Source organism: Miscanthus floridulus, unplaced genomic scaffold (genome assembly GCF_019320115.1).
Source record: "Miscanthus floridulus cultivar M001 unplaced genomic scaffold, ASM1932011v1 os_2732_2_3, whole genome shotgun sequence".
Taxonomy (NCBI): domain Eukaryota; kingdom Viridiplantae; phylum Streptophyta; class Magnoliopsida; order Poales; family Poaceae; genus Miscanthus; species Miscanthus floridulus.
Window position 1 is genome coordinate 1 of NW_027098479.1, and position 72089 is coordinate 72089.

General features: G+C 45.8%; 1 protein-coding gene and 1 long non-coding RNA gene across 2 annotated transcripts; both read right to left on the reverse strand.

Annotated features, from left to right (window-relative positions):
• Positions 1 to 7215: 7215 nt before the first annotated feature.
• LOC136535376 (uncharacterized) lies at positions 7216 to 27578 on the reverse strand. The gene is given in 18 exon segments (XM_066527660.1): positions 7216 to 7347; positions 9306 to 9379; positions 9980 to 10064; positions 10595 to 10639; positions 10885 to 10941; positions 11949 to 12053; positions 12254 to 12332; positions 23285 to 23448; positions 23801 to 23911; positions 24882 to 24974; positions 25100 to 25162; positions 25370 to 25495; positions 25590 to 25688; positions 25796 to 25933; positions 26157 to 26678; positions 26680 to 26826; positions 26972 to 27146; positions 27319 to 27578. Coding segments are annotated over 18 exon segments (2394 nt in total). The 5' UTR covers positions 27498 to 27578.
• Positions 27579 to 40309: 12731 nt separating this feature from the next.
• LOC136535375 (uncharacterized) lies at positions 40310 to 42131 on the reverse strand. Its single transcript, XR_010778983.1, has 4 exons — positions 41848 to 42131; positions 41237 to 41742; positions 40755 to 41160; positions 40310 to 40680 (listed from the first exon to the last, which is right to left on the reverse strand). It is a non-coding gene; the product is annotated as an uncharacterized lncRNA (long non-coding RNA).
• Positions 42132 to 72089: the final 29958 nt, after the last annotated feature.

Sequence of the window (72089 nt, forward strand, 5' to 3'; positions counted from 1 at the left end):
ACCTTGCGATGCACGTACTGTTTCTTCTACATGGTGCTTTGATTACGTCCAGTTTATTACTTAATGCCTCTGCTCTGCTCTGATGACCGCGTCATCGGTGCCACTGCAAACGGCACTTAAGTGTGTACACTTCACCGACCAAGAATTCTCAAAATTTTCTGTTGAGCTCCTTACATCCTATTTGTGAGCTTCACTTGGCTAAGTCTGAGGCTTGCTGGTCAGCTAAACTGCTCGGTAGCTGGCCTCGTAGGTCGGCACGTCAGTTAAATTGATCGGCAAGTGACTTCATCGCCCTGTCCACCAGTCAAGCAGGTCGGTTTTCATCTTCACCGCTCGGATCATCAGTCAAGCTGATTGGCTTCATGACAAACTGCTCGGACTTGATCAAGACAACGTCACCAAGCGGATACAAGGAGCTTGGGGACTAGCTATGGAGGGTCTAACCCTAGGTACCCACGGTAGGACACATGGTCCGTACCAACAGGGACGGTCTAGCCCACAAGACGAAGGCTTGCGGCGCACGACACAGCTTGGCGCACGCCGCATGGCATCTCGGCGGCATCCTAAAGATTGCGTAGAATCTGTTAGGATATGCCGAATGTATAATTTCATGTAAAGAATATCTCTTACCCAATCGGACTTAGACGTGACCGGCATGTAAAGAATATTTTACTATGAAAAAAGGAATAACTCATAGTGAGAAAACAGACGGAAAACATATTTATTTATATTTTATTATGAAAAAAAGGAATAACTCATAGTGAGAAAACAGACGGAAAACAAGAAGGTGCAACCAAATAAACCAAAACAAAAAACCACGGAGGTAAAGAACGTAAAAGAAAATCGAACATAAATGGAAATAGACGAAGGAAGGAAAAAAAAAAACCAAAACCAGAAAAGTCGAAGCAAAGCCAAGTATCGATAGTTTAATAAGGACCTGCATTTATTATTTTTCTATATTTATTTAATAGGAGATATTTGGGAAAGTAAAAAACAAAAAAAGGTCATGCCTGAGGAACACACGGACTCAAATCCGTAGTTGGGCACGGACCCTAGACGGAGTCAGAATAAACGGACAGAAAAAAAATAGCGGAACGGACTCGACACAACGAAACCAAACGGAGCGCTACTTAGGCTGAAAGGCCACTGCCTAATTAGGTTGGACGAAAATTTTAGGTGCCAAAAATTAACCGGATAAGAAACCAGAATCCGAATAGAGATCAGAGTAGGACGAAAAAAATTGTGGTAAGAAATTTTGCCTCTTTATTATTAGACTAGCAAAAGTGCTCAAACATTGCAACGAGAGAAAAAAACTACCAAATGTTTATGAGGAACGAAGACATAAACAGTACATATTTATTTATTTATTTATGTTTTGCTCTGTCTATAAAATTTAATAAATTATTTTATGATGACGACGAGACCTCCATAATATAAGTTAATATTGGCAATAATATTACAATGTCTTGTTAACCATATATTGAATTATAATATTGATACGTTGTTTGCTGGTTGCAAAGCATACAAATATTTAGATGTCAATATATCATAAATTTAATTTTCACATCATGCATGTGTTGCTACAGTTAAATGCCGAGTTGCATGACTTTCTTTGACAATCATAAACATATTTAATTATAATTTCTACGCTGCAATGGTATATACAGATTATTTCATAGTGAACTGGATAACTTATAGCTCGAAGATTTATTCAACGACAGTGTACACTATTTTTTTTTAATCAGACTTCACGGACAGTTAGACTTGGAATTAGACCGCTTTGTAATTATGTCGTCTGTTCTTATCTATTCTGGAATCGAATACCATAACATGATGTATGTTGCTCTAACTCGTATAGACACGAATCAGAGTCATCTTAGGATGTCTATACACTTTAACTCATACAGGCATGGAAGAGTGTAGGATCAGTTAATACTTTAATATTAGGTAGATTGACATTAAGAATTGGAATATAGTAGTTGTAAAATTGTTGATTTGTTAAGTGCATTGAAATGTGCCCTAGTAATATAGCAGCACATAATACAAACGATTTTATTTGAATGATACTTAGGCAACCACAGTATATTTAGACTACTTGGTCCATATGAGACCTCTGTCAGTAGGCTATAGCTATTATTAGTGCTATAATGTTGAAGTCTAAGGGTCTTTACAACGCATGCATGTGGCAGGGCGCGGTAGTTGATTTTTTGAACGCCAGGCGCTCTAGCCCAGCATCACTGCTCGCCCAAGCGTCCGACGTTCGAAGCGGCGCCCTACAATTGAATCAGAAGTTGTGACTTATTCTAATGCAAAAAATAGATTTTGAAAGAGTCCATGCGTTGTGGGCTTAAAAGATGCTTAAGAGGATTTCTAATCGTATGAATTATTTAAGCACCATCAGATTAGTCTTTTTTTAAGCGTCTACCAAGCAGCTTTGCATTACAGGGGGGGGGGGGGGGGGGGGGGGGGGGGCACTTGTTAACACATAAAAAAAATCACCTGGAACCCCAACAGTCCACGGTCCACCATTATCACGCATGCCACATCTTCACTCGTGCGTCGACACCCATCGGAAAGTCACCACCTGCCTCTTCCTTCCTCCCCCATGCCATATCTGTTCTCAAATCCAGTTAGATCCGAAGCAAAGGCCGGCAGCCAGCTGCGGCATCGCGACGGGCTGGTGGGCTGCAGCTTCGCCACTTCGCCAGGCGCACGCAGACGTCCGGGTCGGTGGCCTCGCGGGGGGCGCGGACGGCAAGCACGGCCGGCGGCGTCGCGGGGTGCGCGGACGTCCGATACTCTGATGGGAGACTTGCCAGGCGCGGCGACATCCCAAAGAGTCCGGACGGCGGCCGATCAACGGTGCAGTGGCCCTCTTCCCATCTTCCCCGGCGGCCCTCATCCTCATGTCGACCACATGGCCGTCAAGGTAGTAGCCGATGGCTGCATTGGGGTCTAATTACGGTGGACGTCTAGACGAGCAGTTCTTGTCGATGTGGCTCGATTTATTGATTGCTTTTATTCGATTCGGGATACAATTTGTATACGATTCGGGATACAATTTGTATACGATTCGGGATGTGTGTGCGCTATGATTTGTTGAGTCCCTGTGATATCGTTTTGGCCAAACCGGCGATGCAAGAGAGATCGGACAGGTTTAGACTTGTATGCTAACCTGTCTTCATTGACGTACGTCTTGTGGGCTGGGCCATCGGTGGACGTGCACGTCCTGCCTTTGCCTTGCTGCTGGTGGTTACGGATCTGATTTGGACTGCGAGCTGGAAACGGAGATTAGTGTTGTGTAAAGTTGGACGAATTTTTTTTTTTGTTGGCAGAAATTTTGCCTCTAGTATTAGGGATAGATATAGATATAGATATGGATATTGATATATATATAGATGTATACTGAACAAGTTAATTAATTAAAAGATCTTCACTAACGGCAAAGACATGAATTACACATTTTCACAAGTTAGATATCATGGGAACCGCATGCAAGGCCGCCGATCGATCAATATCGACTACGCATCCACGCTCACGCTCGCGCGGAGGGACGACGGAGTGGTTGCATCACGCTCATCACGCGGCTGGTGGCACGGGCGCGGGCGGAGACGACTGATCAGGCCCAGGCTGCGGCGGCCTGCAGCCGGCGACGCAGTCGATGTCGCTTTGGACGCAGGCCGCGGCGCACACGGGCGCCTCGTCGGGACTCGCGCCCGCGCATCTCGTGGCGCAGCCCATCGCCTCGGTCACGCACCTCATCGTGCAGTCTAGGACGATCCTCTGGTTGTCGCGCGCGGTGTCCGGGTCGGCCTCGCCTGTCTCAGAGGCGGAGGCCGTGACGAAGGCCGTGGCGATGAGGAGGAGGAGGAGGAGGAGCGGCGCGACGGCGATGGCGACGCCCGGGGCATACCGCGTGGTGGCACGGGCAGAGGCCATGGCTTTCTCAGGGCTCTGGCTGTTTGGCGCGTTTCGTTTTTGTGTTGGACCCTGCGACGAAAGCACAATATATACACCGCAGGAGGAAGTGAAATTACAGTGAAGTCCGAAGGGTGCGTGAGAGGCGTTTTCTACTAGCTAGGATAAGCACGATCGAGATGGATGGAGCTTGGAGTAGGGTCGGCATGAGGAACGTGTGAAAAGATGGCAGGCGCTCACCGTCACCCGCCGGTCATCAGCTGCAATGCATTGCTGCCACGCCTGCCAGCGATTGCTGCCGGCCATCATCAGCTATCACCAGTAGAGAAACGATATTTGTCAACTTCGAAATTTAGCTGTAGTTTCGATATTTTTCGCGCCCAGAACTAGAGAAACTTTTAGTCCCGGTTGGTAGCTTCAACCAGGATTAAAGGTTCCTGCCCAACGGCTACTGCGTCAGGCTTTTGCTGGAGGGGACCTTTAGTCCCGGTTGGAGCTACCAACCGGGACTAAAGGGAGTGGAGGTGCCATACGCAAAAAGGAAGTGACTCATAGAATGACAGAGGCAAATAGAGCTCTTGCACATTTTCGTTAATCCATGAACAGAATTTACGTATGTAATTTATTAACATTAGGTTATTTCCAGAATAAAGCACCCCCATAATGCATTAAGCAAGCAATCATATGACTTGTCAAGACATGTTTGGATAGACATAATTCACCCAATTCCCTACCATGGACACAAGCGCAAACATTATGTCATCCCATATAAAATGATAAAATGCAAAGATGTTACCATAATTCCAGATAAAAGGTAAAGATGAAAAGTTACCATAATTCCAGAAGGTTTAAAAAACGCATGCCAAGCAATTCATGGCCTCCTGCATCAAACCTGGAGCAGAAAATTACAATGAACAAGTAGAAAAATACATAAAGGAGAATATATAAATCACAGATATGTTGAAACTAATTGTAGCAAAATTTGAAAATTGTAATATGGAAATGCCTTGCAGCATCTAATAAAAAACTACCAGCCATGTCTAGTTGCAATGCAACAGTAAAAACTACATTACAGCATGCCAGTTCTATGGCAATAGATACATCGATATTATAAGTTGAAGTTTGCATATGCTTTAAAAAATGAACTGCAACTAAGCCAATAAATTATGTATTACCTAGAAGAAAATTGGTTTCTCCTTCAAAATTTACAAAAAGAAGGAAAATTGGGTCCATATAAATCGACAAGCATCCAGGCATATGTTAGGACTTGAAACTTAAACAAGTTTCCAATTGTGAATGTACTAGACAGTACTTCTGTTGTAAAGCCATTGTGTATAAATAGTACACCATGTAACAAAATAACACTTACCAACCAATCGTGGCCTCTATAAACATGGAGTGTGATGGATTTGTCAACTGAACTATATATTGCAGCAAGTTGCCTGCATTTTGATGACGTTTAACAGCATGAACACAGAGATCCTTGCATAATTTGTGCTATTCTAAACTGTGCAAAAGGGGGCATTTTATTTAAATTTCAAAACATTCGGCAGCATCTTTGTTTTGTATATCTCAAGAACATTGTTACATGGGATTAAAAAAAATGTGACATGAGAGCTTATTGCCTTGTTTAGCAGCAATCTTTCAATAACTTTAAACCTTTAAATTTTAAAAGTAGAGATTTACAAGAAAAGGTGGATGAATTCATTATAACTTAACACATCAAATTATGAACTGAAGCCAGCAAATTTTTTAAAAAAAAAAATTGTATGCCTCGTATTTCTGCGATGGAGGCAATATGATGAAATCGTTTGTTATCATGCAGGTAGCACTAATTGATACAAACACAGTACCATACACAGCAACAACTTTGTTATCCAAAGAGTGCAAAAACTTGGGACTCTAGCAAATATTGTAATGATAAATGCGTCAAACTGGTGAAGGTGATCAACATCCAGTGAGCATTAAGGTTTAGAAAACATCCATCTTGCATAATAGACCACAGCCAATGGCTTATTTGATGGTCTGCTAGATGACAAGCAGAACAGATTAGGGGCCTGTTTGGCAGAGCTCCCGGCGAGAAGCCGTGGAGCACTGCCAAATGCCGCCACTCTGCACTGCTCCCCGGGAGAATCACTCCCTCCGCTCCTGGCCCTTTGCACTGCTGGTGGGGAGCAGAAAAAAACCTGCTCTCCACGCTCCGGTCCTGCTCTGACTACCTCACCCTCCTCTTGTTGCCTCCCGAGTTGCCTCCCCTGCCTCTAGCAATGCCTCCCCACCCCTGCTGCTGGCCCGCCATCGCAGCTTCCCCATCCTTGCCGAGACCAAGCCCGCCATTGCCGAGCTCGCCGAGATCCAGCCCGCCCTCACCGAGACCAAGGCCGCCGCAGCTTGCCCTTCTCTTTCTCTGCTGGGTTGGGGAGGGAGCTGTCGTGGGAGCACCATCAAACAACACCGCTCTGAACCTGGAGCACAGGGCAACAGGAGCAGTGGGGAGCTGGAGCGGGAGGGGGTAGAAGTGGGAGTGGGTTGGGAGCTCTGCCAAACCTAGGCCTTGGACTCACTCTAAGGTGAAGACACAAGCTGCCATCCCTCAGTAACATTGATGATGAATGATATGACTTCACTACATGGAAATTGCTAAGGTGCAATAATATATGCAACTACATTTTGGCAAAATTGAAAATGTGATACTTGTATCACAAAAGTTCAAATGTTCCTACTTGCAGAAAGAAATGACTTATGCTATTGGCAGCCAAAGGGGAAGAGAACCATGCTTTACTATCTACAAATGTCACTGTAGAAGTGGGAATGGCTTGTGTTTTTGAAGGAGCCTCACCTAATGTTAATGCTCTCGTGCAAGAAATTAGGGATGAGGCAAATTTGTGGTGTATGGCTGGGGCTAAAGGTCTTAGGCAATATTTGGCCATAATGTGGTGTGGCGCTTAGGTCGCTAGTTGAAGTTTGTTGTCTTCCTGGCTAATCACTTATGTAAACTCATGGCCCTAATGGGCTTGTTTTGTGTTTTGAGTCTTTCTTAGACTCCTTTTTCTTCTTCTTAATATAATGATACGCAGCTCTCCTGCGTGTTCGAAGAAAAAAAAAGTAAAACCTACAAGGAAACATGCTTCTTTGAGAGGTACAGATCTAAAAGATTACCAAAAAATGTGCTTGGGCTAGACATATTATTCAACTGTTTTCAACCACATTAGCTGACTTTTGCATGCATGCCATAAGCTCCAGAGCCTCCTATCAGAGACTCAAAAGAAGAAAAAAAGAAAACAAGAAGTGTAATGATTAATCTAATAATCTGATAAGAGAAACAATACAGCTAATAGGGGTGATCCTGGCATACTTTTTAGCACACCGTTCCAACACAGTAGTAAATGTTTCTTGCCAGATTGAGCTCCCATCAATGTGCAGTATATCCTGCAACATTAAACAAAAGGAGGAGCATCAGCTCATGAATAATGAAGAGACAGACTTAACTAATTATGTCATCATTCCCTGGTACGCTGTTAAATGTCTCTGCGCTCAATAACAAATTGACAGTTGTTACAAAATACAGATACACAAATCCAATCTGAATGGGGTTTGTGTTAGTCAAACACAGTCGTGCTGAACTAGGCATATGACCAACTATCTCAACATAATTGAAAGAGAAGCAAACCTCCATTTATCTTTGGAGAATTTTTTTTTCTGAAATACTAAGGTTCATACCTAGCATCTAGCAACCAGAGAGAGAACGACAGAGTATAAATGGTATGTATGGTCAATTTTCAAACAAAACCAACTGCAATAAAGACATGAAGTATTAAACAAAACCCTAAACGCTAGGTAAGAAGCAGGTTTAGAGTCACTTTCAACCATGGGATAGGAGTATAGGACAATAGGTGCCCATGGACCATGGCAGCTTGGACCTTTCTGTCACTTCACCATTTCGACTCAGCTAGGGGCTCATCCTCAAATGACTCTAGGGGCAAGGCAAAGCACATACGGCAAAGCAAGTCCGTAGCCTCACAAATGGAACTCACCATCCTGGAATCAAGTGATGCACTTGCCGTCTATACAAAAGGCGATTTCACCTTCTGTACCTACACTTTTCCACGGGGCTGATTGTAACAACACTAATACAAAACATACAATGTGGCATGCCGCCGGGGGGGGCGGGGTCCTTACCGACAATAGGCCATGGCGTTGGGTCCTTACCGACAATATACTCTCATGTGCATGCAACTGCCAATCTGGCAACATGATGCCTCCATTGCATGACCACTTTGCATTCACCTAAAACCATTTGTGGGATCACACTCATGAATCCTATTATTAAAAAAACTTGACGGGAAGGAGCAGATCGCACCCCTGTTTTTTTTTAATTAAGAGGATGCAGGGCTCGAACCTGTGTCTCCGGACATGAATCCTATTATTAAAACTTATGTCAATGCTCTACCTTATGAAAAGCATTTCTCCATCAAATTAGAACTTATTTAGTAAGAACTCAGGTTGTAGATGCAACCAAACCAAACACCAAACTTTTAAAATAAAAATAACTAATTCATATTGATTTGAAAATCAGCTAATACAAAGTTCTTGGGAAGATAGAGATCTATACTTGGCCTCTACATCAAGGTTCTCTAGCTGGTGGTGCAATGCTATTATGAGTGTTGCTAAAGAGATTCGCAAAGGATCAATTCTCTAATTATCCTAGTCTCTTGGGAGGTGTGGAAGCACAGGAATGCTTGTGTGTTTGAGGGAGGCCAAATATTCAGAACCTGCTGAATTTTGTGGCAGAGGAAATGCAGTCTATGGTGCTTGATGGGTGCTACTTCACTGCAAGATCTTCTTCTTAGCTTCTTGGTAGTGGCCTGGCAGTTTTTGGTCGTCACCTTTGTTTCGTCTGTGGAGTTTGTTAAGCCTGTTTTTTTGTACTTTTGTTTTGTTTAGCCTGCTTTTTGTACTTTTGCTTTTTCAGAGGGGCTGTTCTAGCATCTCCCTTTGTACTTTATCTCCTTTCTTAATGAAATGACACACAGGACACAGCTCTCCAGCGTTGTTCAAGAAAAAAATCTAATACTGTTATTAGTTTAATCTCTGTGATTGATCACCCCAATAAATAAACCTAACTGGTCACTAGAATATAGCCACTTTAGCTGATAAATACAAAATAGCTCTACTTCTATTCAGGTTTCATAAGAGAAACCGTAATTTTAATTTCACATACATCCATTGGCAAAAATGTCAACATGTTCCTGTGCATCTTAAATAGGAAAAACAATAGTGTGGAACATAACATGTAATTTCCAGGGAATTGTCTTCTTAACTTAACTGAAAATAAATGTGATTGATAAATTTCAAAAAGAAACTAAAATAATAATTCAAACAATCACCTCAATGAATTCCATCCTCTGCATCTGGAAAAGCATAAAGTTTAACAAAGAGTTGAGGTTGGCCTCCATGTCACCTGCCAGCAGTGTAGCTTAGAAAACACAGCCAATCCAGTTTCTCAAAAGTAAAATTACAAATAAAAAAACTGTGCATATAGTTCCTAAAAGAATGGCATATATGTATGTATTATCTTCTAATACATAGCCACTATCTCATTGAAATAAGAGTAAATATCCAGTAACTGGTTGCCTCATTCACACCTTCAGTAGCAGGCTTGCAGAACATATAAGATTAAAGAGTCATATTTAGGGTTGATTCGAAGCTTAGATGTGCAGTACTCTCTCCGATCCCAATATAATTGCATATAACTCTCTCAGATGCACAAAATATATGTCCCTTGTAACTCCAGTATTGTTTTTTGCCTCATTATTCATTGCCTCCCGATTTAAATGCGCACTAATTAATGCAGCAAACCTGCCACCTATCTTTAGTAATGATTAATGGGAAATAGGGTCACTGTACCACTCACCTTGATTATTGTCCCAAGTCCAAATGGACATATATTAGGGATCAGAGGGAGTATCAAGTGTTAAGTGGAAACAAGTAGACTTAAACAATAACAATAATATATGTTCACAATAGTTAAAGTGTAAGTCAATGTAGGTCGGTTTCATACCATAAGATGATAAGCACTTCAATTTTCCTTCAAGCTGAATCGCTAGTTCCTTTCTTATCATCTGCTTGAGCCATCCACCTAAATTCTTCATATGAAGTGGACGTATGTTGTTCGAGAAAAAGTAAGACGTATGAAATCATCAGGATGAAAGAGGGGAAAAAAGACAAAATGAAAAAGAGAACATGCCACAAAGTTGAACTACATCTAATCTTGCAAGACAACTAACATCTTCAGATCAGTTTTTCTCACTCTTATAGAACACATAAATTATCAGGTTTGCCATGATTCAGCAGAATATCATGTTTGTCAACATAATCTAATTTTCACCCAAAAAAAAACAGCAGACATGCTGTGCCAGCAAAGTGAAAGCCCCATATCATATATCATATGATAATAAGCATAACGAACATTCCAGTGCACTCGCAATTTAAAACAATATGCCGTAGTTTTAAAATAACAATACCACTCATGACTTTCAGCTTCCTAACATTGATGTGAGTGCAGTTTAACATCACAATTAATGGCCATAAAGCTAACACGAGCAAAGAGAAGGGCACATTCAGCTCAAGAAAAGTAGGATCATGTAAGTTAAAATGATCAAAGAGAAAGGCGCACCAGGTTCACAAGGTCATCAAATTTATTTGACATGTTCCTGAGGCCCTGCATTACACAAAGAAGATCCCAGTAGCAGGTCAGTGAAACCAATAATCACAACATATTATGGTTCACATAGGCAATACTTCTAGTGTCAATTGGAAACAACACAAGGCATTACTGGAAATAGCTTTTTCAGAAAATAGGAAGTTGGATTCCTTACTAAATAATCATGCTTCTCAAATAATGGTTCTTTATTCAAGCAGATGAAAGATGATGTGGTGGCAAATAATGTAGGTAGTATTAAATACCTTCGAAATAGTGCATAATTGTGCAGCTTGCCGTGCTTGACATAGTTGATGATCCATCTGTTAGAAAGAAAAGCATCACATCTATCACAATATTGCCAAACAACCAAATTAATGCAAGTGAGCCATATTGTCACTTCCAGTCCAAAAGAAATGTTTTTTAGCATCTTTTTTAGCATCAACTAGCCTATAGCTAATCTAGGAAACTAAAGGTCACACAAGCAAAGCCCGCGCAGAAGAAATGAACTTGGTAAGTAAAGAGCTACGTGTTAGAATGAGGATTAGAGGGTTAATGGGCTGGCCACATGGGCCTAGGCGCCCAGGGGGTTTAATGGTAGATGATTGATTATTAGGCAAGGATCTCCGTTGATTGGGTATCTGATTCTATAAACCCTAGGATATCCTTGCCTATATATTGTACACCCTGTACCTCTCATCAATCAATCCATTCTATTCCCGAGCATATCTTCCTTCACTACGGATAGAGGGCGCAAACTCCCAGACACAATGTATCCCATGGTATTGGTTGCCAAAATGCAATCCCTAGTCCATGTTGGAGCTCCACCAAGGTACGCTCCTAGTCACGGTATTTCATTTTCCACACAAGGCTTCCACCAACCAAAGGCTAGTGTCGTGAGTCACAAAGTCTCACCACTGCCACCCGACTCTTCCGATCACCTTGACATGTACACTACAGATCTCCACACGAGGGAGGGGATCTCCTCATCACCCGCACACCAATATGACACCGCTCCACATGAAAAATGGAGGGTCACCATCAGGGACCTTTAAGTCGAAGGTCACAACAACCTCAAGCGCTCGTGGATGGTTTATATTGGAGTACATTTCTTAGGGGGGAAGCCTCTCTTAGAGATAAGGCAAGCCAGGATTATACGATCCTAATATACCATATCTGGAGATATCGCAAGATAATCTAACAAGAACTGGACTTGAGCATATGGTTTTAGAAGAATAAATAGATGGTGCATAAACTTTCTATGCTTTAACTAACTTAGAAACTTGATAATACCAAAAGGATTAGCTAGGTACAACTATACAACCAATACCTGCATGAGCTCTTGCAATGCTTCCTGGTTGATGCGATTTACTAGATGAGTAGGCTGTTCTGCATTTGCATAATCCACAGCATTGGAAATTTTAAGCAATTTTTCCTGGCAATGTTGGAGAAAAATCAGCACAAGTACCTATATTTCTAATGCTTCCTTATAATTCATATGATTCAGAAGGATAATGGACCACAAACTGATAAAAAGGTTCAACGTATCTCACGCAAATAAAGTGAAGAACTTGCTTAACCAACGATAAACAAAGGTTGTGTTTCACTGTCTAGCACCACAAAGAAGGAACTTACCGGGATAATATCCAAAACTGCAAATATCTTAGCTGCATATTTCGAAGAATAGTAGGTTGAGACACAGTGAAGATCAGGGCTGTCAAATTTTCAAAACTCAAGGAGTAAGATATGTTTCAACAAAATGAGTTTGATAGAACAGCAAATATCAAGATATGCAATATGTAGAGGAAAATACATGTACACTGAAGGGGGAAATAATTTTTGTAGATCATTTATAATATCAAAGTTCATTATGTAGGAAATAACCACTTCTGGGTGGGTGGAGGTATTTTTAATTTTAATTTAATTTTCGAGGGAGTGGTGCATCATGCGTGGACGTACAGACGATATAATGTGCATGCTTCAAAAAACCAATCCCGTATCTTTCTCATTTCATTTGTACTGTACAATGTTTTCAGGTCATCTGGTCGAACCTGGTCGCCATGGGACCGACCAGGAGACTAATCGCGATTAGTCGTCGACCAGGCCGATTAGTCGACCCTGGTTGTCCATCTAGTCGTCCATGTATATCAGGACATATACCTATATATATATATATATATATATATATATCACAATAAAGCAAGCATCAAGACTGCATTAGTGTTTAGCTGGTGACACTAATGCAGTCTTGATCTTGACGCACCTGAACAGCAGCACTGCTGCAGTAGCAAAATAACTAACATTTAGCAGACCATAGCAGCCACACAGCCAACATATTACATAACCAAATTAGTTCAGTACAGATAAGCTAAAGTGTTTAACACAAAGTCACAAACATTGACATTCAATAGTCCCACATGTCCGCCCAGTTAAACAGGCCCAAAAACAGAGTAACCAAACTGGTCGTCCCTGTCCTAGTTGCGATTAGTCGTCGACTAATCGGACGACCAGCTTTCTGGTCGAGCTAATCGAGTCGGTCCTCCTAATCGAATACCAGGGACCGACCAGGACGACTAATCGCGATTAATCGAACGATCTGAAAACATTGGTACTGTATCTCTAATTAAGATTTAGAAAACTGCACATGTTTAAGAAGTGGAGGGGTCGAATCCAAATCTTAGCCACAACTTTTGTATTTTCTTGGAAAAAAAAACCTTCAGGACAAATCTAGATAATCTTTTCTAAATTAAAATAAAAATTCAACTAACCTCAAGATTAACAGGGTAAACAGTAGTAAATCACACCTCTAGGACCCAAAACTTCTTTAACCTATACAGTGTTCAACAATCAACATACAAATAGAGCTAGGGCATGATGTGAGCAGATGTGACAAAAATCAAGGTTTCTCTGATTCCCTTTCCAGCTTGTATCATTTATAAAGGAGCTAACTTCATTTTCAAAAGCGGAAAATTAGCTAATCCTAACTGTCCGCTGACAACTTTGGTACTACCTCCATTCCAAAATCTAGCAACTTCTGGGTTTTTCCTAAGTCAAACTATTTTAGCTTTGACCAAGTTTATAAAAATAATTAACATCTATAACACCAAATAAGTAACTCCACCTTTGGTGGGACGCCTTTGGTGTCCCAGCATAGCAGGTCCCAAGCCCTGGTAAAGGAGGAGGGTTGTGTTAGGCGCGGCGAGCCAATGTAAAAACTTAGCCACTTTAATGGAGATCAAACCCAAAAGAATCCCGTTGGGGCGTAACCCTCTTAGCGACGCGCCATGTCGGAACCCGGGTATAGTGTTAAATGAGCAAGGGTCGGGTTGTCACACCCATGACGCGTCGTGTCGCGATCTGGACACGGTGTCAAGTGAGCAAGGATTGGATTGTCGCATCCTTAGTTGCGCGCCACATCGGCGCCCGGGTGTGGTGCAAAATGAGCAAGGGTCCTCACACCTACCTCGGCGGGTGCGAAGGGTAAGGAAGCTAGTCGAGCCAACTAGGATCCGTTTAGGTAGCTGGAATGTAGGGTCCCTTACAGGTAAGTTAAGAGAGTTAGTGGACACAACGGTTAGGAGACGTGTAAATATCTTATGCGTCCAAGAGACTAAATGGAAGGGGCAGAAGGCGACGGAGGTGGACAATACCGGCTTCAAGCTCTGGTACACATGGACAACTTCAAATAAAAATAGAGTATGAGTTTTGATTGATAAGAGTCTCAAGGATGGTGTGGTGGAGGTGAGAAGGCAAGGGGATAGGATCATCTTAGTTAAACTTGTCATTAGTGATATGGTCTTAAGCGTAATTAGTGCGTATGCCCCCCAAGTAGGCCATGATGAGAGTGCTAAGCGGCTTTTCTGGGAAGACTTAGATCGCTTGATTAGAGCTGTCCCTAGTAGCGAGAAGCTCTTTATAGGAGGTGATCTTAATGGCCATGTAGGTACATCAAGTGCAGGTTTCGAGGCGGTTCATGGGGGTTTCGGATATGGTAGTAGGAACCAGGAGGGAGAGAAAGTCTTAGACTTCGCCATAGCTTTTGATCTGATGATAGCTAACACTTTCTTCCATAAGAGATAGTCCCATTTAGTGGCCTTTAGTAGCGGCCAGTACTCTAGTCAAATCGACTTTGTCCTTACAAGGAGGGATAAACGAACATGCGTGGACTGTAAGGTGATACCTGGAGAATGTATGGTCGCTCAACACGAGCTGGTGGTGGCTGACTTCCACTTTCTGGTGCAAGCTCGTGGGAACAAACAAGTTAGGGTTGCTAGAACGAAGTGATGGAAATTAGAAGGGGAGGCATCAAAAGTCTTTAAGGAAAAGGTCATTGAAGAGGGCCCTTGGAATGATGAAGGCGATGCAAACAGCATATGGAAGAAGATGGCAACATGCGTTCAGAAGGTTGCTTTAGAAGTGCTTAGAGTGACCAAAGGGAGCGGATGCGACTCGAAAGACACTTGGTGGTGGAATGAAGATGTGCAAAAGGCTATTAAGGAAAAGAAGTGCTATAAGCGCTTATATCATGATAGGTGTGCAAACAACATAGAGAAGTATAAGGTGGCAAAGAAGACTGCAAAACGAGCGGTGAGTGAGGCAAAGAGGCGGGCCTATGAGGACCTTTACCGACGTTTGAGTACGAAGGAAGGAGAGAAGGACATTTATAGGATGGCAAGGGCTCGCGATAGGAAGACAAAGGACTTCAACTAAGTCAAGTGCATAAAAGATGAGAGGGAGCAACTCTTGGCGAAGGAGGATGAGATCAAACATAGATGGCAAGAGTATTTTGGTAATGTTAGTCGCTGAATTCTTACTCTTGGTAGTAGCAGAATTCTTACTCTCATCGAGAGAGGATGACACTAGGAGTTGGGGCAATTTTCTGGTTTATTTCCAAATGCCATGCCAACCTGAGGGGTTGGGGGTACATATTTATAGGCTGCTAGCCAGCCAAGCATATGCCAAAATGTTGTCCTAGATGCTAAGATGTTGTCCTCTAAGATGTTGTCCTCTAGTCTAAGATGTTGTCCTCTAAGATGTTGTCCTCTAGTCTAAGATGTTGTCTTAAAAACAGACCAGCACAGCCCCACAAAGACCAGCCCACACATGAGACTTATCCCATCATTCTCCCCCTAAGTCTTATGCGTCGTCCTGTGGGAAAGTTGAACCATCCCGGTTCTGGAGTAGAGCTCAAGGAACTTGATCCTCCCAATGGGCTTAGTGAGCAGGTCCGCAAGCTGGTCCTTGGTGTTGATGTAGCTCGCCTTGATGCTCCCTTCCTCCAAACAGCCTTGGATGAAGTGGTATCTCACCCGGATGTGCTTGCTGCGTTCATGGAACACGGGGTTCTTTGCCAGGGCCAGAGCGGACTTGCTGTCCGCCCTGAGCTCCACCACTCTAGTGTCTCTGCCGAGGAGATCACCGAGCAGTTGAGCGAGCCAGAGCGCCTGAGTCGAAGCAGTGAAGCCCGCTATGTACTCAGCCTTGTAGCTGGACAGGGCCACCACCTGCTGCTTGACCGATTGCCAGCTAACGAGGCACTTGTCGAGGAAGAAGAGGATCCCGCTCGTGCTCTTGCTAGTGTCGATGTCGCCGGCGTGGTCGCTGTCGCTGTACCCGACGAAGTGTGCCGCCCCAGGGCACCTAGGGTAGTAGAGGCCGTGCTCGAGAGTCCCCGCAACGTAGCGGATGATCCTCTTCACAGCCTGCTGGTGCTCCGTCGTCGATCGCTGCATGAACCGACTAACGTAGCCGACGGAGAATGCCAAGTCCGGCCGTGTGAGCGAGGTAGCGAAGGCTCCCCACAAGACGCCGGTACTGCGTAGCGTCCACCTCCTCCGTCGTGCTGTCGCGGCTCAGCTTCAGCCTCTCCTCCATCGGAGTGAGAGCTGGGTTGCAGTCGGTGAGCCCAGCTAGCTCAACAACGCGCTTGATGTAGGATGTCTGTCGAAGCGTGATCCCGGAGTCATCCTGGTGCACCTCGATTCCCAGGTAGAAAGAGAGAGGCCCCAGGTCACTCATCTGGAAGGTGGTCTTCATCTCTTCCTTGAATGCCGCCACCTCCGCATCCTTGGTGCCGGTGATCACAAGTCGTCGACGTAGACACCCACCAGCAGAGCATTTCCTCCACTGCCCCGTCGGTAAATGGCCGTCTCGTGCGGGCTTTGCTCGAAGCCCATCCCCTTTAGCGTGGAATCCAATTTGGCATTCCACGCCCTCGGTGCCTGCCGCAAGCCATAGAGGGCCTTGCGCAGGCGGAGCACCTTGCCCTCCTTGCCGGGGATTGCAAATCCCGGCGGCTGGTGCACGTAGACCTCCTCCTTCAAGTCGCCGTTAAGGAACGCCGACTTGACGTCCATGTGATGAACACGCCAGCCCTCCTGGGCAGCTAGCGCAAGGAGTCGCACGGACTCCATCCGTGCCACGGGAGTAGAAGCGTCGTCGAAGTCGACCCCCTCCTGCTGCACGAAACCTCGTGCCACCAAACGAGCCTTGTGCTTGACGATGGCGCCGGCTTCATCCCTCTTCAGCTTGTACACCCACTTAAGGGTGATTGCGCGGTGATCACGAGGAAGGTCAGCAAGCTCCCAGGTGCGATTCTTCTCGACCGCATCCATCTCCAACTGCATCGCGGCGCACCATGCCATGTGTCTCTCGGCCTCTGCAAACGACCGAGGCTCGCCGTCGTCACACGCAAGGTGCAATTGCGCCTCCAGGTCGTGAGGCACCGGTCTCGGCACCGGCTGGTCGCCGAGAAGGTTCTCCATCGTACGGTACCGCAACGGCTCGCCGTCGTGGTACGCGTCGATACGCTCCTCGTCGTGAGAGAGCGAAGTAGCGAGCTCAACCGGGCTGTGCTCGACACGAGCTGGTGTTGGAGTAGACGTGCCCGGAGAGGTGCCTATCGGTGCTTGAGTGCGTGGCGGTGCCGGCTGTGGTAGAGCTGGCGAAGGACTCATCGCAGCCGAGGTCCTGACTGGAGAGCATGGTGCTGTCGGAGTAGCAGGCGCCGGGGTTGGTGGAGGCTCGGGGACTGGGGTAGACGCGCTCGCCGAAGAAGAGCTGCCTACTCCCCCACCTCCCTCGAAGTGGACGTACTCGACAGTGAAGTCGTCGTACGTCGGAGCCGAGACGTCGTCCACCGCCTTGTCCCACTCCCATCCTCGCCCTTCGTCGAACACAACGTCGCGCGTCGTGCGCACACGCTGTGTCTTCGGGTCGAGGATGCGGTAGGCCTTCGAGCCCTCCGCGTAGCCGATGAACACTCCCGGAGTGCTCCTGTCGTCGAGCTTGCTGATGTGGCCAAGCTCCTTGGCAAACGTGAGGCAGCCGAAGACCCGCAAGTGGGAGACCGCCGGCTTGCGCCCATGCCAAGCCTCGTACGGCGTCCTGCCATCGAGCGCCTTGGTAGGCGAGCGGTTGAGGATGTAGACGGCCGCCACCACCGCCTCTCCCCAGAAGACAGCCGGCATCCCCCTCTGCTTGAGAAGGGCCCGAGCCATCCCTACAACCGTCTGGTTGCGCCGCTCGACGACGTCATTTTGCTGCGGGCTGTACGGCGCGGAGTAGTGGCGCTGAATGCCCTCATCAGCGCAGTACGACGCGAATTCAGCCGCCGTGAATTCGCCGCCGTTGTCGGTGCGCAGCACGCGCAGCTTGCGGCCGCACTCCGCCTCCACAGCAGCCTGCGAGCGCCTGATGGCGTCCGCAGCCTCTCCCTTGCTGCCGAGGACCATCACCCACATGTAGCGGGAGAGGTCGTCGACAAGCAGCAGGAAGTAGCGTCGTCCTCCCGGTGTGGCCGGTGTCACCGGGCCACACAAGTCCCCGTGCACAAGCTCAAGCCTCTCCTTGGCTCGAAAGCTCGCCCGTTGGGGAAAGGGGAGTTGCCTCTGCTTCGTCAACACGTAGACGTCGCAGAGCTGCTCCACATGGTCGAGGCACAACAGGCCTCGCACCATCTTCGTGGCACTGAGCCGCTTCAGGGCCTCGAAGTGAAGGTGCCCGAAGCGCTCGTGCCACTGCCACGCCTCGTCATCCCAACGAGCAGCGAGACAAAGGGGTTGTGCCACCTGCACGTTAAGGATGTAGAGTCGATTTGCGCTTCTGGATACCTTGGTAAGAAGGCGACGACGGTGATCCCAAATCCTCATGACTCCATCCTCAACCACCACGCGCGAACCGTTCTCATCCAGCTGTCCCAAGCTGATGATGGAGTTCCTCAACGCGGGGATGTAGTAGACTCCGGTGAGCAGCCTGTGCTCACCAGACACAGCGGTGAAGATGACGGAGCCGACGCCCTTGATCTCCACGCCGGAGGCATCCCCAAACTTGACGGAGCCTCGGACGCTAGAGTCAAGCTCGGTGAAGAACTCCCGTCGACCAGTCATGTGATGGGTGGCGCCGGTGTCGAGGCACCACCCGTCAGTCTTGTCGTTGCCGGAGCCGTCGCCGAGGAGGGCGTGTGCTTTTGGCTCGTCAAGGTGGAGGAGAGCCGCTGCGGCCTGTGCCGCTAGAGGTAGCTCGATGCTTGCATGTGCCATGAACAGAGCCGGCTCCTCCTCCGCCTGTGCGACGTGGGCCTGGCCGCGTCGTGGCTGTCGACAGTCCTTGGCCCAATGGCCAAGATAGCCGCAGTTGCGGCAGGCGTCGTCTCGTGCCGGCTTGTGCCTGCCCGCTGGGCGGCGCCGCCCTGGGCGCCTCCGCGGGCATCACCCTCGGCACGTCCTCGCACCCCGGCCTGGGCGTCTCTGCGCGCCTTGCGCGCCTTGCCACGCTTGCGGCCGCCTGTCGCGGAAGAAAGGCTCCCCCTTCTTCCGGTCACCTTGGCTGGCAAGCCACTGCTCCCGAATGAGAAGGAGCTTCCCGCCAGTGGTGATGGGCCCCGAGAGGGACTGTGGCTCATTGCTGTCGACGACCTTGAGGCGACCTATCGCCTCCTCGATCGACATCGTGGAGAGATCCAACAGAGACTCGATCGAGCAAGCCATCTGCTTGTACTTCTCGGGGACGCAGCGGAAGAGCTTTTCGACAGCTCTCTCCTCGCCGTAGGTGTCATCGCCGAACTGTACCATCTTCTGCAACAGAGTGTTGAGACGGAGAGCGAAGTCATCAACGTCCTCACCTGGCTTGAAGGCCAGGTTCTCCCACTCCTTGCGAAGTGCCTGCAGTGTGGATTTGCGGGCGCGGTCGCTGCCGATGCGTGCCGTAGCGATGGCGTCCCAAGCCTCCTTAGTAGTTCGCTTGTTGGTAAACGAGAACTGCATCTCGGGCGGGACTGCAGAGATGAGGGCATCCAGCGCCCGTCGATCTAGGTCGTAGTCGACGTCGCCATACCGGACTGCCTCCCACATGTGCCGCACCTGGAGCTTTACCCTCATCACCGCAGCCCACTCGACGTAGTTGGTCTTGGTGAGGGTAGGCCACCCACCGCCGGGGCCGACGTCCCTGACGACAGCCTAGAGCCCGTGGTAACCACGGTACCGATCCGGGGAGAGAGAGCCACGCTACCTGTGAAGGCCACGCTCTCCATCGACCCGTCCGCCACCATCGCTGTGCGCGCTTCCTCCAGGAGCGCCGCCGCCGTGCGCGCCTCCTCTAGGAGCGCCACCGGCGTGCGCGCCTCCTCCAGTAGCGCCACCGCCGTGCGCGCCTCCTCCAGGAGCGCCGCCGCCGTGCGCGCCTCCTCCAGGAGCGCCACCGGCGCGTCCGCGCCTGTCGGGGCTGCCGCCGCGCTCGTGGGCGTGCGCCCGCCCACTGCGCCGCCCGCGCTCGTCCTGCCTCCCTCCCCAGCAACTCGAGGTCCACGTCGACGCTGTCGTCAGCAGAAACGGAGTTGCTGATGCTGCCGCGCAGGGCCTCGACCTCTGCTGCCGCCGTACGCGCTGCATCTGCCGCCGCCGCTGCTTCCGCCTCCGCTCTGGCTGCTGCCAGCTCCGCCGCTGCCAGCCTCGGCGCCCTTGCCGCCGCCGCAGCGGTCTCTGCCGCCGCTCGCTCGCATTCCTCTGCCGCGGCAAGTTCGGCCTCCTACCGACGCCGCGTGCTCGAGGCGACCGAGCGCTGAGACTGCCCTGCAAACATGACGTGCTACCGGGGGGCTGCTGCGTGGGGAGAGGGCTGCTTCAGATGAGCTGCTGCTCGTCTGCGCAGAGGGAGAGGAGTGAGCAGGAGCGGCCGGAGCTGCTGCTGCTCCTAGCTGGGGCTGTTGTGCGGCTAGGAAAGGAGATGAGCAGGGGATGCTCAGGCTATAGGATAGTACGACTCTGATACCAGTTATTAGTCGCTGAATTCTTACTCTTGGTAGTAGCAAAATTCTTACTCTCATCGAGAGAGGATGACACTAGGAGTTGAAACAATTTTCTAATTTATTTCCAAATACCATGCCAACCTGAGTTGGGGGTACATATTTATAGGCTGCTAGCCAGCCAAGTATATGCCAAGATGCTAGTCTAAGATGCTGTCCTAGATGCTAAGATGCTATCCTCTAAGATGCTGTCCTCTAGTCTAAGATGCTGTCCTCTAAGATGCTGTCCTCTAGTCTAAGATGTTGTCCTAAAAACAGACCAGCACAGCCCCACAAAGACCAGCCCACACATGAGACTTATCCCATCAGATAAATTGTTCAATGGTGAGAACGAGAACACCACCGTTCAGTTGGACGACTCGTTTAATGACACTAAAAGGCGCTTTGTGCGGAGGATTCAAGAATCGGAGGTCAGAGAAGCGTTGAAAATGATGAAAGGGGGCAAAGTGATGGGCCCTGATGGTATCCCAATTTAAGGTGTGAAGATGTCTCAGGGATATAGCTATAGTATGGCTAACCAAGATGTTTAACAATATCTTTTGATCGAACAAGATGCCTAAGGATTGAAGAAGCATATTGGTACCAATCTATAAGAACAAGGAAGATATCCAAAATTGTACTAATTATTAGGAAATTAAGTTGATGAGCCACACTATGAAGTTATGGGAGAGGGTCATCGAGCAGTGCCTGCGAGGAACGACGCAGATATCAACAAACCAATTTGGTTTCATGCCCGGAAGGTCAACCACAGAAGCAATCTTCTTAATAAGATAGGTTATGTAGCGGTTTAGAGAGCAGAAGGATCTCCACTTGGTTTTCATTGACTTGGAGAAGGCTTATGACAAGATACCAATAAATGTTATGTGCTGATCTTTGGACAAACATAAAGTCCCATCAAAGTACGTGACCTCATTAAGGACATGTACAACAATGTTGTGACTAGTGTTCGAACAAACGATGGTAATACATATTACTTCCCGATTATAATTGGACTTCATCAAGGGTCAGTCTTAAACCCGTATCTCTTTGCCGTGGTAATGGATGAGGTTACCAGGAACATACAAGGAGATATCCCTTGGTGTATGTTGTTTGTTGATGATGTAGTATTAGTGGATGAAAGCTAGGCGGGAGTAAATAGGAAACTAGAGTTATGGTGGCAGACCCTGGAGTCTAAAGGTTTTAGATTGAGTAGAATTAAAACCAAATACATGAGATGCGACTTTGGCGGAGTTGTATAGGAGGAGGGAGATGTGAGTTTGAAAGGTCAAGTAGTGCCTAAGAAGGATACCTTTCGGTATCTGGGATCGATGCTACAAAGGGATGGAGATATTGATGTGGACGTTAGCCATATAATCAAAGCAGAGTGGATCAAGTGACGACAAGCTTTTGGCATTCTCTGTGACAAGATGATACCACAAAAACTAAAAGGCAAGCTCTATAGAACGGCGATTAGACCGGCTATGTTGTATGGAGTAGAATATTGGCCTACAAAGATTCGACATGTTCAACAACTGAGTGTTGCAGAAATGCGTATGTTGCGATGGATTTGCGGTCACACAAGAATGGACCGAGTTCGGAACGATGATATACGTGATCGCCTAGAGGTAGCACCAATTGAAGAAAAGCTTGTCCAACATCGGTTGAAGTGGTTTGGCCATGTCCAAAGGAGACCTCCAAAGGCACCAGTGCATTATGGAGTCCTAAGTCAAGCTAATAATATGAGGAGAGGTAGAGGAAGACCGAAATTGACATGGGGGGGGGCAATAAAAAGATATTTGAAAGGTTGGGATATACCTAGAGATCTATGTTTGAATAGAAGTACTTAGAAAGCAGCTATTGAAGTGTCTGAACCGTGACTTTGGGCTTTTGGTGGGTTTCAACTCTAGCCTACCCCAACTTGCTTGGGACTGAAAGGCTATGTTGTTGTTGTAGTAGTATAACACCAAATAAGTAAATTGTGCAAATTTATTTCATAATTGGTATAATCATACTAATTTGTTGTCCGAGATGTTGATATTTCCTCCTATAAATTTGGTCAAACATAACAAGTTTGAATTAGAACAAACCTAGAAGTAGCTATATTATAACAACATAGTACAATGTTCAAATGCGTTTAAAACAAATATGAAACAGAAAACAAAGCTACGCATCAAAGTCATAGCATAATTCATTCATAAAATAATCACCCAAATGTGACGGTAATATACTTTGTAAGATTGCTGAATTCATTCAGAGCAAAAATGAATAAAGCCAATGGTAGCATAGAGAAGAATATTATCCTAGCATAGTAGCATTGACAGCACTTGATATTGTAGCACTAGATCTGAACTTCGATGACCATGAAAGTGCAAGATCAGAAGAAACACCTTTCACATTGCTTGATCCTTTGGAGCGGTGCACTCAGCCATGATTGAAATTTAAGAAACACTGTATGCAAAAATATTGTTTCCGATGGATCATGACTGATATTCTTCTTAAGAAGTGTCTCAAACAATGTAAGATAAACCCATGCATATTTAGCATCAGTAATCTGAGAAACAATGAGAAAGTCATATAGTTAGAAACACATTAGTTATGCGGCAATGTTTTCAAGTCGTCCGATTAATCGCGATTAATCGTCCTAATCGGTCCCTGCTGACCGATTAGGGGTACCGTCGACTTGTACAAGTCGTCCAATTAATCGCGATTAATCGTGATTAATCGTCCTAGTCGGTCCCATGGCGACTAGGTTCGACTAGACGACTTGAAAACATTGTTATGCGGGGACTATTAGCGACACTTTAGTCAACTTCCAAGTAGTCAATGAAGAACATATGTATAAGATGCTAAAGATTTTTGCTTAGGTGAATCAAAAGACCAGATAGAAAAAGATAAGTTCTTACCACTGACAAAATATTTGTTGCCTCTTGGTTTAGGTTAAGGACTTTTATCATATCATGGAGATTATTCTGTATTTTGGAGAAGCCTTGCTTTATCTGCACACTCTCTTTGACCTGCATCATTTACTCAAGAAACTTATTCCCTCTGTTCCAAAAGATATCACGCTTTGAACAAGGCATGGTCTCCAGCATGCAACTTTGACCATCACTTCCCAATTTCCCATAGCAACACCCCAGCAAAAATTTAGAAATATTATAGTTTCAAAACACAGGAAGCTAGTTCAGTTGTTCAAGGGTGTGGATGTAGACCCAAACCACCCAGATTCAAGTCCTTGTCAAGGCAAACTTGGGTGCCTATTTTCTTCTTAATAAAATACCACCCAGTTCCTCCTAGGTTTGTCTAGTTTTTTTTAGTTTCAAAACATGTATCATAATATATATCATGGCATCAACTTCATAGTTTAATATACTCCCTCTATTCCAAATTATAAGTCGTTTTATATTTTCTAGGTACATAGTTTTTCCTATGTATCTAGACATAGCGTATATCTAGGTGCATAGCAAAAACAATATACCTAGAAAAGCCAAAACGGCTTACAATTTGGAAAAGAGGGAGTACATATATTTATCTGTAATAATGGTCATTCGTCAAAGGTAAAAGCTGTTATTTCAGAACATATGGGGTGATAAATATGGATATCTAAAAGACTAGGTCAAAGAAACTTCATAGAAAAAGAATCTACAATCCAGATGCATTCTAACACCATCAAAAGGCATGATGGCTTATTACTAGATTCTAGCAATGCCTTCTCCCTAGCATTTAACAACATTTTGGTACTGTGTTGTCTAATTTTTCCATTTACTGATTGGGATCCATACCATATTTTAGTATTTAGACCCACTAAATGCCGGAGTATTCAAGCCTAGGTTGACATCTGAAGCAACTAACCCTATGTTATTTTCTTGTGGAAATAGTCAATATGGTATGCCAGCATTACCTTCTGCACAAAAACTGGAGAGTAAGAAAAATATTACTATGGTTATACTGATTACTGTTATGTTAAACAGATTAGTAAGCTTCTACCTGGTGGATCATCTCCATATCTTTTAGTGTAGACAGCACTCGATGAATTGTCCTGCCACAACTTCCAATGGAGGTGTAATTCAGGGAAATAAGCTGTCAGAAAATAATCACCACAAATTAACAAAATTCAACATATATAAAGTTGCCATCCTCATCAAATAATTGCCAATGCTGCATCTTCAGTAAATACATGTAAGGGGAAAATAAACAGTATTGACCTCTGACAACAATTGCTCCAACCAGTCTTTCAGAGTCTTATTCTTGAATTTGCATGATGCAGCCTATGTAGAAAGTCAGAAGAAGAAGAAAGCATCATCATTCTTATGGTACTCATTCACATTTTAAGATAAACTCATATCTTGATATACATGTGCAGACCCTAACTTAATTCAAGCAATAAGCTCAATAATAAGCAAAGTAACAGAGAATGAGAACAAAGCATCTACAGGTGAATGTCTAGCAAGGTATATTTGAAGTTCAGAACGTACCCAAGTCCCAATATAGTTCTGAGACAAGTCCTTCATACATTCCAAAGCATCATTCTTCTTTTCATACCACATACTTTCTCTAGTTTTCAACAGTTCAATATGCAGTTGCTTCACCTCAAACTCAAGCTATAATATACAAACAAAACCAAGGAACATTGGAATCAGAAAAAAAAAATCATACAATTTTAAAATATTCAATTTCTCTGAGAATAGTCTTCACTTTAGCAGTCTTGAATAAAAGTTGTAACAGACTTCCTTCATCTACTTGCTGCGATGACCCTACAGAGATCACCAGGTCCCTTGCCTTCTTGTCACTAGTCTATGATATAGCATGTTAGAATGTAAAATAACAAAAAGACAAGCATAACAATGGTTTGCTGCTTCACAAGATGTACAGCAATGATTAATGTAAATATAGAGCTTTACCATGCGGTGAAGCAAAAGCCAACGGAGAGTGAAATTGCATTCTCTAATGACAGAAAGAAGACTCTGAGAATTATTGAGCACATACTCCTTGTTTATGGCATGCACGTGAATATCCAAGTCAGCTAAAAAATAAGGAACCTGGAGTTGAAAAAAAAACAGCATGCAGAAGTCAAAAAAAGGAAAGTGAGAAAATTTCAGGAAAAGAATACAGATAGTCAATCCAAGAGGAGCAGAGAAAATTTCAAGTTCAACTAATTTATGAATTAGAGAAAAAAGTAGGTATTGAGCTGCAATTCACAATCAACATCCAAAACAGGAAAATCTTTGATAATAATAGAATAAAATGTTTTGCTATACTCACCTTTGTATAATGGTGAAGACTGATATCACGAATGGAAGTGGGAGAAAGGCAGGAAACTAATGATGACTTTGCTTCTTTGTATGCATCCCAAGAGACAAGTAAATCAACTGAGAAATGCAAGAATATGGGAACCACCCAGTTGTCTTTGAAGAACCGGTCAACAATCTCCCGCATAGCCAAACCTCTGTGCAGAAGGTCATGAGAGTAAAACAAAAGAACATACAGATGTCCACCTTGCAGGGACAGAGCAGTAGTCCGGTGCTGCGGATCAGGATAGAAGCGGATGTTGTTGTACACATCCCCATTTCTCAAGCAGGTTATGACAGCATTCACAACAGGTTCGGGCAATAGAAACCTCCTGAGTAGGTCCTCAGACTTCTGAATAGAAATAATGTCCAAGCTCAATGGTGATGAACCAGGACTAGCAGAAGTACCCGGGGTCGGCACATGCCGACGACAGAGCTCACATATCTGCTCCAGATTGGGATAGCTAAAACAGCGTTTGTACCGCAGGTGTGCCACGAAGGAGCCTCTCGCGCAGCAACCCACCAATTTTGTGTTCCATTATAAGAATCATGCATCCGAACAGAGTCATTGACTCCACGAGTAACTGGCATGCACAGTTATTCTCCAACACATGATCTAATGTGCAGTGGACATATAACCCTTCCTAAACATGAAAGAACACTCGTTTAGTGTCACTAAAATTGGGACTGGGGGCATCATGTTTGACGCTCTAGTTCATCTAAAAATATTTAGCAACAATGGCATCAATCTACAAGTTACAAAGACACTGCAACGGCGCAAAGCCTAACCTGCAGATCATTCAGGTAATTGCAGAGCTCTCCGTGGTAAGTGACGGCGCCATCCAGAAAGGAGAAGAATCTCTGCATGTAGGAGCCGCAGGAGTCACGGAGCTGATCTTCCAGTGCTTCCAGCTCGATGTTTCCCTCGATCCTCGCGTCAAAATCGCCCGGGGAATCGAAGTATCTGCGCCGCGAGCGAAGTGAACCTCAGCTATTAAAACTTAAAGCTACGGTGGGTACTCGAGATGTGCAGATTTCTATCTACGAATAGGAGGAGAATTCACAAAGTTGCACTTTCGCATTGCGATGGTACGGATTTTATTATTTATGGCAGAGAACACAGCGAGAGATGTCACCGGAAGTCGAAGAGGACGGGGTCGAAGCGGCGGTCTGCGAACAGCGGAGGTGCGCGGTCGGAGAGCAGGAGCAGCTCAGCGATGAGGGCCTCCGCGCGCGCGCAGAAACCTAGGAGCTCCGGGAAGTCGCCGGCGTCGGTGCCAGAGGCGGGCGGGCGGCTTGTACCAGTCTCCTCCATGGCTGGTTTGTCTGGTTTAGGCGTTTAGCTCACGGGGTCGGATCGGTCGGGAAGAAGAACGCCGAGAGGCGCAGTGGATGTTGTTACGCAAACCAACAGCGGTTACGTGGAAATGCAAATGTAGCCTTCATAAGACAATATAATCTCTTTCTAAGATAGGAGTACATTGTTTTTATTAGGTATCTACTAGATATGATATATATTTAAATATGTAGTAAAAATTATATATTTAAAAAATTAAAATGTCTTATAGTTTGAAATGAGGAGAGTATAAATATTTCATTTATTAAAAGAATATGTATTTTCTAAGGGCTAAATTTTTACATGAAAACTGTTGGACATATAGGCAAAATAAAATAATTTCAACATTCTCTCTCTTTGCGCAAGGGAAATGCTAGCGCACGGACGTCTGATGGGGATGAATTCCATCGGACACCCGCTCGCACGCCTGACAAGCCCGCCCTAATGCCTGACCCACCCCCATCCGCGCACCCCCGCCCTCATCCCCATCCGTTCGCCCTGCCCCCGCAGGCGCACCTCGCCGCTCGCCCCTATCCCCATCTGTTCAACCCCCCTCGTCGTGCCCCCGATCGTCGGCCCTCAGCGCGCCGCGTCCACCGGCCCACCGCGCCTCATTCTTCGGCGCCCCTTGACTCTCCGAACAGCAGGAAACACGTGCAACATGAAACACTTGAATGCAACATACGCCTGAAACAGATGAAACATCTGGAATATACACTGGCAACATATGTGTGAAAACATATGCAACATCCAGATAGAACACTTATAACTTGCAACATGAAAACACTTACTGCAACAGAAGACTGAAACAGATGAAACATTTTAGATGCAACATATGTGTGAAAACATATGCAACATCCATATCAAAACGCTTGCAACGTATGTTTGGAAACAGATGAAACTGTTTGAACAAACGTTTGTAACATGCCTCTGAAAACACATTCAACATATGCAACATGTGCAACATCCCCCGATCTACTCTTGCAATGTCCATATGAAACAATTGCAACATGCCTCTGAAACGTCTAAAACAATTGAAACATACATTTGCAACATAGGAGGAGAGAGGTCTGGGCCGGTTGATTTCGGCCGATGGGGTGGGAGCCGGCGGCAAGCGGCTGCGCGCGAGCACCACCACCACCACCGCCACCGCCACCGGGCTTGGGTCAGAGGCGATGGTGGGAGATGGGGGGCGGGGAGCGCCATAGCCGCCGAGGTGGGGGGAGCTCGGTCGCTGGGGTGAGAGAGAGAGCGCTGCCGGGGTGGGGAGGGCGTCGCGCCGGGGTGGGGGAGAGCCGCCCACTCCCCTGCAACACCGCCGCGCCACCTCCATGGATCTCGCCGGAGGCGAGTGGATTTCGCTCGTGCTCCATGGATCTCGCCGGGGTGGGGGAGAGGGCCGCCGGATCTGCAGGCATTGGGGGCTCCCGGTGAGGATGTCGGGGTGAGGGAGGACGCGGGGCGTTGGTGCACTGCGGTAAGGTATGAGGAGCGCGGAAGGGGTAAAGATAGGGAGGAGAAAGCGAATAGATAAGTTTTTTTTTAATATACATGCGGGCGGGAGCAAACGGCGAGGATGAAAAAGTCGTCCTACGTGTTTGTGCGCAGTCCATCAGACGCACTTTCGATTTGCGCAAAGGATGCAATCTTAATGCGAGAAATTTAGACCATGGGAACATGGCTGCTAAGAGCTCAACATAATGTACCACTTTCGTCCCATAACCAAAGACCTGGAAGCATTGAAAATTTGCCATCAAAGAGAGACATTGTGAAGGGTATCCAAACTGTACGTCTGCTAGTATTTTTTTAAAGGGTACCTAAATCATTTTGTCGGATCCTTAATTTATGCTACAAATCCTATAATGTCATTCTCTGTGTGACAGAGGGGGTGCATAATAGTTTACCCAGACAAAACTAAAACTAGTGAGCTCTCCAATATGTGAAAATATGGATAAATACAATAACCGCCCTTGGATGTGAGCTTCGCCCTTTCATTGGCAGCGTCGTCATCAGGGATGAAAACGGTCGAAAAACTCTAAGCCGTTTTCTACTTCTACATTTGAATATGAAAACGAAAGCGAAAGCGAAAGCAGTAAAGTCGGACACAAAAACGAATACGAACTTACGGAATATCGAGAATTTTGAAAACGAACTAATTCGAGCGGAATTATGTCGAACGCAGTCGGTATACGAAAAATCAATACGGAACCCGTAGGACCAAGTGCATAACAATTAACAAGTAAATAATATAATAATTAATAAGTCCTACAACTTTCTTAAAATGTATTAAGAAAGATATGATTTTTCTAAGGCAACAAACGCTGGTACGCGATTAATATACCGTTAAAACTTTGTTTAATTTTTTTTTGAACATCTTAAAGATCTCAAATGAAAAAACTAAAAACTAGATAGTTATAGATCTCGTAGAGAGCTATAATTTTTATATAAAAAACATCTTCATCCGAGGTCATATGAAAAAGATATAATTTTTCTAAGGCTGGACTTCTAGCGGGCCAAATTTGGTTTAAACCAAATTTCAAATTCGAATTCCGAATTAAAAGTAGAAATGTAGAAAACGGTCGAAAGAATGTCAAAACCGTTTTCGTTCTGATTTCAAATTTGATGTTCTAAATTTCAAACTAAATTTAAATTTATCCGAAAATACGAATTCGATCGGATAAAATATAGAAAACGATGTGATTTGGTACGGATATTTCCATACCGTTTTCATCCCTATTGTCATTGCTCCTATGGGGCCAAACTGAAGCGCATATAGCACACATGTTTTGCAGGGCTCCCAGAACAGGTTCCAAACTAAATCCATGATGAGCTCTGTGAAACCATATTTTTCATAGAAGTGATTCTAATACTAATTCCGTGAAGTAATTTTCTAAAATGAACTACGAGACTGAAAGCTAAAAAAAATAGGATCTCCTGATTCACTTCTTGCATAGAATCACATTTATATATAGACAATCCAAGAGAATCCATTTAAGCATAGAATCACTTCTCTCACATAATTAGGAGTAGAAGTTCTACCAAACAAGCACAAAAATACGTAAGAGAGAAACTTCTCATGTTGACAAAGATTTATTAGGCCCTGTTTGGAACTGATAGTCGAGGCGTGACTCCATGGTCAATTCATCATTCCTCGATTTTTCTTTTCATGGATAGTCGGCGGAAACATGATTACCGCAAGATATTTGGCAAGATTCTTCGATTCTCGTTGCCGCCACCATGAAATAAGCGGAGACAAACACACCTTTAGTTTTGCGCTTTGTTGGCTTGTTATGGGGCCCCTTGAAAAGCAAATAAAATGGCGCACCACACAAAAAGATAGACGGTTAATTTCTAGTTCATGAGGCCCAATTTTTTTTTCTGTCACACCACGTCGTGGAGAACATAAGGGGAGAAGAAAAATCGGAGGAAACAAGCCATCCACAACATCATATACATCCTCTTGCGAGGAAGATTTATATTAGAAGACTAAGAGCAGTCGTAGATAAGGTTTTTGAGACAGTCTCATATGTTATTATCCCTTCCTCGTCCCCTCTTGTGAAAGACTTCAACTAAATTTTATGGAAGGGCTCATGATGCACCATCAACTATAACGGGGTGATTCCTTAAACCAAACATCTTATAGAAGAGCATTGCTAGTTCTCTATGATCACTTCATGTTTGGTTTGAGGTTCATTAGATTAACTCATGATGAATTACCTCATTTAGTATTAGGTACTAGGTTGGTGATAAACCAACTCATTTTAGTCGACTATAAACACTGAAGAAAAGATAAATGAGTAGATAATATAGCACCCCATGCCTCAAACCAAACATCCCATTCATATCAACTTGTTGACCTTGTTTGACAGACGAGTATCTCGGTTTATAGCATGTCATGTACTCACTCCGTCCCAAAATAAATGCACATCTTACTTATCGATTGAGGAGTCAAACCTTTTTAAGTTTGACAAAAAAATTATACACAGAATTATTAGTATTCATGATGTGTAATAAGCATCATTATATAGACACATTTCCTAGACTTCAGTCACCTAATTTCTAGCAAGATTTCAGGCGACGCTTTCTTCTTCCTCCTTTGGTTTTGGTTGCGGGGTTGGGGAAAGGATTTGTTGTTTTCGGGCTTAGAAGGATGGGTTTGGGGGAGGCTAGCCAGAACGGTGGTGGCAGCGGGTTGACCGGCGACGAGCTCGGCGGTAGGGGCGCCACCGAGCGGGTGGTGGGAGACATCCAGTTGGCAAGAGCAGGTGGCAGAGGCGACGGCCGTAGAAGAAGAATAGGAGACATACTAATTGGCGTGGCGGCGGCGGTGGGCTGTGGCGGAGGCAGCGGTGCGCCGCTGGAGCCTGAGAGGTGGTGGATGTGGGGGGGGCTGACGCCATATCTAATGGAGAAGCTCGATTTAGTGGTGGCCATGGTTTATGGTAGTAGCGGAGGCGGCATGGATGCCGTCGGAGCTTGGGATGTGGTGGAGGCGGGGGCGCTCACATCGGTTCTGAAGCATTGGGTTCAAGGTTAAGGTGGCCTTGGTCGAAGGTGGTAGGACGGTAGCAGAGGCGTTGTGGACGCTGTGCGGAGCTAGGCTAGGTGGGGCAGCAGCGGGGAAGCACAAGGGAGGAAGATGACATCGCATAAAAGGTTAGAAAAAAATCAGACGCCTGGATTTATACCAAGCCCCTTATATAGATCGTGGAATATACTTTCATAATATAAGCGTAAGTTGGGTTTATTTTGGGACAGAGGGATGTATACTTATAGATGGGCTACGGGCCGGCCCAGCCCAGCATGGCATGGGCCCATGCCAGGCATGTCTCGATAAAGGCACAGCATGACAGGGCCCGGCGTGCTGTCGGGTCGTGCCTCTCCGTGGGCTTCGTGCCTGGCCGATGGCCTAGGCATGGCACTATGGGCTGTTATTCGTGCTGAGTCAGCCCAAAAAGCACGCTACGTCTAACAGGCGGGGCTAGCCCGAGTGTGGGGGGTCTGACCCTAGGTACCCACGGCAGGACACATGGGCTGTACCAACAGGGACAGGCCAGCCCATAAGACGAAGGCTTGCGGCACACAACACAGCTCGGCGCACGCCGCAAGGCATCTCGACAGCATACTGAAGATCACATAGAATCTGTTAGGATATGCCAAATGTATAATTCCATGTAATGAATATCTCTTACCCGATCGAACTTAGACTTGATCGGCATGTAACCCTACCCCTGGAGCTATATAAGGCGTGTAGGGGACCCCCTCAAAACATGTGCAATCATATATGATAGCCAATACAAATCGACAGGACATAGGATTAGGGTATTACGTCAAGCTAATGGCCTGAACCTGTATAAATCTTGTGTCTTGTCACCATCTCGCTCCTGATGTTGCTTACCTCTCCGATCAATCTACCATCCTGGGTAGCCCCGTCGGTGGACTACAAAGCATCTTTTGTCGACAGTTGGTGCGTCAGGTAGTGGTGTGCGCTTGATCCATGGCAAGCCAGATGGTACGTCTTCTAAGTTCTCCGTTCGCTCCCAGCCCTGGCCAATCCTTCACGGTCGGATCCATCACCTGGGTCATCAATGCTAACGACGATGGGGAAATCATCTAGCCGGTGCAGGGCAATCCTACGCCAATCGTATCAGCTACTACATCAGTAGATCCGATCTCGGGATCTCTCCTGGGGTCACCTTCTTCTCCGACAACTCATCCATTGGCGCCACGCTAGCCAAGAAAGCCTATCCAGCAGGATGATCTTATCTCTTCTATAGATCGGGTCGATCAAAAGCTAGCTAAGTGCTTGTCGCTCGTAGAGTCGATCATGGATCAGTCTTCTCATGACGATGAGTTTTCGCCGCTCTAGCACTTCATGATGGTTCGCACCAAGCGTTCTACTCAATCGCGCTACCTGAGGTAGCATGATATAGATCTGACCATCACAGCGACTCTGATGGGGCGTATGGTGCAACGCCAACCTCTCTCTGGATCTGATCCACCTATGGCCGGATAAGAAGCTCTAGCACAAGACTCCATAGCTGCCTAGCCCTACGGGTTGGCCAACGCGGCTGCCGTCTACCAAGACGCCTTGCACAATCTTTATGCCGACTAGATCGGTCACGTCCATCCACTCTCCTAGCTCGATCTACCCATCGCCGACCAGTTTGCACCCACAATCAACATGGTGCAGATTCATTAGCTCAACAATGACTCCATACTCCCCATCTTGCAGGAGGATCCAGGTGCCGAGTCCGAGGATTCCACAAAGACCATCACCGAGACCATCACTGACATCCTCGTTGAGGCTCCATCTCCGCCCAGGTGCTTTCCTAGGGAACTCTTCATGATCAGCTATGATAGGCCCCCTCGGGATGGGGAAACCAATTCCCAGTGCGCCATCCGAGAAGGAAGGAATGCCGACCGCACTTGATGTCATAGGGAAGCAGATGTCGTCGTGGCTGCATCAAACGTCGGGGACAGCACGACCATTTGTGGTGGAGACGCCGACCAGCAGAGAGGCCGCTACATCGCTCGTAACCTTGGCGATGAGTTCATTTAGGTCGACGGACATGAGGTCCAGCCAACGCCGAGTGCCAACCTCGTCGTGGCCATGAATGAGCTTAGTAGGCTCCAGCAGACTCCCGAGCTCGCTAAGGCCACCACCATGCTCAAAGCAATGGCGGTCTAGGTCCTTGAAATTCACAAAAATCAAGCTCTGTCTCACTCCGCTGGGTCGAACTGTTCTGGAAGGTCAAGGCGGGCTCGCTCCCATTGACTAGGTGGAAGCTGTTTCTAGGCTGGCGGCCCCTATCTTCAGCGGGGCGAGAGGCAACTACATCATCAACCTAGGCGACCCACCGCGTAACACTAACCCTAATGTCAACTAGGAGGTCAATTAGCCTCATGGTGGAGACATTTGAGGCCACCTCAACCAGCTCCACGATGTTCATCGTCGCATCGACAGGAATCGCTACTCGCGCCACGAGGGCGAAATCCTTCATCATCAAGAATATGACCAAGAATGGGGCAATCCTGAGGCCGCTCTTCAACCACTTGAGCTAGCTAACTCTAGCAACGCCTCCTGACCCATCACCGACAACAATGCTCATCCTGCCATCTGTCCTACTACCGATGCTGCCGCCGCTCCACGAGTTGTAGCCACCGTCGCTCCACAAGCAGATGACGCTGCCATTGTCACTAACGACCCGTGAGCTTTCATGACAAGGCTCCTCACTGTGTAGTGGCCTGTAAACTTCAAGATCTATGGGGTCCAACCGTACAACGGCCATGCCAACCCCAAGCAGTGGCTGACAAGTTATGCCATCGTTGTTTGAGCCGATGGTGGTGACACCGATGTGATGGCAAATTGCTTGCCAGTTATGCTCCAGCCGCCGCTATGAACTAGATCACAAGCCTCTAGCCGGACATCATTGACTCTTGGGATGACCTCAAGAGAATGTTCATTGAAAACTACAAAGCAACCTACGAGCAACCGGCAACAAAGCACGACCTGACGAGGGTCTACCAGAGGACATGAGAGACCCTTTGGAGCTACGTCAGGCGTTTCTCATAAATTAGGAACTGGATTCCTAACATCCTCGAGGCTAAAATGACCATCTGTTTTGTCCGTGGGCTCTATCATCATGACAAGCTCCGAAGGAAGTTCAACAGGAAGCCGTTGGCTTTGATTGGTGAGATGTTCCAAATGGCCAACCAGTACACTAATGCTGAAGAGGCCGAACTATGCCATAAAGAGGAAGTCATCTAGGCTCCCCGGACCGATCGCCCAACGCGCTATGACGATGACTGCCATGATGACTAGCGCAACAACGACTGCGACCGGCATCGCAATGACCGCGAGCACCGTCCTAACGATCACGACCGCCATGATAGACCCAAGAGCTCCAAACCCAGGTAGTTGCAACGCCGCCGACCTAACAGCTTCATCAGCTCTATTGAGCAGCCTCGTGCCAAGCGCAATTACAACGCGCAGTTCGACAAGATGCTCGACGGCCCGTGCCCCATCCATAAGGGCACGAAGCACACCACGAGGGAGTGTATGGGCCTTGCCAGGGCCCTACTTGAAGAGCAAAATAAGAAGCTCGATGACCGCGATGACGACACGGGCAAGGATCGCGAGCCCCGTAGGGATGCGGGCGGTGTTTTCGAAGACCCCAGCAAGACCATCCATATGATCTTTAGGGGTCGAGTAGCCTCCAAGAACAGGCGTGACTAGAAGCTCACCTCTCGGTGGGTTCTAGCCATCAAGGCTACCAACACCATTGTCGATCCCAGATACCTCCCCTGGTCAGATTAGCCCATCACGTTCACTAGGGCTGACCAGTGGGTGGAGATTCCTTACTCTAGACGCTTTCTGCTTGTTCTGGACACTATAATACAGAAGGTGCGCTTCACGAAGGTCCTAGTCGATAGAGGGAGTGCCCTCAATATCCTCTTCGCCAGCGACTTGAAGGAGCTAGGCTTGTCTAAGCAAGACCTCACTGCCATCGACTCTCCGTTATAGGGGATCGTCCTAGGCATGGCATCTCAGCCCCTCGATGAGATTACGCTGCCCGTATAGTTTGGCACCATTGACATGTTTTGTATCAAGTACATCACCTTCCTGGTCGATGACTTCGACATCGCCTACCATGTCATTCTTAGTCGACAGGCACTCACCAAGTTCATGGTCGTACCACACTACTCTTATCTAGTGCTGAAGATGCCAATGCCCGAAGGAGTCCTCTCCCTATAGGCCAACCTCATTGTCGCCTATGACTACGAGAAGGAGAGTCTCGCTCTCGCTGAAGCCTTCGATGTCTCCGCGCGCATGGAAGCCTGCCTCACCGAATCCAAGAAGGTGCCCGAAGAAGACCAAGAGATCTCGGTGATGGAGACACCTTGGAAAGCTACCAAGGCCCCCGAAACCAATGAAGTAAGCCTCAGCCTCGCCGATCCAATCAAGACCATGAAGATTGGGGCCCATCTAGACCCCAAATAAGAAGAGACGCTCATTAGCTTCCTACGTACCAACATAGATATGTTTGCATGGAAACCTATAGACATGCCTAGGGTACCAAGGGAGTTGATCGAGCACTCCTTACATGTCTCGCCAACCGCCAAGCCGATCAAGCAGAACCTCCAACATTTCACATAGGACAAGAAGGAGGCTATTAGGGTAGAACTAAACCATCTTCTAGCAGACGGATTTATCAAAGAGGTGTATCATCCTGAGTGGCAGGCTAATCTAGTGCTCGTTCAAAAAAAAAAGAATAAAGAATGGAGAATGTGCATTGATTACACCGATCTCAACAAACACTACCCTAAAGATCCCTTCGGTCTCCCTCGCTTCGACAAGGTCGTTGATTCCACCACCACTTGCGAACTGCTTTCTTTTCTAGATTGCTATTCTGGTTATCACTAGATCTCCTCAAAGGAGGACCAGATCAAAACGTCCTTCATTACGCCGTTCGGCGCCTATTGTTACACCACCATGTCCTTCGGACTCAAAAATGCTGGTGCGACGTATCAGAGAGCCATCCAATGTTGCCTTAAAGATCAAATAGGCCATAACGTTGAATCCTACATCGATGATGTAGTAGTTAAGTCAAAAACCGCCGATAATGTCATCGCCGACCTTGAGCAAACGTTCAAAGCCCTTAAAGAATACTGATGGAAACTGAATCCCACCAAGTATATATTCGGTGTCCCATCCGGTATTCTTCTGGGATACATCATCAGCGCTCGGGGGATCGAGGCGAACCCTGAGAAAGTCTCAGCTGTCACAAGGATGAAACGCTCGATCTACGTCAAAGACGTACAGAAGCTTACAGGATGCATGGCGGCCCTAAGACGCTTCATATCGCTATTGGGTGAGAAAGGTCTCCCCTTCTTCAAGTTGCTGAAGGCTAATGAGCATTTTGAGTGGACGGAGGAGGCCGATAAGGCCTTCGCTGAGCTCAAATAGTTCCTGACTTCGTCTCCAATTATAACGGCGCCTCAATTCGATGAGACTTTATTGATCTACATCGCCGCGACGTCCCGGGTTGTTAGCATGGCTATCATCGTCGAGCGCGAGGAGACTGGGCATGCGTATAAGGTCCAATGACCTATTTACTTCATCAGTGAAGTCCTGAATGAGTCCAAGGCTTGGTATCCTTAGGTCCAAAAGCTGTTGTACGTAGTCCTAATCACATCCTGCAAGTTCCGCCATTACTTCGAGTATTACAAGATTCTCGTGGTCACCGAATTCCCCCTCGGTGATATCCTATGCAACAAAGAAGCCAGCGGCCGCATTATCAAATGGGCGATCGAGCTCGGCACCTACTCCATTGAGTTTAGGAGCCGACCTACCATTAAGTCGCAAGTTCTAGCAGTTATCGCTGAATGGACTGAAGTCCAAGAGCCTATACTAGCTGATTGCCCTGAGCATTAGAAGATGTACTTCAATGGCACGCTCAACATTGACGGCGTTGGTGTAGGCGTGTTGTTTATTACCCCCTCCGGGGATGAGCTCCGCTATGTTCTTCAAATCCATTTTCTGGCCTCCAATAACATCACCGAATACGAGGTAGCTCTCCATGGCCTCTGTATCGCCGCTGAACTTAGCATAAAATGCCTCATGGTGTTCGGCGATTCTACCCTGGCCATCAACTAGGTCAACAAGGACTGGTCCTGCACTAGCGAGAAGATGGACGCTTACTGCACCGAGATCAGAAAATTGGAAGGGAAATTCTATGGCATCGAGTATCATCATGTCATTCTAGACACTAATCAAGCAGTCGACCGCTTGTCTAAACTAGGGTCATCTAGAGCTGAAGTCGTAGCAGGTGTGTTTGTTTAAGATTTGTTGACGCCATCCATCAAAGAAGGGCAGCCAGTCGGCGAAACACCCCCCTTTGAGCTGTTAGTCCAGGCGGTGCCTACTCCTAGCCTTGATTGGAGAGAGCAGTTCATCAAGTATCTTACCGTAGCTGAGGTCCCAAGCAACAGAACCGAGATGGAACAACTCATTCATCATAGCAAGCACTATGTATTAGTCGATGGCAAGCTAATGTGGAAGAACACCAAGGAAGAGCTGTTGTAGAAGTGCATCTCCTAGGAAGAGGGAGAAAAGTTACTGCTCGAGATCCATGCTGGCTCAAGTGGCAACCATGTAGCCTCTAGAAATCTGGTCGGCAAGGCTTTCTGAGCTGGTTTTTACTAGCCATCCGCCGTGGCAGATGCTGAAGCGCTCGTTCGGCATTGTGAGGGTTGCTAATTTTTCGCCAAGCAGATACATGTGCCAGCTCAAGCCCTTCATACCATCCCCCGCATCTTGGCCCTTTACATGCTGGGGGCTAGAGATGATCGGGCCTTTCAAGCCAGCTCTGGGAGGCTTCAAATACGTATATGTCGCCATTGATAAGTTCTCCAAGTGGATCGAGTACAAGTCCCTTGTCACCACAACCACAAAGAAGGCAACCGAGCTGTTTGAGGACATCATGCATCTCTTTGGCTTGCCAAATAGCATCATAACTGATCTGGGTTCTACTTTCACTAGTAATGACTTCTAGGATTTCTATGAAGGCTGGTGCATCTCTGTCAAATATATCTTGGTTGCCCACCCTAGAGCTAATGACCAGGTCGAACGGGCAAACGACATGATCTTAGATGCTCTCAAAAAGAGAATGTACAAGAAAGACGAGAAGCACATGAGCAGATGGCTGAAGGAATTGACAGGGACTCCGGACCTAGACTAGTCATAACACCGGTGTTTCCCCGTACTTGGTGTATAGCTCGGAGGCTGTCTTGCTAGCTGATATTGCCTTTCGAGCACCTCAGGTTGAGAATTTCAATGAAGAACAGTCGATTAATACCCGTCAAGAAGATGTTGATCGCTTTGAAAAAGAGCGCCTAGTTACATGTGTCTGTACAACCAAGTATCTAGAGGGCCTATGGAGATATTACAACTACAACATCCATGAGCGATCCTTCATGGTCAGCGACCTGGTACGCCGCCGTAAATAGAAGACCAACGGCCTACATAAGCTTTCATCGCATTGGGAGGGACCCTTCATCGTCAAAGAGGTCACCCGACCAGGATCTTACAGGCTATGCGATTCTAAAGGGGTCGACATCCCCAACTCCTGGCACATCAAGCTCCTTAGGTGTTTCTATCCTTGAAACGTTCTACTACAGATATGTATTTCTGCATATTTGACGATTCAATAAAGTTTGCACCAATTGTGCTCTCTGATTATGTTCTCTGTATTTCACTGTATTTCTTCCCCATGTGTTCTCTAGTTTCGTCGCCATAATTTAACTCTCCGATCACTCACCATACCTAAAACGTCTCCACATTGCGTTATTCGCCAACTCTCCATGCGTAACATCTCCCACGTACCCTCCGCTCCACACGCAGACCAGCCACATTCTTTTCCATGGCATCCAGAAGCAGCCCTAGCCTCAACTTCCTCCTACGCGTGCATGAGCCACGCTCTACGCTATGGACAGTCAGCAATGGCTCCCTAATGACGTTTCCTTCTCTTACGCGTATACAAGTGCCAGCCACTTCGCACTATAGAGCTTGGAGACTAGTCAAGGCTGATGACATGGTATAGAACTAATTGGAAAGCATATAACTCATATCTAACATGTGAATTAAACGAACTCCAAAATGACACTTAGTGTCTACGCTAACTGTTCAGCAACTTTGCACGGCATTTTCATACAAAATGTTGTTTCCGGACCTACTGGGTATTGTTCCCTTATTCACTGAACAGGTCGACATCTCCAGCGAGCTTCCCTACTGCTTCCTCCGCCTCGTCCTCCAGCTTCATGATCTCTGCTGCACTTGTCCCTCAGGCGTAGCCGGTCATTATCACCTCAGGCCTCACTGAAGGATAGTGTGACAGGAGTACTACAAGCGCGTGTACGACAGTAGAATGGGCGGCGCTGTGGGTGAATGCCTTGAAGTCCTTCTAGGCCTCCTGGCACCGATTCAGAATCGGTCATGGAGGCCTGTCACTGGGCAGCAGCACGGTTCGCTCAGGCGGTTTGAAGCTGATGCAGTCCAGCATGGGCTTTATCCCCACAACTACTGCCTCTAGTTTCTCCTCCTGGGCCTTCACCTGCTCTCCGAACACTTTGAATTGTGCCTGTGCATTATACCGGTACTCTGCAACACCGTAGACGCATTATAAATCATGCTCCTAACGCTGCAAGAATGGTTTCAACTTAAGATGTACTTACGTTCAAGATCCACGGTGATCCTCTCGGTTTTTTCCTCCGCCTCTTCCTTCTTCTTTTGGAGTTAAGCGACGGCCTCGCGGGAAAGGACGAGCTCTGTCTCCAAGTCTTAACAAGGCGAATTACAACTCACGACGCTAAGCATCAACAAAGCAAGACCTAGGACCATACCTTTCTGCTGGTGGATGCTACGGCTAAGTCGCTCGGTCAGCGACCGGTTTTCCCCTTCAAGCGCCTGGTGCTCCTCCAGCGCTAGGACCTTCACCTACAGATCTTCCTCTTGGTGGCGTGTTCTGGTCAGCCTTGCCTTGAGGTCAGTTACCGACAACTGCAGCCTCTCATTCTCCACAAGAACAGGAGCCATTTCATCCAGGTGCCGTCGCCGGTGCTCGGACGTCTTCATTACACCCTACGGAAGCGAATGGTCAAATCATACATCTTATTATCTTAATACGAACACAACAACAAGATTGTTTTCGACTTACTTCAATCTAGGCCACCATCGCCGATAGGTCGGCCCTCAACCTCTTCACCTCTGTGCTCGCTTCCTCTTCTTCTAGCTTGTCAAACTCGTTGCCATGCAGGAGAACTGTGCGGAAGACCTAAGGAGGCCAGGTGGGTTCCCGTGGAATTTCTTCAACTTCTGCAGCAGCTATCCTCGGAGGAGACCTCCTTGAACGTTGTTGTGCCCAGACAGGACATACGGGGCCTATCTCCATTGCCTGTGATGCCACGGGCGTCGCGTGCTTTACGGCCATGGGAGGACCTTGTGCTGCACCACTTGGCGCATGCCCCACGGTCTCCGCTCCTGCTCTAGCAGAGCCAATTGGCATACCTGTTGTCGCCTATAGGGTCACCTTCATCATGCGCTCCACCACCAGGGGAGGTCAGCCTGGCGATCGGTGGCTCCTCCATTCTAGGAGCAACCGGGTGTGCTCTTGCTCGGCGTCAGGAGTTTCCATTTCCGCATCGCGCTGCCCATCGTCGTCACCTGATGGATGCAGCTCTTTAGTCGACTCCGCACCGCATCAAGGAATTACTTCATCAAAACTTAATAAAAAAACTCGAAGGATATTGCTAACAGAGAACAACTTACAACTGCGATTCACGCCAAACTATTCTGAAGCGATGCGCTCGCCCAGAGCCACCCTATCCGGTATCAGAGCCGCCTGGCATCTCAGAATTCCTCAGGCCGGTGGCCTCGGCTGCTATCGTCGGGGTCACCCGAGCAGGCTTGGGGACTTGGCTGGTGGCTCCAGCTCCAGCTACCACTACAGGGGTTGTCTAAGCAGTCTCAGGGATTGCGGCTGTGGCCTCTTGGGCTCGGTGCACACCCCTTGTCTCTGCCCCAGCACGAGTAGCCGGAGGGGACATCTCGGTGGTCAGATGAGGGGGCATCGCTGCTCCATCGTCGTCCGACGAGTCTGACACCACCATCCCCCACCACCGGGGAGGAACAAGGCCCTAATGTTAACTCCTCCCTCTTCACGATGGGAGGACCTAGATGTTTTCTTCCTCTTCGGGGATAGCTCATCCTCAACCAGCCGTTTCCCTCGAAGCTTTTCACGGATGTAGGCGGTCCGCTCATCTTCATATCCACCTCCAGTGTCGTCCGACCTCTCCTCGCCAGCCCCCGAGCTGGACTGACGCTAGGGACTACTTGACCGGGCATCAACCGCGGTCGTCTAGTCATCAGACAGCGCGATGGAGAAGTACACCGCTCGATCCTACCCATGAATCTTCAAAAACATGAGTAAATACATTGCTCAAATGTAAATGGAGACACATACACGTCGGACAGATCATTACCACCAGGGGAAGGCTCGTGATGTTGAAAGCCCTTTGTTGGTCCTTGACGGTAGTGTGCACCGAGAGGTTGAACAGCATCGCGATGCGACGCTTGACTTCATCCCGCTATATCTCCTCGTGCAATTCACGGGTCAGCCTCTTGTAGTTCAATAGGGTCAGGAGCCCTCTCACTTGCTCCATGCCATTGGAGTTGGGCCTCTCCGACCACCTCGCATTGCTCGCTGGGATCTGATCAACATCACATTGGACATATGGTTCCACCTACCTGATGTAGAACCACATGGAGTTCCAGTACTTCACACTCATGTTCAGTGGAACGGTGATGTACTAACTCACCATCCCGTCCCACAACAGAAGATAAGCGCCTCCGACCACCCGGGACCCAGTTTCCCCTTTCACTTTGAGACAGAAAAAATGGCGAAAAAGATCAAAATGGGGAAGGATTCCAAGGTAAGCCACACAAAGATGAATAAAGATGGCAACGTGCAAGATAGAGTTTGGGGACAGGTTGCAAAGACTGATGCCATAGTAGGCAATTAGACCATGAAGAAAAGGATGAATAGGAACCCCAAAGCCACGAAAGAAATAATCTTCAAAAACTACCAACTCGTTGGTGTGGGGTGTCGGGAAATCCTCACCGGCCGTCGGGCGCCATCCTACGGTTGCCTTGTTAGGGAGGACGTCGTGCACCACCAAGCTATTCAGCGTCGTTATGCTGCTCGTCGACCGCACCCACTCCTCATCGCGGCTGACCTCGCGAGCCGCCTTCTTCGAACCTCCGCGGTTCCTCTTTGGCGCCATGGATTCAGATCTGGATCTTGGGACTCACAGATGTGGGTGGCGGCAGAAGCAGCGGAACCCTAGAACTAGCAGCGGCAGCCCAAGCGTTGCTGCTCGAACAAGAAGGGGGTGGAAATGTCCAAACTGCTACTATGACCTGGAGGAGTGCGCCGCGCCGCGCCGGGGGTGGGCTGGGCCTTATAACGGTTCCCTCCCGCCCCTTCATCTCTAGGGTTTTTGGGGAACCATGCCGCACCACACGCGCCAGTTCATGCATTCGCTGCACCACGCGCACGCGCTCACCCGTAGTTATTGCGTGTTGCTCCGACTTCTCTGCCTTATCCATTAAATGCGTCGTTTTACAGGCCGTTGTTTTCCTTTGATAGGAAGCTACCAACGGGTGACCCGTTTTCTCACCTTGCTGCGTTTACTGCTCCATGGTTATTCGATGGCTCGCGTAGGCTATCAGTCATGCTTTTTTACCCTGCTACAAGATTTATTCTTCATCTTGTAGCAGGTTTGGGGACTAAGTGTGTACACTTCACCTTGTGGTGAAATTACTATTTCTTGATGACTTGATTTCTCGGCTATGCTGGGGACTGCCTTTTTCTTCGGCTACGTCGGGGACTGCTACTTATTCTCCAAGCCCCTGACACTAGGTGTATTCTCCACCTAATCTCAGGCTCGGGGACTACATTGTGTACAATGCACCTTGCGATGCACGTACTGTTTCTTCTACATGGTGCTTTGATTACGTCCAGTTTATTACTTAATGCCTCTGCTCTGCTCTGATGACCGCGTCATCGGTGCCACTGCAAACGGCACTTAAGTGTGTACACTTCACCGACCAAGAATTCTCAAAATTTTCTGTTGAGCTCCTTACATCCTATTTGTGAGCTTCACTTGGCTAAGTCTGAGGCTTGCTGGTCAGCTAAACTGCTCGGTAGCTGGCCTCGCAGGTCGGCACGTCAGTTAAATTGATCGGCAAGTGACTTCATCGCCCTGTCCACCAGTCAAGCAGGTCGGTTTTCATCTTCACCGCTCGGATCATCAGTCAAGCTGATTGGCTTCATGACAAACTGCTCGGACTTGATCAAGACAACGTCACCAAGCGGATACAAGGAGCTTGGGGACTAGCTATGGAGGGTCTAACCCTAGGTACCCACGGTAGGACACATGGTCCGTACCAACAGGGACGGTCTAGCCCACAAGACGAAGGCTTGCGGCGCACGACACAGCTTGGCGCACGCCGCATGGCATCTCGGCGGCATCCTAAAGATTGCGTAGAATCTGTTAGGATATGCCGAATGTATAATTTCATGTAAAGAATATCTCTTACCCAATCGGACTTAGACGTGACCGGCATGTAAAGAATATTTTACTATGAAAAAAGGAATAACTCATAGTGAGAAAACAGACGGAAAACATATTTATTTATATTTTATTATGAAAAAAAGGAATAACTCATAGTGAGAAAACAGACGGAAAACAAGAAGGTGCAACCAAATAAACCAAAACAAAAAACCACGGAGGTAAAGAACGTAAAAGAAAATCGAACATAAATGGAAATAGACGAAGGAAGGAAAAAAAAAAACCAAAACCAGAAAAGTCGAAGCAAAGCCAAGTATCGATAGTTTAATAAGGACCTGCATTTATTATTTTTCTATATTTATTTAATAGGAGATATTTGGGAAAGTAAAAAACAAAAAAAGGTCATGCCTGAGGAACACACGGACTCAAATCCGTAGTTGGGCACGGACCCTAGACGGAGTCAGAATAAACGGACAGAAAAAAAAATAGCGGAACGGACTCGACACAACGAAACCAAACGGAGCGCTACTTAGGCTGAAAGGCCACTGCCTAATTAGGTTGGACGAAAATTTTAGGTGCCAAAAATTAACCGGATAAGAAACCAGAATCCGAATAGAGATCAGAGTAGGACGAAAAAAATTGTGGTAAGAAATTTTGCCTCTTTATTATTAGACTAGCAAAAGTGCTCAAACATTGCAACGAGAGAAAAAAACTACCAAATGTTTATGAGGAACGAAGACATAAACAGTACATATTTATTTATTTATTTATGTTTTGCTCTGTCTATAAAATTTAATAAATTATTTTATGATGACGACGAGACCTCCATAATATAAGTTAATATTGGCAATAATATTACAATGTCTTGTTAACCATATATTGAATTATAATATTGATACGTTGTTTGCTGGTTGCAAAGCATACAAATATTTAGACGTCAATATATCATAAATTTAATTTTCACATCATGCATGTGTTGCTACAGTTAAATGCCGAGTTGCATGACTTTCTTTGACAATCATAAACATATTTAATTATAATTTCTACGTTGCAATGGTATATACAGATTATTTCATAGTGAACTGGATAACTTATAGCTCGAAGATTTATTCAACGACAGTGTACACTATTTTTTTTTAATCAGACTTCACGGACAGTTAGACTTGGAATTAGACCGCTTTGTAATTATGTCGTCTGTTCTTATCTATTCTGGAATCGAATACCATAACATGATGTATGTTGCTCTAACTCGTATAGACACGAATCAGAGTCATCTTAGGATGTCTATACACTTTAACTCATACAGGCATGGAAGAGTGTAGGATCAGTTAATACTTTAATATTAGGTAGATTGACATTAAGAATTGGAATATAGTAGTTGTAAAATTGTTGATTTGTTAAGTGCATTGAAATGTGCCCTAGTAATATAGCAGCACATAATACAAACGATTTTATTTGAATGATACTTAGGCAACCACAGTATATTTAGACTACTTGGTCCATATGAGACCTCTGTCAGTAGGCTATAGCTATTATTAGTGCTATAATGTTGAAATCTAAGGGTCTTTACAACGCATACATGTGGCAGGGCGCGGTAGTTGATTTTTTGAACGCCAGGCGCTCTAGCCCAGCATCACTGCTCGCCCAAGCGTCCGACGTTCGAAGCGGCGCCCTACAATTGAATCAGAAGTTGTGACTTTTTCTAATGCAAAAAATAGATTTTGAAAGAGTCCATGCGTTGTGGGCTTAAAAGATGCTTAAGAGGATTTCTAATCGTATGAATTATTTAAGCACCATCAGATTAGTCTTTTTTTTTAAGCGTCTACCAAGCAGCTTTGCATTACAGGGGGGGCCACTTGTTAACACATAAAAAAAATCACCTGGAACCCCAACCGTCCACGGTCCACCATTATCACGCATGCCACATCTTCACTCGTACTCGTGCGTCGACACCCATCGGAAAGTCACCACCTGCCTCTCCCTTCCTCCCCCATGCCATATCTGTTCTCAAATCCAGTTAGATCCGAAGCAAAGGCCGACAGCCAGCTGCGGCATCGCGACGGGCTGGTGGGCTGCAGCTTCGCCACTTCGCCAGGCGCACGCAGACGTCCGGGTCGGTGGCCTCGCGGGGGGGCGCGGACGGCAAGCACGGCCGGCGGCGTCGCGGGGTGCGCGGACGTCCGATACTCTGATGGGAGACTTGCCAGGCGCGGCGACATCCCAAAGAGTCCGGACGGCGGCCGATCAACGGTGCAGTGGCCCTCTTCCCATCTTCCCCGGCGGCCCTCATCCTCATGTCGACCACATGGCCGTCAAGGTAGTAGCCGATGGCTGCATTGGGGTCTAATTACGGTGGACGTCTAGACGAGCAGTTCTTGTCGATGTGGCTCGATTTATTGATTGCTTTTATTCGATTCGGGATACAATTTGTATACGATTCGGGATGTGTGTGCGCTATGATTTGTTGAGTCCCTGTGATATCGTTTTGGCCAAACCGGCGATGCAAGAGAGACGGACAGGTTTAGACTTGTATGCTAACCTGTCTTCATTGACGTACGTCTTGTGGGCTGGGCCATCGGTGGACGTGCACGTCCTGCCTTTGCCTTGCTGCTGGTGGTTACGGATCTGATTTGGACTGAGAGCTGGAAACGGAGATTAGTGTTGTGTAAAGTTGGACGAATGTTTTTTTGTTGGCAGAAATTTTGCCTCTTTAGTATTAGGGATAGATATAGATATAGATATGGATATTGATATATATATAGATGTATACTGAACAAGTTAATTAATTAAAAGATCTTCACTAACGGCAAATACATGAATTACACATTTTCACAAGTTAGATATCATGGGAACCGCATGCAAGGCCGCCGATCGATCAATATCGACTACGCATCCACGCTCACGCTCGCGCGGAGGGACGACGGCGTGGTTGCATCACGCTCATCACGCGGCTGGTGGCACGGGCGCGGGCGGAGACGACTGATCAGGCCCAGGCTGCGGCGGCCTGCAGCCGGCGAGGCAGCCGATGTCGCTTTGGACGCAGGCCGCGGCGCACACGGGCGCCTCGTCGGGGCGCGCGCCCGCGCACCTCGTGGCGCAGCCCATCGCCTCGGTCACGCACCTCATCGTGCAGTCCAGGACGATCCTCTGGTTGTCGCGCGCGGTGTCCGGGTCGGCCTCGCCTGTCTCAGAGGCGGAGGCCGTGACGAAGGCCGTGGCGATGAGGAGGAGGAGGAGCGGCGCGACGGCGATGGCGACGCCCGGGGCATACCGCGTGGTGGCACGGGCAGAGGCCATGGCTTTCTCAGGGCTCTGGCTGTTTGGCGCGTTTCGTTTTTGTGTTGGACCCTGCGACGAAAGCACAATATATACACCGCAGGAGGAAGTGAAATTACAGTGAAGTCCGAAGGGTGCGTGAGAGGCGTTTTCTACTAGCTAGGATAAGCACGATCGAGATGGATGGAGCTTGGAGTAGGGTCGGCATGAGGAACGTGTGAAAAGATGGCAGACGCTCACCGTCACCCGCCGGTCATCAGCTGCAATGCATTGCTGCCACGCCTGCCAGCGATTGCTGCCGGCCATCATCAGCTATCACCAGTAGAGAAACGACTTTGATCCATTTTGAAATTTAGCGTCCTGGTATTTTTCACGTCCGGGACTAGAGAAATATTTAGTCCCGGTTGGTAGCTCCAACCAGGACTAAAGGTCCCTGCCCAACGGCTACTGCGTTAGGCTTTTGCTGGAGAGGACCTTTAGTCCTGGTTGGAGCTACCAACCGGGACTAAAGGTTCACTTTTACTCCCGGTTTGTACCTCCAACCGAAAGTAAAAGTCTACTCCCGGCTGAAGGCTCCGTCCGAGAATAGAAAGGGACATTTAGTCTCGGTTTCTGTCTACAACCGGGACTAAAGGACCCCTCCTATATACCCCTTGATCATCCCCGAACCCGAGCCACTTCGAGCTCAGTGTTCTTGCTTCATTGCCAGCCTCTCTTCTTTCTCATCACTGGTGATCACAAGATTTCTTCCATTCCTCTATCGATTCTTTGGTTCTAAAGGTTACCAACTTTATACTCTCATGTTTCATCAGTAGCTTATTTCATTTTGTGGACTAGATATATGTGGGTTTTTTATGGTAGATTTTTTTATTTGTAAGCCATTTAAGCTCAAAATCATTTTAAAGTTTGCATATTTGGATGAAGGAAGGTTAAAGTAGTTATTCGAAACTAGTATTGAGCTTTCATTTCTAGCATGCAAAGCACACTTCATGCTTTAGAGATATAGAGAATTTTAGAGTTTTTTTATTTTATTTGTTTATAAAATGAGAAATTTATATTATATTAAAAATGAGTATAGAGAGTAGATGACAACTGCTTCTGGGTCCTCGGCCTCTCATCGGGTTACAAAGAGACTGAGGCCGGACCTCCCTCTCATTGCATGCGGCAAGTGTGAGGAGAAGATTGTGATGAAGTACCGGGTGAGAAAGGAGTGTCCCAACAAGGGCCGTATCTTCTACAAGTGTTTGGATCGCAATGTGAGTTATTTTATCGCATTTGATGATTATGGTTAATTTGTACTTATTTTCATGATGATTGTGATTAAAGTTCTAATTTTTTATTTTAATTTCAGTGGGATGGTACTGGATGTTCAGGCTGGTACTGGGAGGAAGAGTATGTTGAACACGTGCAAAACTCTCTTGCACAGGCGGTTACGGCGGTTGATGAGGCAGTGATCCTGCGGAAGAAGCCCATAGATGTTGAACAAACGCATGATCTGTCTGTTTTAGTTGGGATTGGTCGCGAAATCCTTATGCTGCTAAAGTGCATTTTAGCTTTAGTTTTTTATGATAGTTGGGATTGTCTACATTGTAGCGAGACTTTCATAAATTAATACCTTGTGTGGTGGCATGCATGTTGTATAATTAACTAATTATGTTCTAGGTTTTAATATGGTATGTATGTCATGTAATGCAGATGAGACGGCATTGGATGTACAATGCTGATCGCCGCTCCCAAGAGTTCATTGAGGACGTGCATTCTTTCTTACGTGTGGCCGAGGCAAACAAACGCGATGGTTTCATGTGCTGCCCATGTGCCATATGTAAGAATTTGAAGAAATATGCTAGCTCAAGGAGTCTTCATTCACACTTATTGAAGTCGGGTTTCATGCCAAACTATATTTGTTGGACGAAGCACGGAGAAACCGGGTTTGTAATGGAAGAAGGTGAAGAAGAACAATGGAATGATGATGACATTATTGCTGAATATGGGGCCTTCAATGATACTGCAATGGGGGAAGCTAAAGAAGAGGTAGGGGCAGAAGATGAGCCCGCTGATGATCTTGGTCAGGCCATTCGTGACGCACAAAGAGAATGCGAAAGTGAAAAGGAGAAGATCAAGTTCGAGCGCATGCTAGAGGATCACAAGAAAATGCTATACCCAACTTGTGATGCGGGGCAGAAAAAAATGGGTACCACACTGGAATTGCTGCAATGGAAGGCAAAGAATGGTGTATCTGACAAGGGATTTGGGGAGTTACTGAAAATCCAAAAGAAGATGCTTCCGAAAGATAACGAATTGCCCACCAATACGTACGAAGCAAAATAGGTAGTTTGCTCTTTGGGATTAGAAATCTAGAAGATACATGCATGTCCTAATGACTGCATCCTCTACCATGGTGAGGAGTACGAGAAGTTAGATGCATGCCCGATATGTCATGCATCGCGGTATAAGGTCAGGCGAGATGACCCTGGTGATGTTGAGGGCCAACGTCCCACGAAGAAAATCTCTGCCAAGATTATGTGGTATGCTCCTATAATACCACGCTTGAAACGTCTGTTCAGAAACAAAGACCATGCAAAGTTGTTGCGATGGCACAAAGAAGACCGTAAGGTAGATAATATGTTGAGACACCCTGCTGATGGGTCCTAGTGGAGAGCAATCGATAGAGAATTTCTGGAGTTTGCAAATGACGCAAGAAACTTAAGGTTTGCTTTAAGTACGGATGGTATGAATCCTTTCGGGGAGCAGAGCAGTAGTCATAGCACTTGGCCTGTTACTCTATGTATCTACAACCTTCCTCCCTGGTTATGCATGAAGCATAAGTTTATTATGATGCCAGTGCTCATCCAAGGCCCAAGGCAACCTGGCAACGACATCGATGTGTACCTGAGGCCACTAGTTGAAGAACTTCTACTTTTATGGAACAGACCAGGTGTATGTGTGTGGGATGAGCACAAACAGGAGCACTTTGACCTGCGAGCATTGTTGTTTGTAACAATCAATGATTGGCCTGCTCTAAGTAATCTTTCAGGACAATCAAACAAGGGATATAATGCGTGCACGCACTGTTTCGATGACATTAAAGGTATATTCTTGAAAAAATATCGAAAGGTCATGTACCTTGGCCATTGTCAATTTCTTCCTATGAATCACCCCCTAAGAAAGAAAGGCAAGCATTTTAAAGGTAAGGCAGACCACCAGACCAAGCCGGGCAACCGAACTAGTGAGGATGTACTCAATATGGTCAAGAATGTGAAAGTAGTATTTGGAAAGGCACATGGCAGCGAACCTGTTCCAAACGATGCCAACGGTCACACACCCATGTGGAAGAAGAAGTCCATATTTTGGGAGCTACCCTATTGGCAAGTCCTAGAGGTCCGCAGCGCGATCGACATGATGCACCTGACGAAGAATCTTTGTGTGAGCCTGCTAGGCTTCATGGGTGTGTATGGGAAGCCTAAGGACACACTTGAAGCACGACATGACTTGCGGTGTTTGAAAAAATGAGACAACCTACATCCAGATAAGATAGATGATGGACGCCATTACTTAAGTCCTGCCAGCTACACTCTTAGCAAAGAAGAGAAGGAAAGCATGTTTGAATGACTAGCAAGCATCAAGGTACCATCTGGATTCTCCTCAAATATAAAGGGTATAATAAATGTGCCAGAGAAGAAATTCCTAAACTTAAAGTCCCATGACTGCCATGTGCTCATGACACAATTGCTTCTCATTGCATTAAGAGGAATTCTACCTCCAAATGTATGTCTTGCCACCATGAAGCTATGTGCATTCCTAAATGCAATTTCTCAGAAGGCAATCGATCCAATGGATCTAGCTAAACTACAGAATGATATGGTTCATTGTCTTGTCAGCTTTGAGTTGGTGTTCCCTCCTTCCTTCTTTAATATCATGACACACCTCCTAGTTTACCTAGTAAAGACAACTGGAGGCGGGGTAGCAGTTGACAACTAGTATGGAATGACAACCGTGGACCTCAACAATATTGGGTACAAAGATGAACCGTTCGTCCTTGCCAATGATGTGAATCAGGTGTTCTATGTCAAGGACATGGCTACAAAACCGAAGAGAGGGAAAAACAACAATGACCCAATCAATGAGCCAAAGCGCCACATAGTTCTTTCAGGGAAAAGAAACATCATCGGAATTGAAGATAAGTCAGACATATCAGAAGATTATGAAAAGGATGACCGATTTCCACCCTTCATAGTGAACAAAGACCCAAGCATCTAGCTAAATGATGAGGATGCTCCATGGTTACGACGCGATCATAACCAAGGGATATATGATAAGAAGAAGTTCACTACTGTGCCCGCTTGATATATATAGTGATGTATTAGACCTATTATGTAATAATTGTGACTTTAGATTTTTTTGTCGTGTTTTCATATTTTCTACGGTTTAAATGAATTTTCTGCTAGACGGTGGATTTCCCGTGGAGAATGTGTGATGAAAAACCAAATGATGAACGTTAATAAGATGTGAAAACTAATTTCCTGTCGAAAAACAATAGTTTTAATGATTTTAATTAAGTAGTATATTTTTGCATGGTGTAAATTGTAATTATTATTTACACTATGTCAAATATTTATATAGTAAAACAAAAGAGTTTAGTTTACAAATTTTTGTTGCGTATAATAATGCAAAACCAAGTCCAAGATATTTTTTTTAATTTTTTTGGATAATATTTTATTTATTAGGCAATTAATAACTCTCTGCATATTTATATAAAAGAAATATATAAAAAGAAAAAAACTTATGGTAATTGGAGAAAGCCAACTGTAGCTCCTCCTTTACTCTCGGATGGATCAACCACCCGGGACTAAAGGTGGAGCTTTAGTCCCGGGTGTATCCACTAGCCGGGACAGATCCCCCTTTACTCCCGGGTGGATCAACCACCCGGGACTAAAGGTAGAGCTGCAGTTTTCGTGGCCCGCCCAAATGCCCTTTACTCCCGGGTCGTGGGTACATCCGGGACTAAAGCTCAGACCTTTAGTCCCGGTTCTAATAATAGCCTAGGACTAAAGAGTCTTTAGTCCCGGTTGGTAGCTTCAACCGGGACTAAAGGTATCCCTTTATAAACCACGCCATATAATTTGATGGATATTTGATAACTTCAGACCTACAAATGTCATCTACAAATGTTACCATCCTCGGCAACATAATCGCCCGCGAGCTCGTCGATATCGAGCAGGTCACTTAGAATTATTTTTTCCATGAAATAAAATACTTAGAAATCATGTCTTTTATTTTTTAGAATTAATTTTTCCATGAAATAAAAAACTTAGAAAATAGTTAGAAAATTGTAGAAAATCCATACTAGTTGAACTTACGGACCGTGTTCAGCTCGGCGAGCATGTTCTCTGCCGAGCGGTAACGGACGTCAAGGAGGAGGTTTGATTCTACGAGGGAGAGCGGCAACGGTCGTGGAAGACCGTGTTTCCTCCTCGTAGAATCGGAGCTCTTCGTTGGCCAAGTACGGTGTTGTCCGGTGGAGAAATGATCGCCGAGATGATCACGTAAGCAAGATCAACTAGTACAGATGGTTATTTATTGAAACATGTTTTTGAGCTATAATTTGATGGATATTTGATAACTTCAGACCTACAAATGTCATCAACAAATATTACTATCCTCGGCAACCTAATCGCCCGCGAGCTCGCCGATATCGAGCAGGTCACTTAGAATTATTTTTCCATGAAATGAAATACTTAGAAATCATGCATTTTATTTTTTAGAATTAATTTTTCCATGAAATGAAAAACTTATAAAATAGTTAAAAAATTGTAGAAAATCCGTATTAGTTGAATTTGCGGACCGTGTTCATCTCGGCGAGCATGTTCTCTGCTGAGCGGTAACGGACATCAAGGAGGAGCTTTGATTCTATGAGGAAGAGAGGCAACGGTCGTGGAATACCGTGTTCCCTTCCTCGTAGAATCGGAGCTCTTCCTTGGCCAAGTACGGTGCCGTCCGATGGAGAAATGCTTGCCAAGATGATCATGTAAGCAAGGTCAACTAGTACGGATGGTTATTTATTGAAACATGTTTTATTTTTTATAGATATATCTAGTGGAGTAAAAGCTAGATGACTGCCCCAAGAGACAACATGAATGAAGAAATGATGAATATTATCAACACCGGCACTCAATTTGCTGATGGTGACCAGCAGGATGTAGATGACGGGAGTCAATACCTGGCTCTTGAAGATAACCAAGAAAATATTGTGCAAGAAAATACTGGCGAGATATATATATTTATATATATATATATTTGAATATTGTATATATATTTGAATATCTATCATCTATTATGTGTACACATGATATTTATTTATTTATTCTTTTTTTATACGTAGCCCTCTGGATCGACGACCACAACGGCGAAAAACAAAAATATTCGAGGCCCAAAAAAGCCATTGGAGGGGCGCTACATAATATCGGAATTCAATATCGAGACAGGCGAACCACTTGGTCCACATGCAAGGAAATTCGTGTAATACTATGGGTGCCTTGTAAGGGATAGACTTCCGATCAGTGCCCGTGAATGGAAGCAAAAGATCAATGAGCCTCATATTAGTTTTGTCTATGATCTTGATAAGAATTTAATTTAGGATGATATCCTTCAACATTTCACGTTGCAAGCGGATGATTATGATGGTATCAACGATGATGAATTGAAGGAGCTAGTTCGAAAGTGGGCTACGAAGATGGCCACACAATTCTAGACTTGGAAGAAATCCTTATACACAAAATACGTCAAGAAGAACCTAACGCCCAATTTCAATACTAGGGGCCCGCTCGCGAAGTTGAGGCCCTACTAGAATGATTTTGTACAGTACAAGACATCGGAAGAGGGTGAGGAACGGGTGAGAAGGAACCAAGAGAATACCCGACAGAAGGTATACCACCATGGCATGGGATCTGGTGGCTACGCGACTGCCATTCCCAAGGGAGAAAAAATGGAAGACGACATTCTTGCCAAAGGTATCACACCAGAATCACTCAATTGGCCCAAACGCGCAAAGAATTGGTTTTTCGCTCATGGGGGAAGACTGGACCTAGAGACCGGGAAGCTGGTTCATGGCCCAAAAATCGAAAGAGCAACACAAAGATTATCTTATGCTCTACAAGCTAAAGCTATTGGTGCATTCAGGCCCAATAGAGAGAAGGATGAACTGACGTATGCCATCGAGACTGCTGAACACAGTGGCCAAACAAGAGGTTTAGGACAGAACATTTCTTGGGTGCATGGTTTTCCTAATGACAGAGATACCTACAGAAGCTGGCAGAGAAGGAAGGATGAGGAAGCAGTGTGGATTAGCAGGTCGGAGGAATATGTTCGTGAGTCACAGGAGGCGTTGCTTCAAGCTCAAGAGCGCAAAAAAACATGCAAGCTAGAATGTAGGACGAAATCATAAAGCAAGTGCAAATAGCAATGAGTGCCCAAAGGTAGGCATCAGATCCAGGAATCAACATTAATATTAGCCCCCTGATCAGTTGAAAAGCAGCTGCGCTTCCACGAAGTTGCCAAATCAAGATGACGCAATGCTACGTTTCCCTATGGATGACATCACTGCACCGTTTATATCATGTGAGCTACATATTCCAAAAGAGAATGCCACAATCATGGTGGCTCTCGGTGTTTTTTCTCCTCCAGATCCTACCAAGACACCAAGAATCCATGGGGCAATAATACCACCTGGATATGTTAGCGTCTTAGTGGATAGAGTTAATAAAGGTTTTAGTGATCTGGCTCTTGACATTCCAGGAGGTGATGGGGAGAAGACTCTAGGAGAAGCAGAGAAGACATTCATACTATGGCACAAGCGCTACATCATTATTCCTAGGGTCTCTAGTCCACCGTCGCTTCCTCAATTGCCAGACAATAGGTGCGGACAAAAGTGAACAAAAAAATTTCACTAATTTTCTATTGACATGCATGATTAAAAATAACAATTTCTTATACCTAATTATTCTTTTTTGTACTCATACAACAGGGTCTCCGCCAACCTAAGTCTAATTATCCAATCTCTAGATCATCATAGTGCTCTAGGAAATCAGGTGGCAACGTCGCCACCGCCGCCACCTCCAAGGAGGTCTCCAACGGCTTCCCCGCCTCCCTTGATGACTAAGAAGAAGCCAGCTCCTAAGAGGTCCACCCCGCAAACGAAGCCATTGGCCCACCAGCCGGCAAAGAAGAAAGCCTCATCTAATCCAGTTATTCCCCAAAAACTGTCTTACGAGAAAAGTGAAAAGGAATTAAATGCTGCAGTACAAAAAGATGTGGATAGTTTCTTCAAAAAAGTGAAAAAGCAACGAGAAGCGAGGGAGAACCCAGAGAAACCGTACTTCTACCTACCTCCAGATCTTCTAAGAAAGAAGGTGGACCAGAAAAAGCGGGAATCTCAAAAGACCCTGCCAAAATCGGACTACGACCGCTCTCTCACCAAGTCATTTGAGGCGGCATAGAAAAAGACTAGACCAGGGAAAGGTGTTGCACAACTCGGACAACAATCATAACAATCAGTCTCCCCTCTTGTCGTTCGTAATGAATATGGTTCAAACTTAGACTTAGACGTTGATTTTGAGGAGCTGGCTCGGTTTTACGAGGAAACTGGTTTGGACCTTGCCCAAGTGCTCGCTGAAGGACTATCTGCTCCGAAAGTGGATCCTTGGAAGAAATTTGAACATGGAAAGAGTCTATACAACCCTGAGGCCTTAGGTGAACTGAGTATGCAAATGTACCTGCTAAACAAGTGGTACATGGTGGCGTGTGAACGGGGAGAGGCCTTTGTTCCTGTTAGAGTTAGAAACCAACATTACTTCCGTGGCGATGATGTTATATATGTCGAGTTTGTAGAATTACACCAACTATGCCACCTGGACTCTCTCGACAAAAGTCTCATTAGCTGCTATTGTCTGTAAGTGTGATTATTTTCTACTATTAAAGTATATATATATAAAGCTACATGTATATATATAAATTATATATCCTCACACTATATTTTTATATATGCAGATATGAGATGACAGAACTCAGAAAGAGAAAGGATAATGATGTTGGTTTTATTGATCCAAATATCGTATTCAAATACCCTAACCCCCCGCCTCAATGGAAAGCTGAACTCGAGAAAAATCTCATGAGGTTCTTAGTGAACCAACAAAACAAGAACATACTCTTCCCCTACAACTTCAAGTGAGTGTTAAATAATTAATGTCGATCATATGGACATTTGTTCAATTATTTGCTTACTAGCTAAGCTATCTCCTATATATATATATGTTGACTCTAGTTAATGTCGATCATATTTGTGTATAAAAACATATGCAGCAATCACTGGATATTGATAGTCATCGATATGGCCAATAGTCGGTTAAGCATCTTAGACTCGTTAAGAAAAGAGCAAACAAAGTGTCGGGGACCTAATACCGGGGTAACCCAGAAGGCGGAACCGATAACCACCAAACGTGAAAAACTTCCGGACGCATAAAGGCATCATGTCATCCCTTGTTCGAGTAACAGGAGTTCGGTTCCGCCTCGCCCAACGCTTATAGGGCGGGCTCGGTCTCGCCCGAGGGCTAAGGGATGAGTTTCGTCTCGCCCGATCCCGGAGGGGCAGGGTCGGCCTCACCCGACGCCTTTGTGGGGTAACCCTGTCTCGCCCAAAGGCTCAAAGCCAAACTCCATCTCGCCCGACGCTTATAGGGCAGGCTCGGTCTCGCCCGAGGGCTAAGGGATAGATTCCGCCTCGCCCGATCCCAGAGGGATAGGGTTAGTCTCGCCCAAGAGATAGGGATTGATCTCCGCCTCACCCGATGGCCCAGAACGAGCCTCGCCCTGATCGATATCCGTCCCTCATAATGATGGGTACAGGACGAGACAAGACATTCGGGTCAACCATGGCTCCAACGACCATACCCTGCGCCCTGGCAGGAAAAGGACTGCCAGGGAACGACAGGACTGATGCTTTAGACCCTTCCGGGCGCCGCAGAGCCCAAAAGGTATTACAGGTGTGCACGCCTCACCCTGTAGAGTTGTAGGCGCCGCCTTCAGCTCTGGGACACGGAACCCAACAAAGAGATACGACAACCGCTACGCTCCAAGAACGGATTTGCTATCTCCACGGACGACGGGTATTCCGTCACCACGCTGTGGACCCGAGGGAGCGTCGCCCGCTTCCCGACCCCTCAGGTCCTCCCAGTCGGAAGGCCTTGGCCACGGTGCCACACCGGACCCCGATCCCGAACTCTCCCAACAAGGAATCATGGGAACCAGAAGGCTCACGGAGCGGGGCTGGGAGAGGCTCATAAGTCAAAACCACCGTACTATAGCCCATACCCTGCGCAGGGCAGCGTTCTGTGACCAGCCTGACATCCTACAGAGACATCGACAATATCGTAAGCACTTATCTTCCTCCGCACTCATCAGGATGGAGGACCTGATCAGATAGACGTAAGCCACAAGACTAAGTAGAATACGCATCCCGGAGTCTTCACCCTTAAAAAGCCACCCCTTTCATCTATAAAAGGGGATGCACATCCTCCATCGAAGGGACGGAAAAACGATAGTACGCACTCATACACACATTCAAGCAGCTACGAAGCTCTTGACCACCTTTGAATCCTTCGATCAGAGACTTGGGACCAGTCCCTCTCTCAGCAGTTTGTATCCCTTACTACAGACCGTTCACGGTGCTAATAACATAAGCAGCAACAAACTGGACGTAGGGACGTTCCGCCCGAACCAGTATAAATTCTGTATCCTTTAGCGCACCATCCGAGCCTAACGCGCATTACTATAAATTCACTTGCCGGTGCTTGTACGAAACACCGACAGCTGCTGAGTTGAACTTGGGCAACCCACGATGAACCTGAAAAGAGATGACATCCAGGTCAGCTCTTTGTGGGAAAGAAGTGTACCTGTCGTCGTACAGCATGTCCAAGAACCCACTATGGGTTCTAGGACGAAGGAGCGGAAGGTCCTGCATCGAATAAAACATAGTCTCCTGTTACTTCACTAACACATGTACGCTCACCAAATTTTGAACAAAACTTATAGATCATTACCTGCCCCAGCGCTATGAGACGTCCTCGGTGGGTCGCCTCGTACATCAGGTCGAGCAGGTGGAATTGCTCCATCCTACAAAAAAAGTGAATGAATTAGAATTTCAATATACAATTAAATATGAACTTAGAAATGTATAAGTAATTGACACAAATACAAACATAAAAAGAGACATGCATAATTAATTAAATAAAGACAACAAATATAAAATATTAAAATAAACCAATAGTCCTATCTCACTAATTTGCCAATGGCAACTTCATGAATTGTGGCCAAGTCTACCGCACTTGCCGCACTCGTATTGCTCGGGATCGGTAACAAATGGAGTTCCTCTCCCACGCCTCATTCTTTTGGGTATCTGATCCATAACCATCCTATGCCTCGTCCTCTGCCTTGATCCATGCTTGTTCCAACGGTAAGCTGGATCCGCAATGTACTTCGGCCCATCATATGGAGGCCACTCTCTAGGGTCCCAAAAAGACACGAAGCAGGGGCTCTATGTGTGTACAAGCGTGTCGACACTGAACTTGTGAGGTATCCTCCTCTCGATATTATAGTTGTGATGTCTAGCTGCTGTCACCAAATGAGAACATAGAAAGTGGTACTACCTTGATTTACCACAAGTGCACTTGAAATTTTGGAGGATAACCACATGTATCCTCGACTCTCGGACCTCCCCGTCGGACGTTGTACCGCCCCTATGCTCGACCTGATAAGTCCGTGTGGCATGATCAAAGCATGCAACCTCATATGTGCGAGCCCATTCTTTTGCCTTCTCTATGTGTGCCTTTGGTTTCGAAGCCCATATCTCTGCATCACTCCGCAATTGCAATGCATAGGCGTGTCTATCGTTGAACCAGACAACAAGCTTATAGAAGGTGAATTGAATGATTGCATTCACGGGCATACCACAAATCCCCAATAGCAACTTATTGAATGACTCTGCTATGTTGCTGCACTAAAACTCGTACCTCCAGCCACTGGCGTTGTGAGCTCTCGTCCATTTCTCCAAATCCCTCATCAAACCTATGAGCCATTGTCTATCTTCTGCATTTGATACGGTTCTGACCTGCTCCAACTTTTCCTTAAAGTACTTGTCCTCAAGCTATCGAGCAGCCTCCTGGAACAGATCAAAGTTACCCTTGACATCATCCTTCTAGAGTAGATTCTCGGCAAGGTGCCGAGTGCACCAACGATGGTGTAAAGGTGCATACCCCTCTATCTGCTCTCACATGGCATTAAGTATGCCCTGATGCCTATTAGATATGACACCAACCTCCCTGCTAGGCCCAACCACGTGTATCCAGACTAGCCTCAAGAACCATCTCTAACTGTCATTGTTCTTCTTCTCAACTAAAGTAAATGCCAAAGGAACCAACTTATTGTTCACGTCACAGGATATGGCTATAAGAAGTGTGCCCTGTGAAAGCATCTAGGCCCCTTGTTGGGTTTTGGTGATTAATGACAATACAAGATTACTATAACTAACGTGTGTTTTATAGTGTCAATTAAGTTAGGTCATGGTAATGGGGATCGATTGGGCAATCGAGGTGGTCATGCCCCTACGATGGAAATCGTTTTGGTTTTCAAAGGATGGACGATAAGGTTAAGGATCACTAGTTCTAAGTGTCGATTGGAGTTGGAGAGATACTTAGAGTAGTTTAGGACTTTGTTTTTCCTTTGGCCATACTATTAAGAGGGGTATGGATTGGTAGCTTGACCTAGATGAGTCTAGTAAGTTAGGTGTGGTGCACACTTGTTAAAACTAGCACTAGGTAGCTCCACAATAGCCCTATGATCCTATGAAGCAAACTTCATTCACATATGTTCGAGAGTTGGAAGTAAATGGAGGATCAAATACTGACCGAACGCTGGCTCCAGTGCGATCGGACGCTGGCCACAGGGTCCGGTCAGTACATTTGATTAAGGAGATTGCGTTCGGTGTGACCAGACGCTGGAGTGGTCAAGTGGTCGGACGCTGAGGTTCAGCGTCCGATCGACTTCAGTAAGGTTCTAGAAGTGAATATCTGCAATCGGACGCGTCCGGTCAGTACTAACCGGACCCTAGGGGTTCAGTGTCCGGTCGAGTACAATAAGGTTCCAGTGAGGGTTTAATGTGACTAGACGTGTTTGGTCAGTGGTGATCGGACCCTACCAGCGTCCAGTCAACACTTAAACACTAGTGTGCGGGTTGAACTGACCGGAGCGTCCGGTCACCTCGCAGAGGCACATAACGATTCATTTTTCAAGCTGCCTTATAAATAGAAGCTCTACTCGTGTGTGGAGTCACTTTTGCTCATTCCAACAGCTGAGAAACACGTTTGTGAGTGCCAAGAAGAGCAAGGTCCTAGTGATGTGATTGAGATTTGAGAATCCAAGAGAGTAGCCTCATTAGTGAATCAAGAGTAGCAACGTGTGCATCCACCATTCTCATTAGACTTCGCGTGGTCAAGTGAGAGTTCGTTCTTATTACTCTTGGTGATCGCCATCACCTAGACGGCTTGGTGGTGATTGGGAGCTTGGTGATCACTCGGTGGAGCTTGTGGGTGACCCAACTCAAGTTGTGAGTGGTTTTGGGTGATTCACCACGATGGAGTGTCGAAGAATCAACCCATAGAGAGCACTTGATCCTTACGCGGATCAAGGGGAAGCTACACCCTTGCGCGGGTGCTCCAACGAGGACTAGTGGGGAGTGGTGACTCTCTGATACCTCGGCAAAACATCGCCGCGTTCCTCTCTCTCTCTCTCTATTTACTTTGAGCATTTACTTTGAGTATTTACTTTGAGCAATTCAATACTTGTTTTTACATTCATAGAATTGTCATGCTAGAGTAAGTTTGGAACATAGGTTGTAAGCTCTTTGTGCATTAGATTAATAGAAACACTTTTCTAGGCACAAGGGGTTAATTGGGCTAACCATAGGATTTAATTATTTCAAAAAATTTAGAATTAACCCAATTCACCCCCCCCTCTTGGGCATCTTGATCCTTTCAATTGGTATCACAGCCTCGTGCTCACGTTTTTAAGCTTAATCGCTTAGAGCAAGATGTCTCACAGGGATGGACCTCCTCCTATCTTTGAGGGAGATGACTTTCTATATTAGAAAATCCACATGGAGGCGTACTTAGAAGCTCTAGATGTTGGTATTCTTAGAGCCACCTCACAAGGCTTCCCAAAACCTTGGGATGCTACTAACTTATAAGGCGATGAGGTTAATTATGAAAAGTGGAATACAAAGACTCGAAACACCATCTTTAGAGGTCTTTGCAAAGATGTATTCAACCACATAAGGAACCACAAAGACGCCCATGCTCTATGGTTGGACGTTTGTGTGCTCTATGAGGGAACCAAGAGTGAGCGTGAGGAACGCTATCATCTTATGATTAAAAAGCTAAATTCATTTGAGATGCTTCTCAAAGAAAGTGCTAATGAGAAGTATTCACGTTTGAATGTTCTTGTAGAGAAAGTCAATAGGCTTGGGCTTACTCAAATGTCACCATCCGACGTTGTGAGAAAAATCTTAAGTGTCCTCCCCATTGACAAATATGGGCATATTGTGACCATACTACATCAAGGTGATCTTTTCGCCGCTACACTGACATAAATCTTGGGAAAGATCAATGCTCATGAAATGTACATGCATATCACGCCACAAGATGGCCCATCCTCTACCAAGAAGAAAGACAAAGACTTAGCATTCAAAGCTAGCCCAGAGAAGGGCAAGGCAAGACTTGAGTATGAAAGCTCAAGTGAAGATGAAGTTGATGATAAAAGCCTTGCTCTCATGGTGAAGAAGACCGCCAAGATGCTAAAGAAGCTCAATAAGAGTGGCATCAAGTTCGATGGTAAGAAGAAGAAATTCTTCACAAGCTCAAGAAGAAAGCCAATCTCCGAGATGGATTGCTACAATTATGGAAAACTTGGCCATCTAGCTCATCAATGCACAAAGCCCAAGAAAGACAAGTTCAAAAACAAGAACAAAGGTAAGAAAGATGACTCAAGCAATGAAGATAAAGATGAGAAGAAAAGGAACAAGCCATACAAGAAGAGAGATGGCAAAAAGAGGGACTTCCACAAGAAGAAGAAGAGTAGAAAGGCCTACATCGTCGGTGATTGGCTCACGGACATTGATTCATCTAGTGGATCATCCGATGATGATAGTGAAGATGAGAAGGTGGCCGCTATTGCTATTGATCTTTCATCTTCACTGCCACCATCGCCATCATCCTCTACACACCTATGCCTTATGGCCAAGGGTGAACACAAGGTAACTAATAATGATGATAGTAGTGATGATGAGCAAGCTAGTGATGATGATAGCGATAGTGATGATGATGATTCACCTTCATATGACGATCTTATCAAAATACTAAGAAAATACACTAAGATCATTAGAAAGAGTAGAGCTAAAAATGAAAAGCTTGATGCTAAAAATGATTCACTCTTAGCTAAATGCGATACATTGGAAAAGGCAAATGTTGAGCTTAAAGAAACAAATGATGCTATATCATCCAAACTCAAGGAGCTCAAATCTTCTAAGAAAGAGCTTAAGCATAAACATGATAAACTTGAGTGGGTGCACATTGAGCTCTTCACTAGCCATAACAAGCTAAAAGATAAATACACTACTCTTAAGATCAATCATGACACTCTTGTTATTGCTCAAGAATTTTTACCAAATGAGCCACATGATGCTACTAACCTTGTTGTTAAGATTGATATAGCTACATCATGTGATGATTTAATTGATGAGAGCATTGAGCAAGGATCTAGTGGCAAAGACAAGAAAGTGGTTGAGTGCAATGACTATGATGAATATGTCAAGCTCAAGAATACAAATGAAAAGCTCATGAAAGATCTTGAAGAGATGAAAAGCCACAACACCATTGTGCTAGAAAATCTTGATCATGATGAAGAGTTGATCCTTGAGATTGAGAAGCTCAGAGAAGAGAACAAGAAGCTCAAGGAAGAGAAGAACAATGACGTTCTCAAGAAAGAGAACAAGAAGCTTAAGATAGAGAAAGAACATCTCAAGATGGAATTGAGCAAGTTTGCAAGAGGCAAGCATCTCTAAAGTGAGCTACTCATGAACACCATCATGAAGATGGATAGAAGTGGCATTGGATATGTGGCAAGTGTAGAGAAGAAGAAGGCTCAAGTTCAACAACAACAATCAAAGCCAAAGTCAAAGCTAAAAAGATGTTTTGAGTGTGGACAAGAAGGCCACTTTGCTCATGAGTGCCAAACTCTACCGCCACAACCCTTGCCCAAGCATGCTAGACCCTTTGCCTTCAATGCTCACTACATGCTTAGAAAGGATTCTAGTGGAAATATGAAAGTCATGTTCTTAGGACCCCTAACAAGAATAGGCCTAAAAAGATTTGGGTGGCTAAGTCACTTGTTGAGAAGGTGAAGGGCCCTCAACAAGTTTGGGTTCCTAAAGCTTGAATCTCTTATGTGTAGGTGAACTACAAGACCGGTGGAAGTCATTGGGTTATTGATAGTGGTTGCACTCAACATATGACTAGTGATCCTCGTATGTTCACATCACTAGATGAAGAGGTAGATGGACAAGAGAAAATAACATTTGGAGATAACTCAAAGGGCAAGATTAAAGGATTGGGCAAAGTGACAATATCAAATGATCATTCCATCTCTAATGTACTATATGTTGCTTCTTTGAGCTTCAACTTGCTATCCGTTGGACAATTGTGTGATCTTGGCTTCCAATGCTTATTCACCGAGAAGGAGGTTGTTGTATCCAAGGTAGATGACAATCAAGTGATATTCAATGGATTTAGATACAACAACTTATACCTAGTGGACTTCACCTCCGAAGATGTAAACTTGAAGACTTGTCTATTCACTAAAACAACACTTGTGTGGCTATGGCATAGAAGACTTGCTCATGTTGGGATGAGCTCACTCAAGAAGCTTATGAAGAATGACTTGGTGAGAGGGTTGAAGGATGTGAAGTTTGAAAAGGACAAGCTTTGTAGTGCATGTCAAGCCGGTAAGCAAGTTGCAAATACTCATCCAACAAAAGCTTTTATGTCAACCACAAGAGTGCTAGAACTCCTTCACATGGATTTATTCGGACCAACAACATACAAGAGTTTGGGAGGAAATCTCTATTGTCTTGTGATTATTGATGACTATTCAAGGTATACATAGGTATTCTTTCTTCATAACAAATCCAAAGTTGCATCTTGCTTCATGAAGTTTGCCAAGAGAGCACAAAATAAATTTGAAGTGAAGCTCAAGAAGATTAAAAGTGATAATGGCAAAGAGTTTGATAACACAAACATTGAAGCTTATTGTGATGAAGTTGGGATCAAGCATGAAGTCTCCGCAACTTATACTCATCAATAAAATGGTGTAGTTGAGAGAAAGAACCGGACTTTGATCACTCTTGCAAGGACAATGCTAGATGAGTACAACACCCCCAAAGCTCTATGGGCGGAAGCAATCAACACCGCATGCTATGCATCAAACTGCCTATTTCTTTAAAAGTTCCTTGGCAAGACACCTTATGAGTTGCTCAATGGGAAGAAGCTGGACGTCTCCTTCTTTAGGGTGTTTGGTTGCAAATGCTATATCTACAAGAAGCGGCAACTCCTAGGGAAGTTCCAAAGATGTTGTGATATTGATTTTCTTGTTGGTTACTCATCAAAGTCCAAAGCATATAGAGTATTTAATCATGCCACCGGCTTGGTTGAAGAAATATATGATGTGGAATTTGATGAATCTAACAGCTCCTAAGGAGCACATGAGAATCTTGACGATATAGGTGATGAACCATTAAGGGAGGTTATGAAGAATATTCCGATGGGAGACATCAAGCCAAAAGATGATGAAGATGATGTACAAATCATTGATCATCCTTCTTCATCAAGTGTGCCACAAGATGGTGAAAAGGATGGGAGAGTAGAAAATGAAGATACTCATATCTCCCATGAGCAAATGGTGATACAAGCACAAGATTTTGATGCTCCACAACCACCTCCTCAAGTGGTCAATAGAAGAAATACACATCTCCTACAAGATTATCCATAAGATCTCATCATAGGGAGTCCATCAAAGGGTGTAATGACTCGATCTCAAAAACTTGCTTCCTTTATTGCTTATCACTCTTTTATCTCTTGCTATGAGCCTACCAAGGTAGAAGAAGCTCTTAAAGATCTAGATTAGATCAATGCCATGCATGAAGAGTTGAACAACTTCACTCGCAATGAAGTTTGGACTCTTGAAAAGCGACCAAAAGGTGCAAGAGTTATTGGAACAAAGTGGGTGTTCTACAACAAGCAAGATGATCAAGGTGTTGTTGTGAAGAACAAGGCAAGACTAGTTATAAAGGGGTTCTCCCAAGTTGAAGGTTTAGATTTTAGGGAGACCTTTGCACCGGTTACAAGATTAGAAGCCATCCATATCCTACTTGCATATGCATCACATCATGAAATGAAACTATATCAAATGGATGTGAAAAGTGAATTTTTAAATGGCTTTATTAATGAACTAGTCTATGTTGATCAACCTCCCAGGTTGGAAGACCCTAGATATCATAATCATGTTTATAGGTTGTCCAAGGCACTATATGGGCTTAAGCAAGCCCCAAGAGCTTGGTATGAGCGCCTTCGGGACTTCCTCATTGAGAAGGGCTTCACCATTGAGAAGGTCGACACCACACTATTCACTAATAAGCTTAATGGGCATATCTTCATTTGTCAAGTATATATTGATGATATCATCTTTGGATCATCAAATGAAGACTCATGCAAAGAATTTGGTGAATTGATGTCAAAAGAGTTGGAGATGTCCATGATTGGTGAGCTTACATTCTTTCTTGGTTTTCAAATCAAGCAAATGAAAGAAGGCATCTTCATCTCTCAAGAGAAATACACAAAAGATCTTCTCAAGAGATTCAAGATGGATGAATGTAAGCTAATCAAGACACCAATGCCTACCAATGGACATCTCGACCTAGATGAGGGAGGTAACCCGGTTGATCATACTCTCTACCGTTCCATGATTGGTAGTATCGATGTTTGACCACCGATAGCCTACCACAGGGGTCCCTGGGGCAGTGTTGTTCGGGTTTCAGCGTATGCAGAACTCGACGGTTAACGCAAGAGACAGTCGATTTATCCTGGTTTGGACCCTCGATCTTTGATCGAGTAATAGCCCTACGTCCAGTCGGCGTTAGCCTTTGTGTCGGATTGATTGTCCAGTGTTGTATTGTGTACAATTGTTCTGTCGAACTCCTGATCTAAGGAGCCCTGCCCTCCTTTATATAGTCAGGCGGTTAGAGTCCTAGTCGGTTTACAATGAGAATTCCTAGCAGGATTACAGAGTAACACTGCTACTAAGATTAGAAGGGAAGAATCCTAATTAGACTAGGTCTTCTCCCTTCCTTGCGGGGTATCCCGTAGGTCCTGCACCGACAAGCCCCCAAGCACTTTATGGTTGAGTTTTGGAAGCCTTGTCTTATTCCTTCAAGCCTTGTTGAGTAGGAACAAGCATCGTCCGAGTGCTTTCTTAAGCGAAACCGTACAGTGCTCCGTGAGATCTTTGCGTGGTTGTGTATCTTTTTGAAGAAAAAAGTACTCCTATTTGGATGTAGCCCCTGAGCCTCTGGCTATTTAGTACAAGGAGCTTGAGGGTCTTTTCTTGAAATCATCCTGATTCTTTGTTGAAAGGCTCCCGAGCATATACCTGGGTTCTTTATCGAAAAGAACTCAGATATAGCTCGGTCCGACTTCTTTTTGTCAGGAGTCCTTGAAGTAGCTTTGTCTTGAGGAGGTCTTCTTGGTGACGTGCACTTTTTTTGAAGGAAAAAGTGCACTCACTGAGTGTAGCCCCCGAGCCTCTTGCTATTTGGAACAAGGAGCTGGAGGGTCTTGAATCTTATGTTGTTTGAAAATTGCTGTCTTGAAGAAGTCTTTGAGTTGTTCGATAGAACTGTATACCTCTCCTTTTGCAGCCCCCGAGCATATATCTAGGTTGTTTTGTTCAGGAGGAACTCAGAAGCAGAGTTTTGGCGTATTCTCTGGTAGTCTACTGTTGTCAGATATAATTGTATGGTGGTGGTTGAGTGTAAATGCCTTTCATTCATGGGTTGCACTGTGCCGGTATATTCTTCCGAATATGCCTGTCTTTGAGTACTGTTCCCTCTCGCCTGAGTCTTCCATTATTGAGTCCTGTCTTTTCACTATGTCCTTTGTTAGGCTTATTTTGTTGGTACTCCTAGTCCATGTGCACCGCTCCTTTGATCTATAAATACCCTTCTCGGAGTGTTTGTTTTCATCCATTGAATATTCTGTTGAAACCTTCGTGGTCATGAACATGGTAGTTTGTGAAGTAGAGCAGCCCCCGGGCGTGTTTTGTAGTTCCTGTGTGTCTTGTCGTAGCTGAAGGAAGTCTTGTGATAGGGATTAGAGGTAGGCTAATCCTGCAGCAGCATTGTACTAGGATGTACGTGGCGGTAGTTGGAGGAAGTCTTGTGATGTGGACTTTGTTCCTTCATCTAACAGTTCTGGGTTGATCCTCATCGCCTATCTTGAGACTGTCCGGTGCAGATCAACTCCATATCCAGTATCACATCGGTCTTGGGTTGATAGATGCCTACCTGCCTTCTCTGCTCCATGTTGTCCTGCCGTGCTGCTGATTTCCGCCTTGAATGCACTGCGTCCGTCCTTTGAACAAAACAGTGTAGCCGATGGTGGTTTGTCCTTCTGAGTAGCAATTCAGGACACATAGTCATTCTAGAGCCTAGCCGTGTCTGTGTTCCTCTTTGCTACTTTGCTTTTCGTGGTACCAAGTTCGTTGGGTCTTGTAAGATTTGTAATCTTCTATTTTTGAAGTCACTTGTAATGGAACGAATCTTGTCTTCTGAGTTGTCCTTTACTTTTGTGCTATAATCCCTATCGTACATGAGATTACCAAGTTCTTTCCATAAATGTCAACTTCTTATGCTCTTTGTGAGGCAGCCCTTCTTTTCTTCATGGTTGTCGGGTCGTTTTTTTGCAGTAATCTGATAACTCTACCGTAGTGCTGGGTGGATAAGTCTAAAATCTGCCCATTGAATTGTACCGTTGTGTGGATTTGTGCCCTCCGTCATTTTAGTTGTGTCGGTAAATGGACCATTGCGTTTTCACACGGTGCTTTAATGGGCCTGGTGGGCCATTTTTATCGCTGTAAAAATATATTTAAGGACCTTTCATCTTCTTTTTCTTTACTGCCCTTCTTTTGCCTTGAAACCCTAGCTCTCAGACATCCGCTGTCGCCATTGCCGCCGCTGTCTTAGCGCCGCCGTCCTAGTCAACCTTCGTGGACGAGGAGTCCTCACTCTCCGTGATTGAGAATTAGGAGTTCATGGCCATGAGGGCTGCTTAGAAGTCTTGGCCAGCTCTGACAACAATCGAAGAGTAGCTTCACGAGCTTGTCAGCGATGGCTTGATTCAGAGCAAGGCCTTTGCTGAATGGAGAGTTCCAGGTGAGCATTGGGTCCCTGCCCCAGGTCCTGGTAAGATCATTCTTTTTGTCTCTTTCATTCGTGCTAGACTTTGTCTTCCTACCTCTGCCTTTCTTCATCAATTTCTCAACTATTTTGGGATTTGCCTGAATCATCTTGCTCCTAATGCAGTTCTTCACCCTTCTGTCTTTGTTCATCTTTGTGAAGCTTTCCTTAGAATTCCCCCTTCCCTTTCTCTATTTCGTTACTTCTTTCGCCTGAAACCCCAACCCCGTCGTGAAGAAACTAGTGTTCTTGGTGGTTGTGGGATCCAATTTCGCTAGGGTCTTAAGAGCAAGTTCTTTGACTATGACCTAGTTGATTCTGTAAGAAATTGGTGTGCCGACTGGTTTTATGCCACCAATCTAATCCCTTCTCTTGTTGTCCACTCTGGATCTAGCCCCTTAGTCAATGACCAATGGAATAAGAACCCTGTGACGTCTGCTGAGGTTCAGGCAATCCAGCCATTCCTTGATAGGATTAGTATGCTAAAACAGCAGGGCTTGACCGGTTTTGGCATAGTCTTGAGCTTCCTTCACCATCGAGTTCAGCCTTTGAAGGAGCGAGAGCACCTTGGCTTTAAGTACTCTGGGACTGAGGATCCTTCACGCATGGTCCTAGCCCTTGAGCTGACTAATGAAGAGGTACTCAAGCATCTCTAGAAGATGCTAAAAGGAGCAAGCATTGTCCCGCTTACCGTCTCTGAATTCTCTACCAACAACCCGCCTCCAGCTGTAAGTCATTTTCTCTTTGTTCGGGTACTTCCTGTATTTCTACTGTATCCATTTTTTGCTTAACTTTTCCTTATTTTGTTGTTTCATTCTTTTTCATAGGAATTTGGGCGCAACTTTGTTGACCTGATTCCTCTTGATGTTCTTCCTGCCGTGGCGAACACTGGGAGAAACTTGCTGGGGCTTCTGCAACCAGTAAGTTCCCAATCTCCATAGTGTTTCCTGGGGTTTCTTCCGGATTTGTTGATGTATATGAAGAATATGTTCCTCGTCTAGTCCCTTGAGGTCCTCGTAGTGTTTCGAAGCGGGGGCGAATGGATAGGTCTTCATCTGGTCTGCCTTCTTCCAAGAAATCTCGCAAACCGAGTACTCATCTAGGTACTCTAGTTGTAGCTAGCATGCTCTTAGGTGAGCATATTTAATTATCTCTATCCCTTTGTTTTCTTATTTTTATCTTGAACCGAGTACTCTTGTTCCTTTTTAGCAGGTGCCCTGGTGACCTTGGTTGAGACTGAGGGGGAAGAGGATGATGAAGTACCCCTTATCATGTGGCGGTGAGTTGTTTTCATATTCCCCTGCCATTGAATTTCTCCTCTTTGTCTTGACTTTTAGTCTTGATCTTTTTGTAGTAACCGGACATCGATTATGGGTTCTTCTGAGGCTCCTGCATCGGCTTCTTCTGAAGCTCCGGTGTTGAGTTCTTTGGTAGCTTTGGCACTGGGTTTTTCCCGTAGCTCCGGTGCCGAGTTCTTCTGAGGCTCCAATCCTAGCTTCTTTAGGGGCTCCTGCATCGGCTACACCGCACCTGCCACCGAGTGGTGGGGATGTCTTTGCCGCCGTGGTCCCTCCTGTGAGGTCCTCTTTCTATTTTGCGAAGAAGAAGGTGGCTGGGTGAGTGGGTTCTGGCTTCACCTTTTTGCTTTTGTTCTCCTTTTCTCTTGTTCTCATCGACGAGTTCTTTTATTAACTTTCAGGCCTTCGTCTTCTCCCGACCCTCCGTCGGCTTCTTCTCAGCCTTTCGTTGTGCCATCGAGTACTGAACCTCAGGACTCATAGCACACCGCTAGTGAAGTGGTCGCGGGGGCGACAAGTCTTTCTGGTGGTGATGCTGCTACTGACTCGGTTGCCCCAGAGGTGACCGTGGCCATTGTGGTGGGTCCTTCTGAAGGATTGGCCTCTTCTTCTCGAGAGATTGCTCTGGTCATTCCTTCTTTGCCTCGGCTGGCTTCTCCTTCTCCTTCTCTTGTTTCCGGTGGTCCGCCTTTTACCGATGATGTGGTGCAACAGTTTGATGCCACACATCGGCTATCGGAGTTAACCACAGCCTGGGGAAGCTTGTCTTCCCTTGTGACTTCTTTTGGAGAAAAGCTCCAGGTAAGCTTTTTCACTGTTCCTTCTTTAGAAGTTCGCCTTTCTTTGGTCCTCATTTTTTGCTTTTCTTTGTATCTTTTTGCTCAATCCTTCTCTCATGATCATACCGGCTTCTTTTCTCGTCTAAAAATGAGAAAAAGTTGTCTTTAGAAGTGAGCGCCCTAAAAGCTAATCTTAACCTCCTCTGGGCCGAGATGGAGGTTGAGCGTCAAACGCATCAAGATGAAGAAAAATCTCTTTGTGCTCGGGCTATTGAGATTGAGAAGTAGAGGGATGCCGCTCTTTAGGAGGCTCGAAAGAACTCGGAAGCCATGAAGAACTTGGAGGTCGTGAAGGAGTGCAACGGTATTGAGGGTTCTTTTTGTTTCTTTCTATATTCAAATTCTCCTTTCTGCTGACTTATTGTTTGTTATCTCGTTCAGCTCTCTGGGTTGAAAAGCAGAAGCTCTCGGAGGGCGTTGA